Below are 53,691 nucleotides of genomic sequence, written 5' to 3'. Positions count from 1 at the left end.
CTATCCCTCCCTCCTTGCTGAGCTAGCACACAGAACCTTCCATGCAAGCCCCTCTCATTCCAGCTATTGGACTAGTTCTGCAGCTGTCACAAACAAGCTCAAATCCTGAGGGGCGCAGCCATTAGAAGGAAATATGATCACAAATAGTTAGCCAGTTATTATTATTACTATTATAGTAGAATCTCGAGGCCTCAGCCATGACTGGTCCCTCACTATACTAGATGCTATAAAAACACATAGTAAAAGTCCCTGACTCAAAGACTCTCCCATCTAAATAAATAAGACAAACAAAGGGTGAGAGGTGAAACAGACACAGAGAGGTGAAAGGACTTATCTAACCTCACACAGCTGGTAAGTGACAGAGCCAAGACTGGAAGCCTGATCTCCTGCTTCTAACTCAACTACATTAGCTAGTGAACTTTGCTGTGTTACACAATAGCCAAGCAAATGAACAAACACTTTGACATGCCACTCTCATAAACATAAAGCTAAGGGTAGCATAAAATTCCTCCTTTACCTGTAAAGGGTTAAGAAGTTCAAATAACCTGGTTGGCACCTGACCCAAAGAACCAATGAGGGGAGAAGATACTTTCAAATCTGTGGGAATCCTCCGTGTTTTGAATCTGATTACCCTGTAAAACTACGTTCCATCCTGATCTTATAGAGGTGCTTCTTTTACTTTTTCTTTATAATAAAGTTCTGCTTTTAAGAACTTGATTGGTTTTTAGTTCCTAAAAACCCAAGGGCTGGTCTGTGGCCACTTTGTTAACCTACTTGGTTGGTATATTATTCTCAAGCCTCCCCAGGAAAGCGGGTGAAGGGGCTTGGGGGGGATTTGGGAGGAACAGGAACTCCAAGTTGTTCTTTTCCTTTAATCTTTGTCTAACTCACTTGGTAGTGGCAGCAATACTGTTCCAAAGAAAGGGGCGGCTTTAGACATTTTGCCGCCCCAAGCACGGCATCATGCCGCAGGGGGCGCTCTGCCGGTCGCCGGTCCCACGGCTCCGGTGGACCTCCCGCAGGTGTGCCTGTGGAGGGTCCTCTGGTCCCGTGGCTCCAGTGGACCTCCCGCAGGCGTGCCTGCGGAGGGTCCGCTGGTCCCGCAGCTTCGGTGGAGCCGCAGCTCCGGTGGACCCTCCGCAGGCATGCCTGCGGGAGGTCCACTGAAGCCGCGGGACCAGCGAACCCTCTGCAGGCATGCCGCCAAAGGCACCCTGCCTGCCGCCCTCCTGGCGACCAGCAGAGCGCCCCCCGCGGCATATGCTTGGCGTGCTGGGGCCTGGAGCCGCCCCTGTCCAAAGACAAGGAAGAATTTGTGCCTCGGGGGAGTTTTGAACCTAAACTGGTAGAGATAAGCTTAGGGGGTCTTTCATGCAGGTCCCCACATCTGTACCCTAGAGTTCAGAGTGGGGGTAATTTTACAGGGTAATCAGATTCAAAATACAGAGGATTCCCCTCTAGGCAAAACTTTAAAGTTACAAAAAAACAGGAATAAACCTCCCTCTTAGCCTAGGGAAAATTCACAAGCTAAAACAAAAGGTAATCTAATGCATGTCCTTCCTTTTACTTACAATTTGTAATCTTAGATGCTTAGTGCAGATACAGCTTTAGGAGATGTATTTTCCCTGCCCTAGTTCCTCGCTGACCCGGAGAGGACGCTCAAAGAGAGACAAAACAAAAACCTTCTCCCACAGTTTTGAAAGTATCTTCTCTCCTCATGGGTCCTTTTGGTCAGGTGCCAACCAGGTTATTTGAACTTCTTATCCCTTTACAGGTAAAGGAGGGATTTTATGCTACCCTTAGCTGTATGTTTATGACAGACACAAATAAACACTGCAGGGGGTGCTCCTTACAAATCAACAATGCCTTGTGGTTTCCATGCAGTTATTGTTTATTCTTTGACATCGAGGTGGTCACTATAACTGTTTTACAGCCATGGGTTGTAGCTACTGGCTTCACTTCTCAGGTCCAGCTGAACCAGGGCCGTCTACAATGGTTTCTTCCAACTGGAGTGGAAACCACAGTGTTTCAGGTGCCCTGGTTCAACCTTTACACCAAACTCTGTCCCACAATTTGTGTTTGGAAAGCCCCTGAAAGCACTGCCCACAGTGACAGTGCTGCATGTTGGGATCGGCTCTGGAAGGTCTGCTGTGCATGGACACACCAACATGGTTCTCTCCCAAACAATGCGGACATATGAACATGCTGAGCTGATGCAGAAACTGCCTCAGGCATTATGAACTTCTTGTCCCTGCAATGGGTAATCCACTAAGTCCTGTTGCCAAGACTGTCAGCCAAGCTGTGTTAGAACTCGAGGGCTGTAACAGGGCAGACTGGTCCTCTAAAGGCCAAAAGGCCTGGGGCCAGCCAGCCCTGTTTAAATTAGCCCCACCTCGCTGTATAGGGTATTGGACTTAGGATGAGGAAAGCCCAGCAGTCGGGGCCTGACTGGGGAGAAGAGTAGACAAGTTGCTCCCATGTGGGGCAAGAGGCCTGGCTAGGGATAGCAATTGTGTAGAGACCCTGGGTATAGGGTTGCCAACATAGTATTTAAAAAATACAGGAGAGACCTCAGATGTCCCCAATCTTGACTTGAATCTCTGGGAGCAAGTCCTTTTCCTCCACGCCCATTCTTCCTAGAGTTTCTCTCTCTCCTGCTCTGGATGCTCCGGAGAACCCAGGGCCTCGGGTGCTGGGCCAGAAGTCGCTGCGAATCCTGTTCAGGTTCTGCACAGGCACTAGATAGGGTGACCAGATGTCCCGCTTTTATAGGGACAGTCCCGATATTCAGGGCTTTGTCTCAGATAGGCTCCTATTACCCCCCACCCCCACCCCAATTTTTCACACTTGCTATCTAAACACCCTGGTACTTGGAGCCAAGTTGGAAGCTGCAGTTGCTGGTATTTGCCTGCTGCAGTGCTATGCACCGAGCTAGGGAAGTGGGCAGAGACTCTGCGAGAGGGGAGGTTACACCCATGGAGTACTGACCCCCCTGCCAGACAGCGCCCCTTCCTGACCCTGGCCCTCCAGCACAGCTCCGGGGCACACAGCCCTGTCCTCTTACCCAGCCAGCCAGAGCCTGAACTGGGAAAGCAGACGGGGCCACACTCAAGGGCTGGAGTCAGCAGGGGGCTCCATCCAGCTGGGGACCAATACTCAAGGGTGCATCTTCCCACTCCTCTCCCAACCCCGGGCCCTTCAGTGCTGCACAGGGAAAGCAGATGGAGCCGCACTCATCTGCTTTCCCTGTGCAGCACTGAAGGGCCCGGGGTTGGGAGGAGAGTAGAAAGATGCTCCTGTGAGTACTGGCCCCCTGCTATTGAAATATGGGATAAAAGGTATCCCTTTCTGATTTCGTACAGGACAGGCAATTTTCTATTTAAATAAGGGAGGTCCCTTGTAATACAGGACTGTTGGCAACCATACCTGGGTAACAGGGTAAGTTCTTTTGTTCTGGTGCTGGTTTTGGACTTGGGCTAATGGGCTCTGTTACCCTGCGAGGGGGGAGAACATAAATGTGACCTGGCCTGTGACCCAGACCTCAGGAGCCCCAAGGATAGGGTTGCCAACTTTCTAATTGCACAAAACCGAACACCCTTGCACCACCCCTGCCTCACCCCTTCTCTGAGGCCCTGCCCTGACTCACTCCATCCCCCCTCCCTCCATCGCTCGCTCTCCCCCATCCTCACTCAGTTTCACTGGGCTGGGGCAGTGGGTTGAGGTGCAGGAGGGGATGAGGGCTCCGGCGGGGGATGCAGGCTCTGGGGCAGGGCCAGGGATGAGGGGTTTTGGGTTCAGTAGGGTACTCCGGGCTGGAGGTGAGGGGTTTGGAGAGTGGGAGCAGGCTCAGAGCTGGGGCAGGGGGTTGAGGTGCAGGATGGGGTGTGGGATCTGGGAGGGGGCTCAGGGCTGGGGAAGGGGTTGTGGGGTCTGGGAGCATAGGCGCCGACTTCCCTTCTTTCCCTGGGTGCTCAACCCCTTCACCAAAGTCCCCGCCCCAACTCCACCTCCTCCCTGCCCCCATTCCAACTCCTTCCCCAATTCCCCACCCCGGCCCTGCCTCTTCCCCGTCTCCTCCCCTGAGCGTGCTGTGACATTGCATCCCATAATGCTTTATAGAAATATTCTTATGAATGTAAATATGACATAACTGGAATATGTTTTATGCTAGATATGCCATATAACATATCTGTGCAAAGGTTATGTTCTTCTGCATGTATTCATCCTATTTGTATGACTGTATCATTCTTGTATCTGAAACTAGAAATATGAAATATAACTCTGAGGTCCTATTGTAATTATGCAAAGTGTGGACCATTAATGGTGGTTTGGAATCTTGATGGTTCCCATTAACCAGGACAATTGTCTGTAGACGGCTCTGTTTACTTGTAAGTCTACCTGTGTGCTGGTAAACAGGTAATAAAGTCTTACAGTGACATGTGATCATGTCACCTGAACTGGAATCCATCTTTAACCTGGTGCTTTTCCATTTAGAAGGAGGGGTGGGAACCCAGAGAGGGACAAAGGATTCCCGCCTTGTGCAAAAGATATATGATGGGGTGGAACAGAACAAAGGGGGCTGCAGTCATGAGAAATCCCCTAGCTACCACCCGAGCTGGAACAAGGACTGTACCAGGGGAAAGGATTGTACCCAGACTAGGAAGGCGTCCAGTCTGTGAAAGAAACCTATTGAAACACCTCTGAGGGTGAGATTTACCTGTATTCAGTTTTCTTACTGTATTAGGCTTAGACTTGCGTGTTTTATTTTGCTTGGTAATTCACTTTGTTCTGTCTGTTATTACTTGAAACCACTTAAATCCTGCTTTTTGTATTTAATAAATAAAAAGTGATTTTATTAAATTAACCCAGAGTATGTATTAATACCTGGGGGGGGGGGAAGGCAAACAGCTGTGCATTTCTCTCTATCAGTGTTATAGAGGGCAAACAATTTATGAGTTTACCCTGTATAAGCTTTATATAGGGTTAAACGGATTTATTTAGGGTTTGGACTCCACTGGGAGCTGGGCATCTGAGTGCTGGAGACAGGAGCACTTCTTAAGCTGTTTTCAGTTAAGCCTGCAGCTTGTGGGGGATTTGGTCAGACTTGGATCTGTGTTTGCAGCAGGCAAGCATGTGTGGCTCAAACAAGGCAAGGCACTGAAGTCCCAAGCTGGCAGGGAAAACAGGCTCAGAGGTAGTCTAAACACATCAGGTGGCAGTTCCCAAGGTGATAGTATGACCCAACCTGTCACACGCGACATGTTCCCGTTTCTCCTCCCCACCCCCCAAGTGTGCTAATGCCACCAAGCAGCTGTTTGGTGGCAGCCAGATGGGCAATGCTGGGAGGTAGACGCAGGAGCGGGGATGCGGTGGAGGGGGGGAGGAGGAAGTGGGGGTGGAGGGTGAAGGGAGCTTGGCTGCCAGTGGATACAGAGCACCCACTAATTTTTCCCCAGAGCACCCACGGAGTCAGTGCTTATGTCTGCGAGGGAGTTAGGGTGTGGGAGGGAGTTCTGACCTGGGACAGGGGGTTGGGGTGCATGTGGGGGTTTGGGCTCCAGCTGGGCAGAGCTTACTTCAGGTAGCTCCCAGTCGGTGGTGCAATGGGATTAAGGCAGGTTCCCGGCCATTGGGAGCTGGTGCTCGGGGTGGGGGCAGCACGTGGAGCCGCCCTGATTGCACCTGCACCTAGGGGCCACAGGGACATGCCAGCCGCTTCCGGGAGCCACACAGAGCCAGGGCAAGCAGGGAGCCTGCCTTAGGCCTGCTGTGCCACCGACTGGACTTTTAAGAGCCCTGACAGCACAGGGTCCCTTTTTGGCTGGGCATATTGGTTGAAAACCGGACACCTGGCAACCCTACTCAAGGAGGAGAGTGAGGCAGAGAGACTGTAATGCCATGTTTTGCCACAAGGGGTGCTATGGGACAGTGAGGTATGTTACACTTGCGTACAATTGGAAAGGCAATGAGTGGTAGGATTGGCTAAATGCTGCTCCCTGTCCAGGCCCTTCCCTGCCCTGCCCTACTCTCCTGCTCTCCCCAACTCCCCCATACCCTCTCTACCATTTCTGGGGAGGAGTAAGAGCCCCTTCCTGTCAGGGAAAAAAAGAGCCTCCCCTCCCCACCAGCAACTGGGCCTGCAAACAGGTCTCAGCATTGGTTCTTTCTGCCTTCCTCCCAGTGGGTAGCTCAGTGGTGACTCTGGGTCCCTTTGCTGGCAAAAGTTCTGCAACTGCTTCACACTGGGATTGAATGCCACTGCTCATGGTGCTGCAGTTTTTAATTTGTTACCCCTTGGGCTGATGAGCCAGTGGTACTGACATCAGGGGAAGGATGTGCAAAACCAGGTGGCTGACTCATAGGAAGTGCTGTATACTCCCAGTTCAAACCCCGGTTAGAAGTGCCTATAAACAATCAGCTACCAAGTCTAGAAAGCATTTTAAATGTGATTCTGGCCCCATTCACTCTGGTCAGAACTCCTGGGAAACCTTGCTAGCTGGAGCTGTGTTTAAACATAATTCCCTAACTCAGTTGAAAGTTTGTTGTAGACAGGGCCCTTAGGGACAGAGAATGCCCAGAGACAGGATATGTCTGTGCTTCAAGCAGGAGGTGTAAATTCCAGCTTGAGGAGACATACCCGTGCTAGCTCTGATCAAGGTAGTGTGCTAAAAATAGAGTGTAGTTGCAGTGGTGGGAGAGGCTAGCCACCCCAATTCCAGACCTAGTATCTTCGATGGGTACATATGCGGGGCAGCTACCCCTTTATGCCACTGAAGCTACACTTTAGTTTTAGCATGCTATTTCAATCAGAGCTAGAGCCGATATGTCGTCTTGAGCTAGAATGTATACTTCCAACCTGAAGTATAGACATACCCACAGGCAGCTGGCATAGCAAAGGGGCTTCTATACAAGCGAGATTAAGGACAACTATGTAGATTATAAAGGAGAGGAGATAGTCTATAAAGTAGTGAATGGAACTGGTAATAAATTATAATCAAGTCAAAGGATCCTGTTTACAATAGCATCTGTAGTCATACTAGTGGAGGTAAATATCACCAGGGCTATCAATCCTCATGCTTCAAAGTATGAACTAATCAGCTGGAGTCAGGAAGAAATTTCTCCTGAAGGGGAAAAATCAGTTATTGACCTGCTTGTAACTTTGAGATGTGTTGCTCATGTCCATTCCAATTAAGTGGGTGCATGCTGCATGCACGGCAGCCGGAAGATTTTTCCCCTAGCAGTATCCGTTGGGTCGCACACCTAATTGGAATGGAAATGAGCAATAACTCGAAGAAGAAGGTTTTGTACTATGAGGTGCATTGTGGGTATCTTACACAATGAAGCATCCATCATTGGCCACAGGACTGGAGACAGGATGCTGGACTAATTGAGCCATAGGCATTTCCTGTGTTTCTAGAAGCTCCGTTTAAACAAACAAACACATGTGCTTGAAATCTCCCAGGTCCTGAGAATCATTTCTATGGCTGGTGCAGTCAGTCTGAGATGAGTTTATGGGACAAGCAGACATTTTAGGGAGAAGTGAGAAATCTTCATAATCCTCATCTGGAATGCACGGGAGAGACATTTACTTCTTGTATAAAATGTGATTCTTAAATGATGCAATGAATCTGAGTTACTCATATTTCTGAGTTTAGATGGTTCAGTAGATTCTGCCTGGGTTGTGAAAAAATATATTCCATCCCCATCCCTTCTTCAACTGGACAGTGGTACATTCCCATCACCAAAGCAGGGTGTTTTCTTACTAAGGAATTATTCTCTCAGAGTGAAATCTTAGATGGCACATGAGTTATTCTAGTCCTCAGTGGTCACAACTAAAACTCTGGATAAACTGGTTTAATCAGTTGGGAAAACAAATGCCCTAAAGAGATTACAGGAATCTCTAGATAAAATACTGAAATGCCACAGGGCCCAGCTCATCAGGAATGAGGTGCAATTGCAGAGCTATGTAGGAAGTCCAGGACTGGGAGTGCTGCACGTCAGGATTGAGGGATGTCAGCAGACCTGTGAGGGAATCCCAGGAGTGGAATAGCAAGAGCTGCCGCAGGTCAGGGAAATGTTGAGTGTGATAGACCCAGGCCAGTTGGGTACAGCAGAATAGCAGAAGGCAGATATACTGGCCACTGGATTAACAGTTTTCTGTTCCCTGACTGACCAGAGCAGGGGCTGCTCCAGGCTAATGAGAACACCTGACTCTAATTAACCTGTAACGAGTCAGGTGAGGTCATTCAGTTAATGTGACCACCTGACTCTAATTAAGGCCCTGCTGATACTATAAAAAGGGCTCACTCCAGTCAGGCAGAGGAGAGCCAGGGAGCCAGGGGAGAGGAAGGTCAGAGCTCTGCCACATGAGGTATATAGGCAGAGTTGTGTTGGAGGCCCAGAACTGGCTGCAGGTCAGGATGAAACAAAAGGAAAAGCAAAGACAAATAAGCCAGAACACGAGTTGCCAAGACTAATCAGAAATAACATTTTCTTTTAATGTTTTGGTGTGCATTACATGGACTATAATGTTTTGACAGTGTTCTCCCAGGGGAATTCCACTTACAATCCCTGCATGCAGTGTGAGATTTAAGCAACAGCAAAGGTTTCTAATGCATTCCCCCAAACTGTGTGAGCGTGAGATTTAGATATACTGTACAGTAACTATGTAATATATTTATATATCTATATATGTTTACATTCAACTCTATAGTCAGAGAGGAGACTTGATCTAATTCCACTTCCTTCTAACATTTTTATCTCCACTCTCCTCCAATTGGCAGGACTCTTTAAGGCCCTGATCCTGTACCATAGAAGTCAATGGGAATTTTGCCATTGACTTCAATGGGAGCAGGATCCTAGCTTTAAGTCACCTCTTCCCAATGTAGCAGGCATCTGCTCCCTTTATGAACTCAACCTCTACATAGGGCAAAGCTCTGCTTCCTATGTAGTGAATCTCTATTTACATAGAGGAACTCTGCCTTCTGCATAGGAGAATTATGCCTCGATAGTTCCCAGGGATGGGTAAACTCCCTGTTTACCTTGGAACTCATTCCCCTATATAGTGGGTCTGTAGAGAAAAGTTCAGCCCCTGTAGAGCAGATCCCTGCCCCTACATAGGAAAAATCTGCCTCTACAATAGGGTATCTTCCCCTAAGTAGGATGTAGCCCAGCTTTTCTCTGTACGAAGTAGACATTTGTCCGCTCTGAAGAGGCTTTTATGTAGGGCAACTTTGCCCTTATATAGCAGAATTCTTCCTGTATCTAGCCCTCTCTCCCCTTTATTGTGTCACCCAGGCCATATATGGCAGAATGCTGCTCCTACCAAGTGGAATTATGCCCAATATATCAGGAGGTGGGGAACTAAACAAACTGGCCTTCCCTTATAGTTGGGAACAAGACCTTTGTTAGAGACTGAGCCCTGCCTACTCTCCTCCCTGCCCCTAGCTGTAGAGGGATAAACTACCCAACTGCATGGCCCCAGCTGACCCTGTTGCCATAGTTAAGTTGCACTGCTATGGCGATTAAGACCCTTCAGTATTGTAAAAGGGTGGCTTTCCCAGGAGCTGGAGAGCCTGGGCCTAAAACAATCCTGATAATGAGATGAGCCTCACCTGAGGGGAATCGGGTATTCTAATATAAAAGGCGGCAGGCTCCTGGAGGGCTCTGGTTGAGACTGTTAGTGAGGAGACTGTGCCAGAGGGCTCAGCTCTAGCCAGACTGGTGTGGGGGAGGTGATGATTTTGGCTTTATAGTGGGGACTCATTGGGGGCTGTTTGGGTTATTTTGTGATTAAGGACTCTGAGGTCTGTGTGAGCTTTGTTTGACATTAAGCCAGACTGAGAAAGGAGTGGTGTTAGCCCCAACAGAGATGGGGGGGTGGGCTTAAGGGACCTGTAAGAAATTAGGGGCAGGGTGCCTGCAAAGCAGCCCCTGACTAGGATGGGGTGCTGGATAAGTGACCACACCACTGTAAGTATATTTCACAAATCTTCTCCCACTCTGCCCCAGATGATTCACTTCTGCCCCAGACCACAATGGAACAGCCTAGTGCTAGGGGAATGAAATCCCTTCCACACAGCTGGCTTATCTCTGCATGTGTGCCCACTCCTCTGACCATGGGACTCTCATCCCCTTGCATTGTGAAGTAGGACTGAGTCACCCTGCCAGTGCCCAACAATTTAGTCCCTCTCTTTTTCCCTGTGCCAACCCAACACACATTTCCTGCCTTCTGCAAGAGCTCCTGGTGCTGGGGTGGGAGGGGAATTCCACAGAGACTTTTAAAGCAGCTGTGACATTGTATTTGATAGGTATAAACCTGGGTTGAGCCAAGACGTCCCCAAATTATCCAGGACAAACCCGTTCTTTATCTGAAAGACCCAACTGTTCCATGCCCCTCACACCAGGAGGTACCAAGTTCCCAGCCCATCTCCTTGATGTACCAATTCTTCACTTTTGCCCTTCCCCGGCACAGGAGCTCAACTAACTGCCATTTGCTTGGATTGTTTGCAGTGATACCTTTGCTGTTGATCCCCTGGGTGTGGTGTAGATCTGGGAGGATCGGAGAGGGTGGGCTAGGAGGAAGACCGGCACACTTCTCAATAAATCTTATGTTTGTATTGTGAAAAATAGATTGCTCTGCTAAGCAAAGATTCTTCATTGGCTACTGTTCCTATGACAAAGGCATGTGGCTTGTAACAAAGGGATACAAAGCCTCCCAGAGCTGGTTATAAATGAACTACTGCCTGCAGGGCCTATGAGACTTGTCTTGAATTGTAGCTGGGGGTTGTCAAGGTTTAATTCTCAGTCCCACACTTGTCATTTCTCTGGCACTGAGTAGTGTAGAGATGGGGCATGGAGTCTCCTAGGGACTAACACTAGGCTGCCCTGTAGTAAACTGCTGTCTCAGTCCCCTGAGACTGGGATGGGATACTCTAAGGACTTTCACTCTGATGCCATGCAAGAAACCCAGATTTGATTCCTACTCCTGACCTCTCTTGAAATGTTACCAGAGTACTGATCCTGAGGATCCTAGATCGTTGGGGGCTGGAAGATCTGCAGGGGCTGGGCCCAGCATCCTAGGATTTAGTGAGCTGTGTAGTCATGAGGACACTCAGGTTTGCTCCATCCAAGGAGTGCTGTGGTGACCAGGCCTGGGCCTCCTTAAGGGTTTGTGAATTGTAGACCTACATTCTGTCCCCACCCTCATCTCTCTCTTGGGGGTTGGGGGAGGAGAGCAAGAGATGGAGCACTGCAGGAAATAGGCTGATCCCGGCCTGCAAGGTCAAGTTTGGGATAAAAAACATGAGCACCCTTTAGAAGAGACAGCAGCCACTAGCAGAGAGGACCCCATTCACTGCACCACCTGAAGTGTGGGGCGGAGGGAGCTGGTGTTGCAGAAGGGCCAGTAGGACTTGTTTGGGGTTGTAGATGGTGGGTTGACAATGATTCTCCTCTTCCCTTTCCCTCTCTCTCTCCTACTGTTTATAGCTCACAGAGCATCAGGCTTATTCAGCTCCTTGTTCTGGCCCCATCTGCAGGGAGGGCCTCGGGGCTGACCGGAGCGGCGGAGGCGTCGAGGGGGGAGGCCAGCCAGCTGGCGGCAGATCTCATCTGGAGACAAAGAAGAGAGTTGCAGAGAGACATGAGACAGAGGATTAGGGCTTCATTCAAGCTCAGTTCATCACATGAACAATTAGCAATACAATCTTGACGTTGTCCATATAAACTTGTGATGGACACTGATTTAAATGGGACAGAGAAATGAATCCTGAAGCCTTTATTCAGATTTCATTCTGGCCTTATGGAGGCACAATTCACACTGACGTCACTGGGAGTTTTGCCTGGATAAAGACTGGGCTAGATTCTGCCCTCATTTACACTAATGTAAGTCAGAAGCCACTCTTTTCCGCTCCGAGGAGTTACACCAGATTTCCCCTGGTTGCCTTTGAGTAAAGACTTGCCCAGGATTTGTAGACCCTAATCTATTAATCAGGGAACACCATGTAAATTCCAGGTGAAACCAAGTCTTTAAAACCCATTGCTAGAGCCTGCTTAAACTATTCATTTGGCTACTGATTTGATCCGTTCTCAGTGTTAATACAGAGCTTTGTGGAACTTCAGATCTGGATCCACATGTGGATTTTGCAACTGAGTTGCTTCCTATCTTTCTAATTGTTCAGATCCAAGGGTTTGGTTTGGCCTGTCTCCCCTGTCCCCAAATTTTGGGGATGTTTGAGTCTAGATCTGAACTCTCTGCTCTGGCTCATCTCTAGAGGTTAATATTAATTTGGGATTAAAGTTGCAGTTTCTATCAGAGAAGTGACTCTGCAAATCCTCAAATTCCAGTTCCTTCCTTGTGTGTCAATTTCAGCTTGATTTACAAATCAAGAGGAGTTTTCTAAAAGCTGCTGTCACATACTCAAAACTGGGACCTGAAAATCCAGGTAAATTCTCTCTGCTTCTTGCATCACTACCAGCATTGGTACTACTACATTGGCTAAACCGGACAGTCTCTACGTAAAAGAATAAATGGACACAAATCAGACGTCAAGAATTATAACATTCAAAAACCAGTTGGAGAACACTTCAATTTCCCTGGTCACTCGATTACAGACCTAAAAGTCCCAATATTACAACAAAAAAACTTCAAAAACAGACTCCGAGAGACTGCTGAATTGGAATTAATTTGCAAAATGGATACCATTAAATTAGGCTTAAATAAAGACTGGGAGTGGATGGGTCATTACACAAAGTAAAACTATTTCCCCATGTTTATTCTCCCCCCCCCCACACACACACACACACACACTGTTCCTCACAACTTCTTGTCAACTGCTGCAAATGGAGCATTTTGATTACCACTACAAAAAGTTTTTTTCTCTCCTGCTGGTAATAGCTCACCTTAACTGATCACTCTCGTTAGAGTGTGTATGGTAACACCCATTGTTTCATGTTCTCTGTGTGTATATATCTATCTTCCTTCTGTATTTTCCACTGCATGCATCCGATGAAGTGAGCTGTAGCCCACGAAAGCTTATGCTCAAATAAATTTGTTAGTCTCTAAGGTGCCACAAGTACTCCTGTTTTTTACCAGCAATAAAGTTTCCCCAATGGGAAGCCAGCTAATGATTCTACTGATAATGCACAAAGCAGAATAAATTTGCTAGCTCTCCCATAGCTTTATGGGCTCTCCAGGATTAACAGCAATAAAAACATGACTGTTGGGGCTGGTCTACAGGCACTTCTTTTACTGCTTTTACTATACGCATTTAGAAACAGACATAATTATATATGTGCTACCCCATAGTATGGACAACATAATACTGGTATAAACAGGAGTAGCTTTACCATGAAACAAACTGTGTGGTGACAGGGGGCCCCCCCAAATGCCGGACAAATATCTGACAACCTGCCCTCAAGTCCCAGCATGCCGTGGCTGGTGGCCCCACGCTGCTCCCGGAAGCAGCCCCCAAGTAGAGAGGTAAAAGGGAAGAGGTTCCATTAGGTCCCATTTTGTAGACTGTGCAGTGTAGGTTACAGGGCCAGAAATCTGTAGTAGAGATGAGCATGGATTCCTCCTATTATGCCACCTTATAAGGTGGTACAGCCACCCCTGTCAAGAAGAAGGGAGTGAGGGGAGCTCAGGAGGGTTGGAAGTTGAGCCCCAACCTCTTTAAAGGCCAGCCACCTTGTGCCACTGCCCCATCAACCACTAGTTCCCCCAGAGACAAATGTCACTCGACAGGCACGCTACAGTTTCTTATAAAGGAAAGCATACCTGAACAAGGCTGCCCCCCTTCCCCACAGAGCTCTGCTCTGCTGCTCCTCCGCCCAGCCATCACTCACCTTGCATGGCTTCATCCTCCTTGCAGACCACACGAGAGCACACCTCCTTGTTTATTATGTACATGCGACGCACACTGAGGGGATGAGAGGCCACCAGAATCATGTCAAGGATGGGAGAGAGAGATTCAGATTCATGAGAACAAAAAATGATATAGGCAATAATCATTCAAACAAGGAGGCAAATCCTGAATTCCAGTCAGTCCTTACTAAGGCTTACTTACTATGGATGTCAACAAGGCATTTTGCCTGTGTGGGGACTTCAAGTTTTGGCCCAATGCTCACAGAACATTTTACAACTTCAAAGAGTTACAAATATATTAAGTATTACACTGCATTAGTTAAGAACCTCAATTACACTCTTAGGATTCACTCCACCCACTTCCCTTGGAGGGACTAGAACTTGGGATAGAACCCTTGTGTCTCCATAGAGCACACACTTTCTGAGCTGGACATGCTCTTTGTGATAGTAACTTGGTTTTTCTCCTGGGGATTTCAGGCTTCTTACCTGGTAACACACAGGTAACTGATACACTGTTTCACAGGTTTGTGAACGGAGTACAGGCGTGTGCAAGGGAACTGCTCCTCACGGCATTCTGGGAACACACACAGGTGCAAATGAATGCCAAAGGCCGTTGTGATGTGGACACAAGTTCACTAGGCACTGGACTGCAAGCCTCAATTCATTTTACAAAAGCCTCCAAACTGGGGCTGGATTGGATCTAGTGCTCAAGATATTAAAGGCTCCATACCCCATTTCCTGATATTCTTGAGGTGCTGGGACTGTTTAGAGAAGAGAAACCCTGATAAAGGTGTCATACTAAATAATAAATGGTCTAGAGGATGAGGATAAAGCATTTCTATTCCCCTTAGCTCATAATACAAAAACAAGAGAACATTCAGTACAGTATACAATGAACCTGTGGAACTCACTAACAGAATAGTACTCAGAGTTTAGAATAATTCTGAATGGACATTTATGCAAATAATATCTGCAGCCATATTATTTAAGATACAGCTTTATAAAGGATATAAAATCTCATGCTTCAGGTTATAACTCGGCCACTTTTCTTGTGGGGTCAGGAAGAAACTTCCCCTGTGAGCAGATTATTCCATAACTGTCCAGTATGGGGTTACTTGAATATAAAAACAGCCATACTGGGTCAGTCTACTGGTCCATCTAATCCAGTATCCTGTCTTCCGACAGTGACCAGTACTGGCACCTCCCTCTGAAGCATCTAGTACTGCCCAAATGGATCTGGTCAGGTCTGGTCTGATCCAATCTGGCTATTTCTATGTTCGAACTGGATAGGAAATGATGCCCTAAAGGTGACAGGCTCCATGTCCCCTGCTTTGAATCCCCAAACTAAACATACCTGGTATCTCTGTTGTGTTTACAATGGCAGCTGGAAGTAGAAAACAAAGGATTTGTGAATTTTGGATTATTTGCTATGCTTCTAAAATAAACAGCGAAAAGCAGGGACCCTTAAGTGTAAAGGAAGGAGCATGGGGAATGTCTTACCCAAGAGAGAGCAGCTCTTCTCACAAAGCAGTATCCTTTGCCACACTAGTGCCCTGTGGTATGGGCACTGGAACTCCCAGAGGTAGGGCAAAAGGGAGCTCACTTTCCTTCTAATAGTGCAGTTCCTCTCCACCCTTGATCAAACCCTGCCTTGGGGTGTCAGCCTTAGGTGCTGACCCAGAGATAGGCCAGAAGGGAGATCAGGTTTATGTCTCCTTCAAAAGACAGACATTTATATTAAAGCAGTTGTACACACCTTGTTCATCTGCTACTATGCCTCCGGTATCAGGCTTTTTTTTTTTTGAACAAAAAACAAGTGTGTAAAGAAAGAGGAATTTCTGGAGAGTTACAGCTGGAGTTAGGGGCAATGGAGAAAGTGGGACTCTGAGTGTGAGGTGAAGGGGATCTCTAGTGGTGATACAGCTGGGAGTAGGGATCAGCAGGGAAAGGAAGGCCCTGAGTGGTCCCACTGTCAGAAGAATAAACTTACTCAAGTCATCCGTGACAGGTTCGATGTCAAGCGTAACTGGAAAAAGAGAGAATGATCTGAAAGATTCTGCTTTGAGTTTTTCGTCCTAACCCCCAGCTCTGCCAGCCCCCAGCTATTCCAGTCCTGAGCTCCCACACAGCTCTGCCAATGCCCCTCAGTCCTGCCCTGCAGCCCCCCTGCTAGTCCAGCCCTGGGCTCCTCACACAGCTCTGCCAATGCCCCTCAGTCCAACTCTGCAGCCCCCCTGCTATTCCAGCCCTGGGCTCCTCACACAGCTCTGCCAATGCCCCTCAGTCCTGCCCTGCAGCCCCCCTGCTAGTCCAGCCCTTAAGTCTCTCTGTATGCTGGATTTTGTATGATGACTACCAAAGAGGACTAAGTTTAGACCCAGTAAAAGTCTTTCCGGTTGTGCCCTTAGGTCCCATTTGAACCTAACTCACTGATGGCAAAAAGCTGAAACCTGCATTCCCCTCCTGAACTGCATCACCACTAATTCACCTCAAACATACACCCTCTATCTATCTGGTGTTCTCTCTGAGGCTATGTCTACACTACGAGTTAGGGGTATGATTCTCAGCTGCAATGCACACTCTCAAGTTAGCTTGTTGAGAGCTAAAGCAGTGTAGCCACGGTAGCACAGGCAGCAGCAGTGGTGGCATGGCTTAGCCCTGCTGAGTACGTGTTCAGGGGTTTCAGGTGGGTTTGTACTTGGCATGGTTAAGCTGTGCTGCCCCTGCCCATGCTACCATGGCTACACTACTATTTACACTAGCGCTAGCTCTCATTGAGCTAATGCGAGTATGTGTACACAAGCTGGTGATCACACTCCTGGCTTGTAGTGTAGACATAGCCTGACTCTCAATCTTTCTCTAGCACAGGGGTCCCCAACGTGGTGCCCGCGGGCGCCATGGCGCCTGCGGGGGCATCTAAATGCACCCATGTCCTGGCCGGCAGTGGAGCATCCGCCGAAATGCCGCCGAATTTCTGTGATGTTTCGGTGGCGACGCTTCTTGATGATGTCACTTGTCGGCGTCATCAAGAGGTGTCGCCACCAAAACGCCGCCAAATTTAGGCAACAACGCCTCTCGATGACACCACTTGCCGCCGACAAGCAATGTCATCGAGAGGCGTCGCCGCCGAAATGCCGCAGAAATTCAGCGGCATTTTGGCAGATGCTCCACCGCCGCCACAGTCCTTCGTCTGGCACCCACCAGAAGAAAAGGTTGGGGATCTCTGCTCTAGCATTTCCAAAGTGTTCTTTGCCACACTATCTAGGTGGTGTGAGCAGTGCTTAATTTGTAATGAAAGAGGTGCTGGGGCTCAAGCAATCTGTTTTACTTTCATAACTGGCATGGCAAGCACAGAAATGCCAGGGCTATGAACTACCACGCCTAGAAGCGCTGGGTGTGAGGGGATAATCAGAAACAGTGAGATCCTTCTAGAAGACCCCGTCAGTCTCCAGCCCACTCTTCGTTATATTATTATATAATTATTATTTAGTCTAACTGTGGACTTTTCACTGTGAATGTGCTGTAGGTTTTGTTCTGTTCCAGTACCTTGGGAAATGCTGCAGGGGGAGAGGCAGGTATTTCAGTGAGGCCCCAAGATGATCAGGGAAGGACTCTTCCTGATCTTCTTTGAAGAGGCATTCCAGATCCTGGGCCCTGCTCTCAAGGCTTTTCCTCTGGCTCTTACGAAGGTTTACACTTGGGCTTGGTTAACCATAGTGGGCCAGATGATTCTAGCTGCCATGATGGGCCCCTAAGATAGCATGAGCCTATCCAGTAAATATTCACACGGCGCCTCTCCCCACCTCTATCCACCTGCTCCTGGGACTTGGGATGCTCACTGGAAGCCTTGGATCTCATAGCAGTGTGTTTTGCATGCGAAAACTGAATTATTATTAATCTTGCTCTGACCACCCATCTTGGGAGAGAGGCCTCCATATATCCCCTATCCTGGGCACGGATTTTTCTGCCTCCATTGGCCTGGGATTGGCTAGAGACCACATCAGGGGGATATTCCTAAAGGAATTAATAATATATCCATCTCTATTTACTTCTTCTCCCTTCACCCCCCTTACAGCTTGCTTATTACTAGCCCTCCCCATTGCCCAATATCTGTCCCATGGAGTACCCTAGAAGGGCCACTAGTTGTCAGCAAACATGCATGTGATTTGAGTCATAGTGCTGCCCAGATGTGTCAGTGAACCTCTCCAAATCCTCTGCTATTTCACGGGAAGTCTCTTCCCCCTGCCACCACCCCAGGAAGTTCAGCTCAGAGCCTGAGCTTCACATTTCACTGCTTCTTATAATGCACACATCCCCAGAGTATCAAGGTGCCCTGTGTACATAGGTTAGTTCAAGTGTAAAACAGCCATTTCCTATATACCAGGACGCCTCTACCCCAAACTAACCTCCCTGTGAGGAGTGCAGAGAGAACCCCAACAGCAGCAGGGAACTCCAGGGTTTTATTGCAAAGGACACTGTAAAGGCACAGATGGGCCATCAACAAACCCTACTTCTAAACCCCTACTGAACTCTGGATCCAGATCCTGACTTCTCAGCTCTGGCCCATCTTGGGTGGCCATGCTGGAGGGAGAGAGGTCGGAGGTGAGGAGCTGCCCTGCCCCTAGTTCCTGCAGCACTCATCTTTGGGATGGACAGCTAGGGAGTTCAGGGTGAACTGGGTTGAACCTAGCCCAAACTGCAGAGAGGTGTAAAGCTGGGCAAGTGGAGTGTGGGCGTGATGTGCTCCCAATCCTGTTCCCTACACAGAAGTTTGGTGGCCACATTCTGCAAGAGTCACAGCTTCCAAGGAGCCTTTGAGGGTAGAATGTGTTGCAGGAGTGTAGCTGTGAGATGACTAAGGGATGGTTGGCTAAGGCAAGGTCTGCCTTGGAGAGGAGAGGAGAGAAGAGGAAAGGAGAGGGCATAGTCATGTGGCACCTTATGTTTTCGAAGCACTGTACAAATATTAACTCATTTATTCTCTCACCTCTCCTTGGAGGTAGGTAACTATCATAATCCCACTTACAGATGGGAAAACTGAGGCAAAGAGAGAGAATGTGACTTGCCCAAAACTACACAGTGAGTCAGTGGTAAAGCCAGGAGTAAAATCCAGGTCTCCTGACATATAGTCCACTGTTCTCACCACTAGACAATGCTCTCCTTATATACCAAGTGTTCCACACTTGGGTACCACTGAGGTAGCAGTAAGGTTCCTCTAACTTCCCACTGTTACAGAGTGACTCAGTGTTAGGTTCTCAGATCCCAGGATCCTCCTTGTCTCTCACAATCCTTTGCTATAAAGCATCAATTCACAAACAATCCCAGTGCACACAAAGAAATACATGCACTCAGAACCATAATAAATAATAATGAATTATTGAAGCACTCTAAAGTGCTTTGCAGATTGGTACATTCAGAGCTTATTTACTCAGCACTGAAACACAGCCACATCTCTGGTTCTTCCCTGCCTCTTGTCCTGCACATCTGCGCCATGTCCATATCGTGGAGTTCCTTCCTCCATAACATCTTAAGAGCTAGTCTTTTCCTTCTGTTCACACAGCTAAAGTTCTCATCCAGGGCCTCATCTTCTCCCATCTTGATTTCTGCAATCTCTGGATCCCTGACATCCATACCACCCCTCTCCTGTCCATTCAACCCCAGCTGCAAAGAACTTTGCTTGTCACTCTCACTACATCAGTCCCCTCTACAGGCACCTCCTTTTCCATCACATCAGGTTCATGTTCTCACCTTTAAAGGTCCTTCAGAATTCTACCTCCCTATATTTATGTGGTTTTCTCTCTTACTGCATTGACTCACTCTACTTTGCCAGCGATGCAAGCCTCAACCACCCATTTTAGGTGCTTCTCCCACAGACTTTTTTGAGCTTTCTTCCATGCTACTCCCTCCACAGGGAACGCCCTTGCCCAGCTATTCCATAAAGCCATGACCCTGTTCTCCTTCAAATTCTTCCTCAAGATCCACTTTTATCATGATGCTTACAGTAAATTGCTAAATAGTAGTGACTGGGTAGAGAGCCCATGGGGATTGCTGAGATTAATTTATTTGTATCTGTGTGTGTATCTGTGTGTGTATATACACACAGATATAAATACACACATACATATATCTACACACATCCTAATATCTATTAGTGACTGAAAACCTGCTAATTGTGCACCTAGCTAGTCTTTATAACCACTATCACTGTTATCCTTGTCCCTTGTCTTGGCTTAAATTATATTGAAAGTTCTTTGGGATAGTGACTGTCTCTTACTATGTGTGTGTGAATACACCTAGTGCAATGAGATATCAATCCCGAATGGGGTCTTTGAGTGCTACCATAATACACGTGATTAATAATAAACACCATGTCTGAGGTAGAACATGACAGCTGTTTAACATTGCATAACTGCACTACACAACAGCTGAGGCCAGGAAATGAAGAACTGAATAGCAGTGAGATAGAATATGATTATCCAGGACATTAGGACCAACACACCTATCCCTGTACAAAGTACCATCAGATTTTTAACAACCTTGAGTGATTGGTGTGCCTATTTTAGGCTTCATATAAAGGAGAACGCCTCCAGTATCTTAATACCCCCTAGCACCATACTGGGGCACTGGGATTAGCACTTCCTACTGAGTAACCAGCATCTTGCTTTTCTTTCAGCCTGTGTGCACACGCGCGCGCACACACACACACACACACACACACAGAGCAGACAGCAAGACTTACTTGCTGGGTCTTCTTGACAGTTGACCATCGGTAGAAACCAGTCTGCAAGATAAGGTGGGAGAGGGGAGAGTAGGGAAAAGAAAGAAGGGGGATTTCCATAAACTGGAGTCTATATAATTATAATAATACTGTCATGAACTAGCTAATGTATGTACAGGAGACCACTGCCCTCCACTGGATGGAATGAGAACTGCTCAGCTCTAATCTTAGGATCTATACTGCTAATGGATAAAAGAGATTGCCCTTTAGTTTAAGAAGTTTTAGAGCAAGAGCTCTACCATATCTGTCTGAGTGGGCACAACTGGGAGTGGGCAGTAACAGCTGTGGAGTTGTAAGGGGCCACAGATTTGTTCCTAGACTTTGCCTTTCCACAGCACCATTTGCAAACCTTGTTGTATTTTACAAACATTAGCAAATTAAGCTTCACAATCCCCCTCTGAGGTAGGTTAAGTATCACACTGCCTATTGCATAGGAGAGGGAACTGAGGCACTGAGCGAGGAAGTAACTTACCCGAGGTCCCAGAGCCAATCATTGGCACAGGAAGGAACAGAAGGCAGGTCTCCTGGTGCCCAGTCAACAGCTGTAACCACCAGACTATCTTTCCCCTCTGTTATGGAGCACCTCACATTCCCTGACAATAGGCTGGAAGATCATTTACATGCAGGCATATTATAAGGTGAGAAAAAGGGACAGGCAGAGAGCAGTGGAGGCCACCTGTGCAGTCAGTGTAACAGAGGAGGAATAAAAACCGAGATCCACTGTTCACTTTCAAAATGCCAATGGCAAGAGAGCTGCTTCTTTAAGCAGCTCGAAACAGGTAAAAGTTTTCTGCTAAAAAAGGGAGGAAGAAAACATCTGCATAACTGGGATGCGGGGGGAGGGTGAGAATTGGTAGGAAAAGGCTGGTGATACAGGGTAGTGCAGAGCAAATTAGAACTAGGACAGCTGTAGGAATGACCCACTGTATAGTATACCCCACTGGCCCTGTCAAAGTGTGCCCTATACACTATGCCCTTGAGCATTCCACCAAAGTTATCACTGAAGTCACCAGGAGCTTTGCCGGAGTAAGGACTACGGGATTGGGGATTGAGAGCTCTATTTATCTCTTACTTCAGTAATAGTTACTTGTATCCTGCAGGGGGAGAATTGGGCCCGTGGGCATAATCCTACTCTGCCGACTTTCAAGAGTTCTCTCAGGACCCTCTGTGTCCTGTCCCAGTGGAGTCCCCAGCAATGGCTGTGCAGCTATCCACCTTCACTGGCCACTGATCCAGGAAGTGCCAGGTATTACACACATCACCCAGGTACAATAACCCACTACTTCTCAAAGCTGTTCCTACTCTGGTCCATTTCTTAATGGTAACATGCGAAGGGGGAAAAACAGGATTGTGCCCTTTTTTCTCTCTTTGTGATGCAGGTCTGAAACGCTGAACTTATTTATAAAGTCTGCTTATTTTCTACATTAGAAATTCACTTCTTATCTAGCCTTTCCTCTCCAGAAGAATGACAACTAGAAAATTGGTCTGATTATAAAAACTTATTTATAAAGTCTGCTTATTTTCTACATTAGAAATTCACTTCTTATCTAGCCTTTCCTCTCCAGAAGAATGACAACTAGAAAATTGGTCTGATTATAAAATCCAAGTAACTAAGAGGGAGAAGGATTTCTTGTCAGGCTGTTTAATTTGTTTCCTTGTATTAACACCTACTTAATTCAAACACATAGGAGAAAAGCACTCATTGTTAAAGATGAGACACCCTCACCCCCTAGGAGGGTGAAAAAGCCCCACTCCAGTTATCTAAATCTCCAACTAGCCCTTCAACAAAACAAAGAGAGACCAACCTGGACATTCCTGATATTTCAAAGAGCTTGTCTACATTTGAAATGCTTCAGCGGCACTTGCTGCAGTGGTGCCGCTGTAGCACTTCAGTGTAAACACTACCTAACCGGACAGGAGAGGTTATCTCACTGGCATAGGTTATGCACCTCTCTGAGAGGCAGCAGCTAGGTCAGTGGAAGAATTCTTCTGTCAACGTAGCGCTGTCTACAACAGGGGTTGGGTCAGCTTAACTACACTGCTCGGGGTGTGGATTTTTCACACCCCTGAGTAACGTAGCTGGGTTGACCTAACTTTTTAGTGTTGACCTGGCCTGGGGTAAAAAACAAGGAGGAAAAAACCTTTTCAAGACTTGTTTGTGCATCAGAAAAACACCAAAAAGGACACAACCTCTTTTTCTTCTTATTTTGCAGGTCACCTTTAAGATCAATATTGTGCCAGGGCTGCCTCTCCTCCCTGCTCTGTCAGTCACCAGTTCATATTTGCTCTGTGATAGCAACAGTACCTGCTTATGGGAAAAAGTACTATTAGGATCAGAAACATGCCAGATTCAAACAGCCACTGAATAATGGGGCTGTCCCTCTCTTGATCCAAACATTTCAGCACAGGCTGATCCCTAATGATGGGAGAATGGAATAAACTTGCTTTAATGTGAAGGGTGCAGCTGTCGGGCTATATCCCCTATTCAATACCTATCCCCTGGTTCTCTCTTTCCTTGGGTACAGCTCTCTCTATCCATTAAGATGGAATCATCCCTCATTCTTTTCTCCACTCTCTCCAGCTTACTCTTCAGTTTGGTGCTCCTTTCTCTGATTTTGGTGTCATCTGCAAATTTAATCCCATCGGAATTTATGCCAAAGAAACTCAGAGCACAGACAGACATGAAGCAGCAGGTGGAGAGAAGCTTGGAATCCTGAGCTTAACTGGTCAGAAAAGCCTCTGGAAAGCCAATGAGGCCAGGAATGAGGAACAACCAGCAGTGCTTGAAGACTGATAGATGTTTTTCACCACTGTGACAGAACAAGTTCCACGGACCAGCTGAAAGTGCTCTGCATACCCGGTCTGAGACGCTGCCCCAGGCAGTGTCTCGGAGACCAGGGCTCCAACTGTCTGCTGCCCCCATCATATCCAGCTGAGAATACGTCGTGCTCCTCCTGAGCACATACTACAGCTACACCTTTTTCTAAACATTGGTCCTAAGCCACCTCTCACATACATCTATGTCACGTCTGTGTAACTCATTGACTCCAACGAGCCGCTCTTGATTTACACCGGTGTCAGAGGAGGCTCATAATATTTAGAGGAGCTGTTCACTGATGACTCCATCTCTGCCTGGCCACTCCAACCTGTTTCCACGCATCCCATCAACCATGCAAAACCAAGGGAAATGGCAGCTATGCTTGGTAGGGGAACAATTTGCAAACAGGTTTCAGAGTAGCAGCCGTGTTAGTCTGTATCCGCAAAAAGAACAGGAGTACTTGTGGCACCTTAGAGACTAACAAATTTATTTCAGCATGAGCTTTCGTTAGTCTCTAAGGTGCCACAAGTACTCCTGTTCAATTTGCAAACATGCATTTCCCCCCCGTTCACTCCCTGCACCTCTCTCTGCTCCTATCCATGCTGCTTAGGAGAAGGAGAACATATGGGCACTGATCACTGCTTCTCAAACGTCCCTCCAGCATTCTCGCCATCCTCTCCTGCACTCTCCCCTTGTTCTTTCCTTGTCACTCTCCATCTGTGTGTGTGTCCTTTCCCTCTTGTCACTGAACAGGGTCTCTGTGTGAGCCTCCATGGGGCAAAGAAAGGGGAGAGAGCCCTGATGTGGCTCCCATAGAGTGGTGACTCACCGGCTGGGAGGACAGAGAGGGCTATGATGCACAGCAGAGCACGGGCTCCAAAAGTCATCATCCCTACAAAGTGAAAGAGAGAGAGAGGTCAGATGAGAGTCTGGCACAAACCGCACCAGGAACAGGGAGACCTTCCCCCTGCAGGCCAGACACTGTCCTCACCCACTGACTGCAAATCCCTCTCCCAGACGCAGTCCTTCTCCTCATCCTCTCTCCCTCCATCTATCTCCCTCCTGCTCTGTCATTGCCATTCTTGAGCTCCTTCCCCATACATTTTGGATTGGAGATAGCATCCTGTCTGCCTTGGTTCTTTCTCCTTCCACCTCCCCTCTCAATTCATTTTCTCTCTCCCTCCATTCGTTCTCTCTCCCCATCCATCCACCCCAAACATTCATCCCCTCTCCCTCTCTTTTTCTCACCCATTTACTCATGATATTGCCTGGAACCCTTAGAAAAGTTTCCCATCATTATCCCCCTCCTCTCCCTTCTCTCTGGAACGTATTCTGTGGGGTGTTGGGGAAAGGGATAGCGTCTCCTTCACTCACTGTTGTCCACGATCTCCACTCTCTTCGGCTGCAGACGCTGTCTCTTCCCCCTTTGGCTGGTCCTCTACTTTGGCTGGAGTGTGAGGCACACTCAGCCACTCCCAGAAAATGTTCCACTTTTGGTCGTCTTCAAAATACGATTTTAGCAAAAAAACAGAGAGAAGTAGCAGGATTTGGTGGTATAATGCGGATGGAATGAGAGGGAGGGGGGTGAGGAGAAGCAGCCCACACCCTCATTCCAGTTTATTATGATCCAAAGAGAGCCAGCTCCTCCTGTTCCCTCCGGATGGGCCAGTGCCAGGGATGGATTCCCAGTATCTATGTCACACACGTGTGTCCTATTTTACTCTGCCATCCAGCGCAGAAACCCTCTCTCCCTCTCATCCGCTGCCTTCTCTCTCCTGGGTCTCTCCCCTTCTCTTTCACTCTCTCCTCTGTCACACTTTTTTTCCCCTCACTCAGCCGTTTGCTCTTACCCCATTGCTTTAGGTTATGGCTACACTGTAAACTCTCTAATGCAGGGGTTCTCAAACTTCATTGCACTGTGACCCCTTTCTGACAACAACAATTATTACACGACCCCAGGATGGGGGACCGAAGCCTGAGATCCGCCAGCCTGGGCGGGGGGACCGAAGCTTGAGATCAGCTCAAGATCCCCCGGCCTGGGCAGGGAGCCAAAGATGAAGCCTGAGCCCCACTACTCCAGGTGGGGGAGCCAAAGCTGACTCCCAAGGGTTTCAGCCCTGGGTTGGAGGCTGAAGCTGAAGCCCATGAGCTTCAACCCTGGGCACTGGGGCTCAGGCTTTGGCTTCAGCTCCGGGCCCCAGCAAGTTTAACACCAGCCTTGGTGATCCCATTTAAATGGGGGAATGACCCACTTTGGGGTCCCAACCCACAGTTTGAGAACCACTGCTCTAATGTAACCGCTCTAAGGAAACGGGAGAGAGCTCCCCCATCAGCTTAACTACTCCAACCCCGTGAGTGGCGGTACCTATGTTGGCGGCAGAAGCTCTCCTGCAGACATAGCACTGTCTTACACCAATCCTTAGGTCGTGTAACTTACGTCACTCAAGAGGGTGGCTTTTTCACACCCCTGAATGACATAAGTTATACCACAGTAAGTGTAAACATAGCCTTAGTCTCTTTCTCGCCCATCCTATCTTCCTGCTATTCTCTTGTGCACTGAAGTACTGCCAGGACTCACCTGGATTTCCCTAACAAATGTTTAACTTTTATTAAAAACTCTAGAGCTTAGAAATCGCAAGAGTCATTCTCCCCATGCCAGAGGAATGCACTCTTCTCAATACCTGTCCATAAACTGCTCTGCTCTGTCACCAGACAAATTAACGAAAAAGCACAGGTGTGGCTGCAACACTGTACCTGCTGTTGTCTGCTCCCAGGCACTCGTAGGTAATGGGAAGCACCAGGGCCCTGGGTTCTGATTCAACCACCTGCCATAGTCTCAGAGTTGATTTACTAGTGTCAAATATATCCCTGTTGAAAGCACATATCCATCACCATCTCTCTGTTTTACTCTCTCTCTCTCTCTCTCTCCCTCTCCCTCAGAGGACTGTAGGAGTGAGGCTGAGAGTGGCAGTGGTGGATTAGCACTGGACCGATGGAGCCCGTGCCCTGGCCAATTGGGGGGCCCTGGAAAAAGATCTGCCATTGGGTGGCAGAAGCACACAGCCCCTGGCAGAGGCACTGGGCTGGTGGGGTAGGGAAAGCCCCAACACCCCAAACCAGGTAGCAGCACCAGGCAGGGTGGGGGAAGCCCCCATGCCCTAACCCTGTTCCTGGCAGAAGCCCCAGGAGGCGTGGGGGAAGCCTCTGTGCCCCAACCCCAGTTCCCCTACTCTTGCTCCCTGCCACGGCCTCAGGGTTGGGGGAGCTGTCACTCCCTGCTGTGGCCCCGGGTCCATGGCAGGGGGAACAGAGCTTCTCCAGTCTCAGATGGGCAGAAAGGAGCAAATGGATTGCTGGCCGCAGTGTGTGTTTGGGGGTGGTGGAAGGGGTGGGGCTGTGGGTGGAACAGGTGTGGGGCTGCAGGTGGAAGTGGCAGAACAGGGTGGGGCCATGGGTGTGGCTGCAGGTGGAAGGGGTGGAATGGGGGTGGGACTGAAGGCAGAAGGGGTGGGGAGGGCCTCCCCAACTTGCTCTGGCCCAGGGCCCCACAAAATCTTAATCCGCCTCTGGAGAGTGGGTGTGCTTTGCTGTTCTTTCTGTGTTCTTTCTGCTGGGGATATGGGGTTTTGGTTTTTTGTGTTTTAGTTTTGGAGTTTGGGATTTAATTTCAGGACTTCTTTTGTTTTAGCAAGCTTCTGTCTCCTCTCTGGACTTGGGGGACAGAGATCTCTGTTTGTTGCAGATTCTGAGGGTTTAACACATGGCCCTGGGTTGTGGATTTTACCTCCAGACTCTGCCTATGGGCGGGAATGTGTTCTAGCTGAGGGGAAGGTGATTGGGTTTAAAAATGTGATGTAAACCTTCCACATGAGTACAGTTGCTGTTGTGTTTGTTGCCTCGTTTAGCCTTGTTGAGCAGGTGGATGTGGAGGGGATTGTTGTGCAAGGTGTTTTTGTCCCTGTTTTGCTGCTCCCAACACCTGGTGTTAAAGTCACTGTCTCTATTGTTCCTCCTTTTTAGGAAATAAGCAGTTGGCTAGAGACCTGGATAGTTATGGTAAGATCACTAGCCCTATCAGGAGAATTAATTTGGGCTGCAAAGCCCCGGAGGCTCAGCATGTCTTGTGCTTTCATAGGCAGGTAAAAAGCAAACTATCCCACTGCGTAGGATAGATAGGAAGTATGGCACGAGACCACCCTGGTTTAACCAGCAGATCTTCAATGATCTGAAACTCAAAAAAGAGTCCTACAAAAAGTGGAAACTAGGTCAAATTACAAAAGATAAATATAAAAAAAATAACACAAGTATGTAGGGACAAAATTCGAAAGGCCAAGGCACAAAACAAGATCACATTTTCTAGAGACATAAAGGGTAACAAGAAAACATTCTACAAATACATTAGAAGCAAAAGGAAGACCAAGGACAGGGTCGGACCATTCCTCAATGGAGGGAGAAAAACAATAACAGAAAATGTGGAAATGGCAGCAATGCTAAATTACTTTTTTGTTTCTGTTTTCAGCAACAAGTTTAGTAGCAATTGGACATCTAACTTAATGAATGCCAGTGAAAATGAGGTAGGATCAGAAGCCACAATAGGGAAAGAACAAATAAAAAATTACTTAGACAAGTTAGATGCCTTCAAGTTGGCAGGGCCTCATGAAATACATCCTAGAATCACAGTCTCTCTAGAATACTCAAGGAGCTGACTGAGGAGATATCTAAGCCATTAGTTATTATATTTGAAAAGTCATGGAAGATGGGAGAGATTCCAGAGGAGTGGAAAAGGGCAAATATAGTGCCAATCTATAAAAAGGCAAATAAAGACAATCTGGGGAATTATAAACCAGTCAGTTTAACTTCAGTACCTGGAAAGATAATGGAGCAAATAATTAAGCAGTCAATCTACAGACACCTATACGATAATAAGGTGATAAGTAACAGTCAGCATGGATTTGTCAAGAACAAATCATGGCAAACAAATCTAATAGCTATCTTTGACAGGGTAACAAGTCTTGTGTCTGTGGGGGGAGTGGTAGATGTGGTATATCTTGACTTTAGCTGAGGCTTTTGATACTGTCTTGCATGACCTTCTCATAAACAAACTAGAGAAATACAACCTAGATGAAACTATTATAAGGTGGGTGCTTAACTGGTTGGAAAACTGTTCACAGAGAGTAGTTATCAATGGTTCACAGTCAAGCTAGAAGGGCATATCAAGTGGGGTCCACAGGGATCAGTTCTGGGTCTGGTTCTGTTCAATATCTTCATCAATTATTTAGAAAATGGCATAGAGAGTAAACTTATAAAGTTTGCAGAAAATACCAAGCTGGGAGGGGTTGCAAGTGCTTTGGAGGATAGGATTAAATTCAAAATAATGTGGACAAACTGGAGAAATGCTCTGAAGTAAACAGGATTAAATTCAATAAGGACAAATGCAAAGTACTCCGCTCAGGAAGGAACAATCAGTTGCATACATACAAAATGGGAAACGACTGCCTAGCAAGGAGTACTGTGGAAAAGTATCTAGGGGCTACAGAGAATCACAAGTTAAATATGAGTCAACAGTGTACCACTGTTGCAAAAAAATCAAATATCATTCTGGGGAGGTATTAGCAGGAGTGTTGTAAGCAAGACACAAGAAGTAATTCTTCTGCTCTACTCTTCACTGATTAGGCCTCAACTGGAATATTGTGTTCAGTTCTGGGCGCCACATTTCAGGAAAGATGTGGATGAATTGGAGAAAATCCAGAGAAGAGCAACAAAAATGATTAAAGGTCTAGAAAACATGATCTATGAGGGAAGATTGAAAAAATTGGGTTTGTTTAGACTGGAGAAGAGAAGACTGAGAGGGGACATGATAACAGTTTACAAGTACATAAAAGATTGTTACAAGGAGGAGGGAGAAAAATCGTTCTCGTTAACCTCAGAGGGCTTAAATTGCAGCTAGGGTGGTTTAAGTCAGACATTAGGAAAAACTTCCTAACTGTCAGGGTGGTTAAGCACTGGAATAAATTGCCTAGGGAGGCTGGGGAATCTCCATCATTGGAGATTTTTAAGAGCAGGTCCCTTCCAGTTCTACAATTCTATGATTCTGTGTTAAACAATGCTTCCAAAGTTTTAAAGGTTTCCCTGAAGTATAGGATTGGGAAGTGTGACTACATATGTGTTTGTTGCCACTGGGACATGACCGGTTTTCATTGTGGGAGTCTGTGATTGATTGTATAAACCCCTCACCAGGGAACCAAGTGTTAACAAGCAGCTTTGGGCCCAGAAGATCATGCTCAGCCACACCTGCTGGGCACGCTCAGAATGGAGGCAGAGCTCAAAGGGGGGTGGCCCAGCTCAGGCAGAGTAGTGCCTGTGCTGGTAGTTCCTGCAGAGAGCCCACAGGAGCCCCACACTACCAAGACCAGACCCCACTGCAGAGCCACTAAAGGTCCCTATGGTGACTAGGGCCAGGAGGCCACAACTGAAGAAGTGCCTCCAGATCACAGTCAATGAGGACACACATACACCCCCTCCGTGAGTTCATAACCCAACCCTTGTTGTGGCTTTGGAGGGGACTGAAGATATGGTAAGAAGTGACCCAGGCTTGAGGGTGTCTGCACACTAGGCTGCAGATCCAATTGGCCAGCCACAGGGCCTTAGGTTGCACCCGCTGGAGTAGGAGATCCTGGGTTCCCCTAACGCCAGCCTTAGACTCTCAACACTAGGCAATACCGCTGGGGCTTGAACACCAAAGACCCTGACAACTGGTGGTGAACATGGGCATCAACCGAGTTCCGAAAGAATGATGGCGCCTACCAACAAAACTGGCCCAAAGGAGACCACGGACACAGAAAAGCTGCTTAAATGGATAACAGTGAGCCAACAACAGCAGGCAGTCCAAAAAAAGCAACAACAAGAGGCAGCTACTGCAACTGATAGCTGCCAGCAGCAACAGCTAATCCGAGAGCTGGCAGCACAGTGGCAGGAGCAACAGCAATACCTATGCAACAGTAGCAGAACTCCTGAAGCCCCAGAGGACATCTAACGCTGGATTGCCAGGACACTCAGATGATGTCCCTCCCCCTGGGCTGCTCGTCAAGCTCACAAAAATGGGCCCCAAGGGTGACCCAGAAGCCTTCTTGGCCACCTTTGAGGAGCTGGCTGCTGCAGCATGCTGGCCATAGGAACACAGGGCCATCTTCAGAGCCCTGTATTTGATGAATCATAGAATCTCAGGGTTGGAAGGGACCTCAGGAGGTCATCTAGTCCAACCCCCTGCTCAAAGCAGGACCAAACCCAACTAAATCATCCCAGCCAGGGCTTTGTCAAGCCTGACCTTAAAAACCTCTAAGGAAGGAGATTCCACCACCTCCCTAGGGAACCCATTCCAGTTCTTCACCACCCTACTAGTGAAAAAGTTTTTCCTAATGTCCAACCTAAACCTCCCCCTCTGCAACTTGAGACCATTACTCCTTGTTCTGTCATCTTCTACCACTGAGAACAGTCTAGATCCATCCTCTTTGGAACCCCCTTTCAGGTAGTTGAAAGCAGCTATCAAATCCCCCCTCATTCTTCTCTTCTGCAGACTAAACAATCCCAGTTCCCTCAGCCTCTCCTCATAAGTCATCTGCTCCAGCCCCCTAATCATTTTTGTTGCCCTCCGCTGGACTCTCTCCAATTTATCCACATCCTTCTTGCAGTGTGGGGCCCAAAACTGGACACAGTACTCCAAAGGAGGCCTCACCAGTGCTGAATAGAGGGGAATTATCACGTCCCTCGATCTGCTGGAAATGCCCCTACTTATACAACCCAAAATGCCATTAGCCTTCTTGGCAACAAGGGCACACTGTTGACTCATATTCAGCTTTTCATCCACCATAACCCCTAGGTCCTTTTCTGCAGAACTGCTGCCCAGCCATTCGGTCCCTAGTCTGTAGCAGTGCATGGGATTCTTCCGTCCTAAGTGCAGGACTCTGCACTTGTCCTTGTTGAACCTCATCATATTTCTTTTGGCCCAATCCTCTAATTTGTCTAGGTCCCTCTGTATCCTATCCCTACCCTCCAGCGTATCAACCACTCCTCCCAGTTTAGTGTCATCTGCAAACTTGCTAAGGGTGCAGTCCACACCATCCTCCAGATCGTTAATGAAGATATTGAACAAAATCAGCCCCAGCACCGATCCTTGGGGCACTCCACTTGATACCGGCTGCCAGCTAGACATGGAACCATTGATCACTACCTGTTGAGCCCGACCATCTAGCCAGTTTTCTATCCACCTTACCGTCCATTCATCCAGCCCATACTTCTTTAACTTGCTGGCAAGAATACTGTGGGAGACTGTATCAAAAGCTTTGCTAAAGTCCAGAAATAGCACATCCACTGCTTTCCCCTCATCCATAGAGCCGGTTATCTCATCATAGAAGGCAATTAGGTTAGTCAGGCATGACTTGCCCTTGGTGAATCCATGCTGACTGTTCCTGATCACTTTCCCCTCCTTTAAGTGGTTCAGAATTGATTCCTTGAGGACCTGTTCCATGATTTTTCCAGGGACTGAGGTGAGACTGACTGGCCTGTAGTTCCCTGGATCTTCCTTCTTCCCTTTTTTAAAGATGGGCACTACATTAGCTTTTTTCCAGTCATCCGGGACCTCCCCCGATCGCCATGATTTTTCAAAGATAATGGCCAATGGCTCTGCAATCTCATCGGCCAACTCCTTTAGCACCCTCGGATGCAGCGCATCCGGCCCCATGGACTGGTGCTCGTCCAGCTTTTCTAAATAATCCTGAACTACTTCTTTCTCCACAGAGAGCTGGTCACCTCCTCCCCATACCGTGCTGCAGAGTGCAGCTGTCTGGGAGCTGACCTTGTCTGTGAAGACAGAGGCAAAAAAAGCATTGAGTACACTAGCTTTCTCCACATCCTCTGTCACTAGGTTCCCTCCCTCATTCAGCAAGGGGCCCACACTTTACTTGACTTTCTTCTTGTTGCTAACATACCTGAAGAAACCCTTCTTGTTACTCCTAACATCTCCGGCAAGCTGCAGCTCCAAGTGTGATTTGGCCTTCCTAATTTCACACCTGCATGCCTGAGCAATACTTTTATACTCCTCCCTGGTTATTTGTCCAATCTTCCACTTCTTGTAAGCTGTTTTTTTTGTGTTTAAGACGAGCAAGGATTTCACTGTTAAGCCAAGCTGGTCGCCTGCCATATTTACTTTTCTTCCTACACATCGGGATGGTTTGTTCCTGCAACCTCAATAAGGATTCTTTAAAATACAGCCAGCTTTCCTCGACTCCTTTCCCCGTCATGTTATTCTCCCAGGGGACCTTGCCCATCAGTTCCCTGAGGGAGTCGAAGTCTGCTTTTCTGAAGTTCAGGGTCTCTGTTCTACTGCTCTCCTTTCTTCCTTGTGTCAGGATCCTGAACTCAACCATCTCATGGTCACTGCCTCCCAGGTTCCCATCCACTATTGCTTCCTCTACTATTTCTTCCCTGTTTGTGAGCAGCAGGTCAAGAAGAGCTTTTCCCCTAGTTGGTTCCTCCAGCACTTGCACCAGGAAATTGTCCCCTACACTTTCCAGAAACTTCCTGGATTGTCTGTACACTGCTGTATTGCTCTCCCAGCAGATACCGGGGTGATTAAAGTCACCCATGAGAACCAGGGCCTGTGATCTAGCAACTTCTGTTAGTTGCCGGAAGAAAGCCTCGTCCACCTCATCCCCCTGGTCTGGTCTGGTGGTCTGTAGCAGACTCCCACCACGACATTACCCTTGTTGTTCATACTTCTAAATTTAATCCAGAGACTCTCAGGTTTTTCTGCAGTTTCATACTGGAGCTCTGAGCAGTCATACTGCTCTCTTACATACAACGCAACCCCCCCACCTTTTCTGCCCTGCCTATCCTTCCTGAACAGTTTATATCCATTCATGACAGTACTCCAATCATGTGAGTTATCCCACCAAGTCTCTGTTATTCCAATTCCAATTGGGACCTGCCCAAGTCATCTACAGGATCCTGGACCCCATAGAGGCACTGAATTATGTTAAGGTAAAAGCAGCCATTTTAGATTACATGGTTATCAACCCTGAGACATTCCACCAATGTTTCAGGAAGGAAAAATACCCACCGGGAGCCTGGTCGGGGTAGTGGCAACAGTGCCTGAAAGAACAGTGTTGGCACTAGCTGGACCCTGAGAAGCAGACTGGAGTAAAAGTAGCGGAGCCTATCATGCTGGAGCAGTTCATCCAGGTTCTCCTGGCTGGTGGGAAAGCATGGGTGAAGCGCCATCGACCAGCAACACTGGCAGATTCCATAATCCTAATGGAGAATTATGTGGCTGCAGAGGGTCCGGCCTCACTGATACTTAAGACCAAGGCACCTGAACTCAGGACACTGACACATAGTGGAGGCCGGGCTGGGGGAGAGCCCAGGATTGCTCAATTGGACGCTCCACTTCAGATTGCTCCCATTCAAGGGCCAGACCTCGCCACCAAGGTGGAGCTGCAAGGGGACTAAGGTCCCTGGGAAGGGGGGTACACGCTCCCTGGGAAACCCCACAACCCCAGAGGAGGGCCAGCCAGCTGCAGCTCCACAGGATAACTGTTTTGAGTGTGAACAGAAAGGGCATTTTAGGTAGGAATGCCATTTTATGGACTGCAGCTATGGCCAGACCTGGACTGCATGCACTAGGGCTTGCAGACAGAACCCAGCCAAGATGCTAATCCTAGTATGGGTCATTGGGTCTAAGGTAACAGGCCTGGTAGACTCAGGATGCAACCAAACAATCGTGCAAGAAAACTTTGTTGAGTCTCTCGACAGGTCAAGCACTCCCATCTATCTCCAGTGCATACACTGGGACATTTAACCCTACCCCACTACGGAAGTGCAGCTGAGGGGAAGGGGCTACACCAAGACCTACTGGATAGGACTATTGGGCACCCTGGTCTACCCCAGGATACTAAGGCAGGACTGAAAATGGTTAGGGGGGTCCTGAAATGGTGGAGCGGAGACCCCCCAATAGAAACCAACCCAATCCCAGAGGCGGTTTATGGGGCAGGCCAAGATGGAAGACCACGGGGAAGTTCCCTCCTGTCAGCCAGGAATATCAACCCAGCTGACTGCTAGCTCAGGGGCACCTAAAGGTGTAAGTCCTATATGGCTACCTAAGAATGAAGATTTCATGCAGGAACAGCAACAGAACCAGACTCTGAGCTGGGCATGGGAGCAGATAGCCTTCTCTGATGGAGAGAAGCATAAATCTCAACAACTAAAGCAGTGGTCCCACTTCAAGCTTTGGAATGAATGGCTTTACAGGGTAATGTGGGACCCCCAAATGCAAGAGACAGCTCCTGGTCCCCAAAAAGTTCTGCCAGATGGTTCTTCACCCAGCACACTCGGTGCTGTGTGTGAGACACTTGGGGAGGGAAAAGACATTGAAGACAGTGGCCCTCAGATTCTTCTGGCCGGGGATACACAGAGAAATATGCAATTTTTGTGCCTCGTGCCCTGAATGTCAGCTGGGAGGACCCAAAGGGACAGCCTGGTTCCACTCCCAGTGGTGGAAGTACCCTTTGAATGGGTGGGCATTTAGTGGGGCCCCTTGAGAAAAGCACATATTATTTGATCGTGGACTATGCAACACAATACCCTGAAGCTATTCTCCATCTTCTTCTGCAGCGTGGGGCAAGGGTCATTTGCACGTTTAAACTAGTTGTTAAATCATGATTAAGGCTAAGATTTTATCATGCATATTTTTAGTAAAAGTCACAGATAAGTTACAGGCACATAGTCCTGCCATGAGTGCAGGGGACTGGACTAGATGATCTCTTGAGGTCCCTTCCAGTCCTATGATTCTATGAATAAAGAAAAATTTACGGAAGCCTGTGACCTATCTGTGACTTTTACTAAAAGTATTCATGACAAAATGGGGAGCTGCAGCCTCCCCACATCACCCGGGGGGCCTGGCTCAGAGCTGCAAGATCCCCCCACTGCCCATGGCAGGACTCAGAGCTCCAGGGCACCCTGGCAGCCCATAGCAGCTTGGAGTTCCGGGACACCCCGACTGCCCGTGGCAGCCGGGAGCTCTGAGACATCCCAGCCGCCCATGGCAGCTCCATGCTCTGGGACTCCCGCAGCAGACGGGAGCTGTGGAGCACCCGCTCAGTGGCTGGGAGTTCACGGGGGCTCCGCTGCCCGCGGTGGCCAGGAGCTCAGGGTCTCCCCACAGCCTGGGAGCTCTGGGGCATCCCTGCTGCCTGGGAGCTCTGGGGCACCCCTGCCCCCCACCCCAGCTGGGAGCTGCGGGGCACCCCTGCTGCCCTCTGCAGCTGGGAGCTCGGCTCCTGCAATTCCCAGCTGCCAGGGGTGGCAAGGGACCCTACAGCTTCCAGGCGCTGGAGGCTCAAGTCATGGAGGTCTCTGGAAGTTACGGATTCTGTGACTTCCATGACCTCTGTGACAAAATTGTAGCCCTAATGATGGTCTGAGGACTTGGTGAGGCCTCAGCTGGAGTGCTATGTCAAATTCTGAGCACCACACTTTAGGAAAGATGTGGACAAACTGGAGAGCGTCCAGAGGAAAGCAACAAAACTGAAAAAATGTTTAGAAAACCTGACCTATGAGGACAAGTTAAAAAACTTGGCATGTTTAGTCTTGAGAAAAGAAAACTGAGAGGACACCTGATAAAAGTCTTCAAATATGTTAAAGGCTGTTATAAAGAGGATCGTGATCAATTGTTCTTCATCTCACGGAAGGTAGGACAAGAAGCATTGGGCTTAAGCTGCAGCTAGGGTATTAGGAAAAGCTTTCTAACTGTAAGGATAGGTAAGCACTGGAACAGGCTTCCAAGGGAGGTTGTGGAATCCCTGTCACTGGAGGTTTTTAAGAACAGGTTGGACAAACACCTGTCAGGGATGGTCTCGGTGTACTTTGTCCTGCCTCAGATCAGGCGGCTGGACTAGATGACCTCTTGAGGTTCCTTCCGTTCCAGCCCTGCATTTCTGTCATTCTGTGATTTCAGTAACTCAGCCAGAGGTTAGGGGTCTATTACAGGAATGGGCGGGTGAGGTTCTGTGGCTTGCAATGTGCAGAAGATTAGACTAGATCAGTGGTTTTCAACCTTTTATTATTTGCAGACTCCTAAAAAATTTAAAATGGAGGTACAGACCAATATTCTCTCTAATTTTTCCCACACATCCGGAATGAATTTTGTTATGTGCACCAATATGGAGGTGATGTGTGACGTATAACCTTCATATTGGTGTACATAAAAAAAATCATGTGCTGGGGGTGGGGCCGAGGGGTTCTGAGTGTGGGAGTGGGCTCAGGGCTGGGGTAGAGGGTTGGGGTGTAGAGGTTGAGGGCTCCAGTTGGGGGTGTGGGCTCTGGGGTGGGGCCGAGGATGAGGGGCTCAGGGCTGGGGAAGAGGGTTGAGGTGGGGTGAGGGCTCTGGCCTGGGGTACAAGCTCTGGCTGGGGCCAGGGATGAGGGGTTTGCGGTGCAGAAGTGTGCACCAGGGCTACAGTGAGGAGAGAGGACTCCCCACAGCTCTCTCTCCCTGCAGCAGCACCTGGGCTGGGGGGGAGAGGCGCCTCTCCCCAGCACGGCAGCTCCGGAGCTGGGGCCACAGGATAGGTGCCCCTCCTCTGGCCGTGGCAGGTCCGGGCTATCTCTGGGTTATGGGTTTGGGCCAGGGGCGGGGCACCCCGGCTGTGGCAGGTCCAGGCCGGGACTGGGTTCAGGTCGCTCCTCTCCCAGCTGCAGCAGGTCTGGGTTGGGCCTGGATTCGGGCCAGGGGAGGGCGCCCTGGCCGCAGCAGGTCTGGGCCAGGTCTGGGTTGTGGGTTCAGGCTGGGGGAAGGGCGCCTCGGCTGTGGCAGGTTCGGGGTTGAGTTGGGGCTGGGGAGGGGTTCCCCTGCCCCGGCAGGGCCAGGCCAGGCTGGGTTTGGGCCACCCCTCCCCGATCAGGTCCAGGGCTGAGGTGGGGCCAGGGGAGGGGCACCCCTGCCCTGGCTGCAGCAGGTTGTGGGCCTGGCTAGGTTGGGGCTGGGGCTGGGTTCAGGCCGGGAAAGAGGCGCCTCTCCCCGGTTCCAGCAGGTCCCAGCTGGGTGGGTTCCCTGAGCACCTGCACAGCGCTAAATAGGCTGCTGCGTGCCACACAGCTTACAGGGAACTTAGGTATGAGCCCCTTTGAAAATCTTAGACATAGTCTGTGGACCCCCAGGGATCTGCAGACCACAGGTTGAAAACCACTGATGTATGGTCATGACAACCTTTCCCAGACCCCTTACACATAGTCTGCAGACCCCACCTCCCAGGGATGCACAAATCGCAGATTGAAAACCACTGGTCTAGATGATCATGATAGTCCTTTCCGATCTTAAAGTCTATGAGTCTGTCTCCTAGGGAACTCCTTCCTACTCATCATAGACTATGCCCTGCCTCCATTGGATAAACTCCATGAAGGATACCAACACCTGGATCATGAGGTGGTACCTCTTCCTGGAGCCCTACAGCCTCCAGGTATTTCGTCACCAAGGCACACACAAATGCTGATTTCTTTTATCGGGATGGAGGGTGGTTGCAGGAGGAAGACTCACCTTCCAGTCTTAGCCTGAACGGGATCGTGTCTGACGAGGTATATAAGCCTAACATTGGGGAGCCAAGGGTTAACAAGCAGCTCTGGGCCCAGAAGGTCATGCCCAGCTGTACCTGCTGGGTATGCTCACAATGGAGGCAGAGCTCAAAAGGGAATGGTCCTGCTCAGTCAGGATGAGCAGAGCAAGGGAGCAATCCTACGGTGATAACTCCTGCAGAGAGGCTGCTGGAGCAGCACACTGCCTACACCAGACCCTGCTGCAGAGCCACAAGAAAACCCTGTGGAGACAGGGAATGGGGGGGCCTGCAGCTGAAGGAGAAGAGTCTCCGAATCACAGTCAGTGAGAACCACCCTCCTCTCCATAAGTTCATAAGTCTTGTTGAGACTGTGGAAAGGGCTGAAAATACGATAGGAAGTGACCCAGGTAGGGGGCTTGGTGGCCTCCGCCCCGCAGGCCGCATGTCTGAGGGGCCGGCCACAGGGAGTGAAGCACAGCATGAGGAGGCTATCGCAGAGATTGGGTCCCAACAGGCTCCAGATGTCTCTAGGATGTTGGGTCTGAGGCATTAGTGCCCCTTTACAACCTGGGAGAGATGGCATTACTGGTTCTGTGGCTCCTGACTCAGTTGCCTCCCTGCCTGAGCCTGACTGCGTAATGGCGGCTATGGAATCAACGGCCTGGGTGTGGATTCTGGCTTGCTGGCAAAGCCCCAAAGCAAAAAATGGCCATTGACTGTGAAGAGCGCTCCAGTTTCTGAGGGTACAATGAAGCGGGCTAGTTTGGGCAGGGTAGACAGCACACTGCTCAGGGTGCTGCTGAGGTTGGGGACATGGAGAATGCTCAGGTACTAGTTTTGCCCCCTCGGTCCAGCAGCCCTATCCCTCCAGTTTCTCTGAGGTTCCCCCCAAACCCTTGAGGTCAGCAGTGACTCTGAGCCTGAGAATGTGGGGAATGATAACCTCAGATTCCTGGGCCCTGAATGCCTGACAGGAGACATACTCTGGATGCTATTGGTAGGTTTCTGGCAGTGGCTAAGGGGAAATGTGGAGTAGAGCTGTCAGATTGGTTTCCTGAGCTTAGTCTTGTTGTGTTGTCTTCTCAGTATACTATGAGACGTGTCTCTGTGTCTGAGTTTGACAAACAGAAGTGCTACAGATTGAAAAAACCTGATGATCAAAGTGTGTGTCTCTTTGACCAGCGGAAATGTTGGGGATTAATGGATATAGGAGAATGTGGTGGTTTTGTTTGAGATTTAGGAGGGAGGAGGGGTTTTCTGTTTCTGCCTTCTTTTATTTTTTCTAATGAGTACTGGTCTGATGGATAAATTTGTATATGGCTCTCTAAATGTGAATGGGTGGAGGGACATTAAAAAAGTATGGCTCTTTCTGAGTGTCTGCCCCAGAAAAAGGTGGACATTTTTATTTTTTCAAGAGACCCACACAGAGGCTGGCAACCAAACTGATTGGCTTGCTGATTGGAGAGGGGATGTTTTTTCTGGGTCATGGTTTCACTGCAGGTACAGGGACTGCCTGTCTCTCTGTGGACAACATGAAGCCTGATTGGTGGTTGTGCAGGAAGCTGTTCCAGGCCATATATTGACAGTTTGAGCTACTTTTGAGCAATATCATCTCTTTTTTTTTATTAATGTCTATGCTTCTACTATAGAGAAAGACAGGGTGTGGTTTATTTTTGTTTTTTAGCTCCTCAGAGCATAGGTGCTCTTTTGACAAACTGATTGACAAATGCGATTTTAATTTTGGGGGGTGATTGTAATTGTACTCTTAATGAGAGATTGAATAGGAATCATTTGGAACCTCATCCTCTGTCTGCTCAGTGACTTGCAACTCTTTAACAGGCTTCTGACATGACTGTTATGTGGCAACATTTTCACCCTAATGCACCGCTGTACACATGGTTGAGTGCTAGTGCCAGCTCTTTCTCTATGGCCCATTTGGATCCTTTTTATGTTTTTACTCATCATTGGTCTTGTTTGTTTTCTAGTTGCATTGTCCCTTCTTGGATTTCAGATTATGGTTTCATTTTATTTGTGTTGTCTCTTCCTTCTATGCAAGATCATCGTCCATACTGGCATTTTAACACTCACCTTCTACAATATGTTCACTTTTGGGACTCTTTCAGTTACTTTTGGGGAGTCTGGGTTGCCTCAAAGGATGTTTTCCCCTCCTGGAGGCAATGGAGGGAGATGGATAAAATTAATATTAAATGTTTTTTATCAGCAATGCACACAGCAGACAACCCTGGGCCTCTGCTGGAGTATAGAGGAGTTAGAGTTGGGGATTGTGGAACCTGAAAAAGCCTTTCATGGCAGTAATGACGCTGAATAGTCTGAGAGCTTGAAATATAAAAAACTGCTCTTGCAGAACTTGTTGGATAGCAAAGTTCCAGGTATACTGGTCAGGGCCCAATTTCAGGGCCTTTCTCAAATGGATGCACCTACTCAGTTTTTCTTTGGCCTGGAAAAGAAACATGAAGAGCAGAAGATTATTGCCCGCTTTCAGACACTGTTGGGCCAAGTGCTTTCAGATCCTGTGGGGATTAGGAGCTTTGCTGTGAATTATGCATGTTGCAATAGCACCTTTCTGGCCTTTCTCTCCTTGTTCCAGCTTGTTTTCTGGTGCAAGTCTCCACACATGCTGACAATGTGATTGTATTTATTACTTGTAATTGTGATCTCCAGGTTTTGACTGAATGTCAGCATTTTTTTGAGCAGGCTTCCTTAGCTCACATAAATTGGAAGAGTGACACATTGCTGGTGGGGATTTAGATAATCTCCAACCTTCCAATTTTGCTGGGGGCACTACTGTGGAGCCAAACTGGCTTTAATGCATTGGATATTTTGCTGGGACTTGACGATATTTTGAGTTGGAAATGGCAGGGAGTTATGAAAAAATTGGAGAGGAACTTGCAAAAGTGGAAATGGTGTTTGCCTCAACTTTCCTTCTGAGGGCAGATGTTAGTCATTAATAATTTAACTGCCTCTAGGTTGTGGCACAAATGTATTGTTTTGGATCCCCTTCCACTCTTTTAAGAAAAAGCTCAGAAGATTCATTTGGACTTTTGCTGGGATGGCCATCATTGGCTGAGGCAGAGTGTTTTGTATCTGCCTGTTGTGCAATGGGGTTAAGGGGTCTCATTGATCCTTTGAGCAGAGTCACTACTTTTCAGTTACAGTCTCTGTAACAGCTGTTGTTTGGGGATAAGCCTGTTTCTTGGAAGCAACTGGCCTTTGCTTTTCTTTGGTCTGTAGGGGGTTTGGATTCTGATCAGGAACATTTTTTTGAACCTTGGGAGCCTCAATTTAGAGGTGTTACCCCGTTTTTGGAGATTTTTTTAAGCTGCGGTAACAGGACAGGCAGCTGGAGTTCCCAGGACTGTCTGCTGAATTCCTTGTTTATAACCCTGCCATGCACATTCCTAGTCTTGTTTCTAGGAGTCTTGTCTCTTCCCTTATTGTAGCACGTGTAACAAAACTAGTTAATTTAATTACTTTACCATTTTACGTGGGTCTCAGTTGATATGTTGGCTGTCAAGCCTGGTTTTCATTCCGTTTGCTGGGTTTCTTGGTTTTTATCAAGAGGTGGAATCAGCTCTTCCTAGGGGCAATATTGCCAGTCTGGACAGTTGCCTCCTTGAGGGAAACATTCCTGATTATACTAATGCTTCTATTTTCCTGCCTGTTGATCCTGCTGTGGATTGGGATGTTGACAAGCCTAGCAGCTTGCTTGCCTTCAATGGGTCTTCTGAACTTATTTATAACATCTTAGTCATAAGTCACTGTTTATGCTTGTGGTAAAGATACATCATTTTTGAATGCTTGTTAATGATCCCGATACAGTATGGGGAAAACAATTTCTGGTGGTGGACTCCACCCATCCATCCTGGTGAACTGTAAACAAGCCTCTAATCGCAAAGAGGATAGGTGATCTCCAATGGAGAATTCTTCATGAGGCTAGTGCCATGAATGTATTTGTGCAGCTTTTGACTCCATAGGTGTCCATGTCACGTCCTTTCTGACACAAAGAGGAGATTATTTTTCATACATTTCTTATTTGTTCCAGGTTACAGCCATTATTTGTTTTACTTCAGGGTATTTTGTGGTTATTGTTCTTGATTTTTCTCCTACTGTATTTATTTTGACTGTTAAGTTTAGGTTCACAAATAGATCTGTGATATGCCTTGCAAAGTTTATTTTGGGTCAAGCAAAGATGGTCATTTTAAAAAGTAGATGTAAATTATTTGATACTGGGATTGCTGATGGGTTTTTTTAGATTTTTTTAGATTTTTTTTTTTAGTTTTTTAGTGGTTTTACGCCTTCTTCTGGAGTTTAGCTATTATACACTTATAAGCTATTTGGATCAATTTATTCAGTGTTAGACTATTGGAATTGCACTTTGTACTGTTCAGGGGTTGGCAACTGTTTTTGAATTTGTATTTTTGTTTTTGCTGTGTTTCTGCACTGATATTACTAAAAGTGTTTTAAAAGTCTCCCCCCCTCCCCCCACAATCTACCTCCTCTATTAATCTCCCATTGTATCTTTTTCTGACTACATTTCTCGCTCCTTCCCTCTGTAACTCTTTCTAGGCATGATTTTTTCATATATCTCCCTCTTTTTTCTTTCTCCTTTCTCTCCATCCCTGAATATCCCCAAATGTAACACTTGTTTCCATTTCCAGAAATATTTGGGGACCTGAGTGTATCATTCTTTAATGTAATTTGTTACAGTTTGAGAAGGAATTATATTCAAAGTTTATTTTCCACTGATATCCCACAGGACTTTAGAATTCCAGATATATATCCTGGTTCTGAGTCCTGGCTCCATCACTGTGCTGTAACAAGTGATGAATCTATGAGGAATTCAGGATCATTCAAAGAACATAATTTAGCACAAGAGCAATGAGTAGGGAAATCATATAAATTGTAATAAACCGGCTAGATGTACATACATAGGGCTTCTGCTTTGGGGGGTTTCTTAAGTTCATTTTTGGGGTTTATTTTGTAGGTATTTTTTAGTTCTATATAGCTGTCCAAAAATCAGGGGTTTTCTGAACTCTCACTTTGTATATACACATAATATTGTTTGAAATAGCACTACATTAGAGCACACTAGGAACTTTTAGTGTGCACCAAGAAGGGTCTATACAGCCCAACTAATGTGCAACATGTTAGTGCATTTTAGAAATCAGATCTCTGAATAGTCTGCATTATTGCTCCATGTAGACAAGCCTCAGAACAAGCCAGGGAGCAGGGATTTCATCTTTATACACAAATTACACTGGGAAAAGGGTGAAGTCAACATGAACTGAGTAACCATTTCCAGTGTTTATTAAGTAAACACCAATTTATAAATTTTTGGTTGGGGATTACCAATGTTTATCTGTTAAAACCTAAAATCAGATGCCTTATACAAGTACCATTGACCTCTATTGAAAACAGGACTCTTGCACTTTGTGTCATACACCCTATACTGGTAACAGCTAATGGAGAGTCTCCTTTAGCTTAAGTGGTCAGTTCCTGTGCTTTTGGAGCAGGAGGAATGCAGTTCCATCTCTGCTGCTGCTGTGATGTTCCAAGTGGCCAAAGAGTGGGGCAAGGTGACAACCGTGAAATCCTAGATGGCCACATATGTGTTTCAAGAAGAGAGCACAAAAAGGTCCCAGGAACAGAGAAAGCAGGATCAGCTAAACAAAGGAGAGGAGAGAAAAAGACAAGAACTAAGATGCATGATTTTCATGGAAAGCTGACAGATGGAGTGCCTGGCAGCCAGCGAATCAGCTGGCAGAGAGAGTGATGACATCACCCTGTGTCCATGAGCCAGGAGCCAGAAAGCTAAGCATCCTCCCTTCAATAGCTGCTTTGGCAAAATGGGTTATGGGAGGGGGCTCACTCTAGGGAACTGACTGTGTGTGGTGGGAAGAGACAGCAAGAATCAGAATGTACAGGAGGAATGAGGAGCAATTTCTGCATTGCATTTGCCATTTTGTCTGCTATTAGGGAGATGGGGAAGGGAAAGAAAGAAAGAAAGAAAGAAAGAAAGAAAGAAAGAAAGAAAGAAAGAAAGAAAGAAAGAAAGAGTTGTGTGACCATTCATATCACAACTTGAATGCACTTAAACAGCCTTGCCTTAAAAGTTTCAATATGTTTTGTGAGCCTGATGGAACAAAGTCATGACCTCTCCCTCCCCCCACTGGAAAATCCTCTCCACTCTCAGCTGGCCAGCTTCCCTACCTCTTCCCCTAACAGGGCCTGAGGCCTCCCTATTTATTGTTGCTCACTTGGAGATGGTGCTCAGTGACCTCCTTCCCCTACTACTGCCTCCTGTACCTCACAGCTCCTTCCTTTGGATCTTGGGAGGCATTGGCTGCCAATCATCCCCCATCTCCCTGGTTCAAAGGAGCTGCCAGGCATAGTCACAGTCCTGCAGCCAATCCCAAGGAAGGAAGGGCAGGAAGTAGCCCAAGGTCCCTCACTAATAAGGCAGCAAGCGATGGAAACCTTGTAGGGGAAGGCAGTGCCCCATGAGACATAGAGTTGTAACTAGGTCACCCTCAGTGGTTCTCTAGAAAATACATGCTAACCTAATAATTCATAGTGTACAAGTGCTAGAGAAATCCTCAATGTGGCCTAGTTAACACACCAGGCCTGGTGGGACGCTACCTGCCCCTACTGGTGCAGAACTGCTGCAGTGGGTGAGCCAGCACTTCCCGCCCTTAGAGACCCTTCGGACAAGCTCCCACTGGAGATGAAAAATTAAGTCAGTGGCTAGCTGGTCCTTCCCACTTCCGGCCCTTCAAAGAGCTGGGAAGGGGACAACTGGTCCCAGGGGTCAGTGGAAGGAGGGCAGAAGGTGGAAGGAATTACAGGAGTCCTGCAGTCTATAGGGGAGCTAGTGAAGCATTCTGGGCTACACTGCTATCAATCTGTTCCATTGCAGCCAGCCAATGCAATTCTTTATGTATGGCCAAGACTGGGATTTAGATGAGGGCTAGTTACCATCAACTCAATCCATACAAGAAGGAGGAGATGCCAATAAGGTGATGAAGCAACAAAGAGAAATAGTGGAGGTGATACCTGCCACACGGGTAAAAAGAGACTCTTGGAGCCTTGGCTGTTTCTAGATCTCAAGAGAGCAGTGATGTCCCTGAGTGCTTTTGTCCACCTGCGCTTGTCTAGGAGGTGGCAACTTTTTCTCTTGAACCTGGACCTCATTTCAGTAATTCATGCCTTTGCTCTCTAGGTTGAATCGCTGCAATGTGCTCTACAGATTGAGTTCCTGAAAAGCATGTAGAAACTTCAGATGGCACAGAACGTGTTTCCCATAGGGACCATATTACACCTGTGCTCCACATAAAAAATTCAAGGTGGTTGGTTTTGATCTCGAAATCCCTTTGTGGTTTGAGTCTCTTATAACTCAGAAACTTCTCATTGTGTTCTCCACAACAGCCGAAATCAGACATGGCACTTGGGTTAACAACCCTCAGTTTTAAACCTCTGGGGAGCTATGGGCAGGCTGTTCTTATTGAGGGGTCATCAATGTGGATTCAGTTTCCTCCCCCTTCCCTTTCTCCTCCAACTTGGTCCAACAGGGCCTGAGGTTTTTGAATTTCCAGGCAAGTTGCAAGGCTCATTTGCTTACCCAGGCGAGTTGGAGGCTTGGGGGTTGATGGAGAATGACTTTGTGATACTTGTTAGCATTGGTTTAGCCTTCAGTGACAATGAATGTATTGCTATTTATTGTGAATATGCTTGGAAGAAATTCAAGATTTTATAAATAGGACAAATGTAAATGAAAAAAGTATAGAGGATGGTGCCCTTGCACTTAGTGGACACTGGAGGGAGCTGCAGCACTCCACATATCATAGTTCACTATGATTACATTATATACCTTCGGAGCTAGGGTCCTAGTCAATTAAATTTTTTATGGCTCTTCCTTTAAATCTCCCTCGCTTCCGAGTGATCTGGTTCTGCATTTCTTTAGTTGGGAAGTTTTTGGGGAAGAAGAATTTGTGATTTTTCTGCACAGCCCTTCCCCATGAAACTTGATATTTCAGGAGATCTGATCACCTCAAGAAAACTCAAAAATCTCCCTCAATTTCTGTCTATCTTCCCTCTTCCTCTTATTTGGTTGCAGGCATCTTACCCCAGCAAAGTAGATCTGGGGGACTTCCAAGTTAATCTTGGTGGATGCATGTAGTGATATAGGTGACTCAAGAGGGAAAAGTGCTGACCCCAGTGACCCAATATAATGCTAGGGGGTGCTGTGCCACAGGGAAACTCTCCCCTCTGAGTCATAGGGGTGTTCAGATCCCCAAAGCTTTAGTGTGGTTTGATGGGGTTCCACATGTCAAGGAGTAGTGCAAATGGCTCAGCAAGGGGTGCTCTTCCCTCTGAGTCAGTATTGACCCTAACGTCACAACATGTTGCTAGGGAAGTTGTCATGCAGGCATGTAATATTTTGGTTGCAACACAAAACCAACTGCCCCGGGGCAATTCAAACTCTCATGATGCTTTCCACCCCAGAGATCACAGCTTTTCAGTGGGTGGGTGAATGATCTCTGAGTATAAAGTCTGTAATGCATTCGGGAAGCCATCAATGCCAGCTTATTTCATTCTATCTCTGCAGCTCCCTGGCCTTCACATATACTTGTAACTTAATGCCTGGTTACTATGTCTCAGCAATGAGAAATTAATGAGTTGCTGTAACATGTTTGAATGTATCATTTCAATAATGTAACACTGTGTGTTAATTTGAGTCAGGGCAGGCAAGGGGAATATTCCTGGGAGCCAGACAGCTTCTTATAGGATCAATGATTACCTGAGCTCTGACACCATCTTTTGAGTCATTCCCCTATTGTGCCCTATGCTGGCAGTAGAGATGGACCTAAGCTACAGAGTTCAAAGTCAGATCCAATCTTCTCCTAAATTTAGGGTGCTTAGATCGGGGCTTGTGTTCACCCCAGTTTAAAGATGGGGACAGCTATGAAATTCAGATCCTCAAAGTTCATGGGAGTTTGGTCCTGATCCTTTTCTGTTTCTCAGGTGACGGTGCCTTTATTGTGATGGCCTTGAGGATGTAGAACTCTCTCCACCTGGACCTCTGCTTTATCAAGACCAGTTCTGACAGGCTGGAGAACCCTTCTGGGACCCACAAGGGAAGCTGAGAGAGTTCAGCCAATATGCATTCAGCTCCTCACTCCTGCAGCTCCACATACCATATTAGAAGTGAGTGTGAACACACTGAACCAAGCATGCTTCTTTGTCACATAGGATGCAAAGCCTCCAGGTTTGGCCAAACGTTTTGAGATTCTCATAGCTCAAACACACATTTCCCCCCCCACCCCCACCCCCAGTGAGATAAAGGAAGTTGTGCCAGTGTTTTCTTTCCTCCCTAGCTCCCTACTTGAGGGCATCCTCCTCCTTTATTCCTGGGAGCTTCTTCTGCCTGAAGAAGGACTTCCTCTCCAACCCCCAATTTCATGAATGTTCCTACTCAATGATAGCATATTTTAGAATTGCCACTTCCTGGAGCTGTACTGGTGTAAAACATATATACACACACATTAAGGGGTTGCTATGGTGTAATTTATCCCAGTTCAAAACTGAGGTAAATTGCAGCAGTGCAGATCCTTCTGCACCAGCATAAACCATGTCTACATTAGATGTTTGCACTGGTGCAGCTCCCCGGGTGGCTACAATCCCAGTGTAGTCAAGGCCTAAATGTAGACTTCACTGATGTTTTAATTCATCTCTTTTATCTATCACTGCAGCTATCTTTGAAGTACCCCAGTAGCTCACAAGAGTGAGGAGGAGAGGGAGAGGGGGCACTTTGTAGAAAAGATCATTTTTATTGTCCACTAATAATATCCTCATCTGTAGTTGTTCCTTCATTCAGAATTAAAAAGTGTGTTAATCCTGTCTAAATGTGGCTGTGGAAAATAGTTACATTCACTTCAGAATATGTTTGTTTTGCTTGTTAATAAAAACACTTAAAAATTCAAATGATCTCCTCTCATCAATCTATTCCCCTCTCTTTTATCTATATATCACTCTTCAGCGCCCTCTTTCCTTCTGTCACTTGTGTCCTTCCCTCTCTTTCATTCTTGTTTCTTCCTGTGTTTTTCTCATTTCTTTCTGTACCTGTCTTTTCTTCTCCCTCTCTCCCTCTGTTTTTCTTCCCCTATTCCTCTTCCCTTCTCTGTATGTGCCCCCCCCCCAGCCCTTTCTCTCTTTTCTGTGCTCTTTCTTATGGTTTCTCTTTCTGTATGTATCTTTTTGTACCTCTCTCGCTTTCTGTCTGTCTCCTTGGTTTCCTTTCTGTCACCTTCACTGGAATATTGGCAGAGACATTATTTTCAAAGAAACACAGGAACTGACTGACTAAATAAAGTATCTAGGAATGGGGCAGGAGGTTTCTGTTCCAGAAGGGTCTGTATTCTGAGAGCTCTTTCTCCCTTTTTAGCAAAGGAGACTGTTACATTCCATGCCAACCCCCAATCCCTTTTGAAATCAGGATCTCCCCCTCCACTCGCACACAGACCTTGGCCGGGAGTGATGGATTGCACTGCAGTAAGGGCTGGGATCACTGCAGGGAAGGGAGGAGTAGTCACACTGCTAGCGACAGGGCAGGAAGGAGAGAGTGGCGACTGAACACAAGAGGAGAGGGGGCGGAGATGTCTGGGAGGGTGTGTGTGTCTGCAGACTACTGCACCATTCTGACTTTGGCTGAGCAGCTTGGAGAGCAGAGTTCTGAAAGATGGAGCCAAAAGACGTGCAAGGCAGAATGGGCTCTGGCAGAGGATGTGGGCTGCCACAAGGGCAACAGGAGAAAGAAAGAAAGAGAAATGAGTGCATTCTTATGTGGCACAATAACCATATAACAATACACAATAGTACTAGAGCTCTCTCTCTCTTTCTCTTTCTGAAACTATAGCAGGCAGGGCTATGGCACAAATGTAGAAACATACAAAAGGTCAAGTGATCCAAACTGAAAAGTATATTGAAACATATTTTCACTGCATTCGAGAGGAAGATTACAATATGATCTTTGGCCACAGTCAAGATGCATCAGCAGAGCAGGTGTAGGAATAGCAGGAGGTGCTGCAGATTAAAACCAAGATGCATAAACAGAGCTGCGGGGGTGGGGGGGTGTAAGGGGAAGCATGATGGAATAACAGGGGATGCTGCAGGTAAAGAGTGAGGTGCATAGGAGGAACTGGTAGATTGAGGTGGGACTGGACTAGCAAGGGGTGCTAAGGGTCAGGCTTGAGGGGCACTGGAAGAGTTTTGGGTAGGGTTCCCAAGACTGCAACATCTTGTGGGGCTGTTAAGGCCAGAACTACTGATTTTCTTTGAAGTGGGCGGGGATGGTGGGAGAAGAGTTGGCTGGAAAAGTTTATGCCCTCATGAATTCTGGCAGAGGCAATGAGAACATACTCCCTTTGCTGGGTGCATTTATAAATAGCAGATCACTTTCCCTCCTCCCTCCCCGCACACACATACACAGCAGCGATTGCAATTAATATAGCATCGATAATTTTTGCCTAGCACATTTCCCTTCCTCCCTTTTCTCTTCCTTTCTTTCCTTTCTGCCTTTGTTCTTTTCTCTATTTTCTCCATCTGTTTCTTACTCGCTGTCCAGATTTCTTTCCTGCTGCTTCCTTTCACCTTCTTTTAATATCTTGCACTGCATCTCTTTCATCATCCTTTCTTCAGCCTCTCTGTCATTTATTTCATCCATCCTTTTCTATCCCTTCATCTTACTCTCAGTCCTTCCATCAATTTCTTTCTTTCCCCTCAGGCTTGATTTTCCACTGCCTACACCATGTGAGATCTTACACACACACACATCATTTTGCCCAGATAAAAATGACAACCTCAGGTTCAAAGCAGCGGAGAAACAAGCCCCGAATCTCTTCTACTTTCTTTCTCTCTGAGTCACATGAGAAGATCTCACACAGGCACACAGTGAGAGATGCAGATGGTGGGGGGAAGGACTGTTAAGAGATTGAGGGTGTGTCTGGTATTCATGCAATCAGCCTGTAGGAGGCTGCCCGGCCCCTGCAACTCCCCCCAGCGACTCCCACACAATTCCCTTTCCTCTGTTTCAGATGCTTCTCCCACACTCCCCGCTCTGGCCATTCCCCCCTCCCACCACCATCCTTTGCCGACATCACACTGCACCAACTACAGCTGCCAGCTGCAGTGACCTACTTCTGTCCACTCTGCAAAGCATCTCCTTTCTCCTCCATACCTTCACTGGCTGCAGCAGTAGAAAAGGGAGCAGTCACCCCACACCCCAATCAACCTCCTAATCACTGCTTGTGCAATGCTGCCCCCACAGGGAATAGAATATCCTAGAGAAACCCCCCTGGTCCTCACAATCTGCTCCATCTGTTTAGTGCAGGCAAAGGGCACTGAACATATAACCACACTTGCTCAGTGCCAGGAGACAATTTTAAGGAAATCTGATGGAGTGATCACTCCCTGCAACAACAAGTTTAGTCTCAAAAGCCCCTCACCCCCATCCAACTCATCATCTAGTGCAACTGTCATACCAGATGTAAAATATCATGGGAACTGGGATAACCCACAGGGGCTCTTTAACATACTCTATAAAGCTCTTTGGCTCATAGGGCAAATGTTTATCATCCCTTTTCCGGTCCTGCCCCTAAGACACAGCACTCTGCACCTGCATCAAACCATGCCCACCAACCCTTGAAATACCATCAACATTCAGCGAAGGACAATGTGGGAAAGAGATGGAGGGCCAGAACAAGACAGTCAAAGAGAGAAAAGAGAATAGATTATAAGAACAAGAGAGGGAGAGACCGAAAGAAGGCACTTTCCCAAGGCAGAAATAGAGAAAGAAAAAAGTAGAAAGAAATAGAAAGTGAGAGAAGGAATTAGAGAAGAGAGAGGGCCAGAAATATGCAAGGGAGGAAGAGGCCTAAAGGAAAGAATCATAGAGAAAGGGAACAGGAGAAAGAGACAAAAGGAGAAAGACATGGAGAGACAGAAAAAGAGGGAGAAAGATGGGGATGCAGAAAATTGAAAAGAAAAGGACAAGGTGGATGATAGAGGATACATAGAAGTTCCATCCCACTGTCCACCTTCTACATCTTGGGGTCTCATCAAAAAAGTCCTCTCAAAGTGCCGCTGAACACCTCAAGCTGCAGCCGTCAATCTCAGCCCATTTCTGTGCCCCCTAAATTAAACTTTCTCTCAGAGGCCACCATATTCCTCCCATCTCTCTAATGCCCTAGTATTATTTCCTTTCCCTGCAGTGTCATTTTAGCAGCATCTACACTGTTCCTCCTCATGGGACCAACTACAGGCTGGTTAAGCAGGGGACTTGAGATTGATCTATGTCAGTGGTTATCAAATGTATGTGATTGGGTCCTCCTTCTTTGTGTCTGTAGTCATTTATGCCCTCCCCCCCAAGTACATATACTGAAGGCAACACTGAGCCGGCAGTAGCACAGAAGTAAGGGTGGCAATGTGAAAATTGATATTCATCAATATCACTTTTCACAGCACACTTTGCACCCCATTACCACCCTTACTTCTGCACTGCTATTGCCACCCTGGGATTGACAGCTGGAGCTCCATCCTCTCCTGTGTGGGATTTGGGGGGACGAGGGGGAAGGAGAACCTGAGCTTGAGCTGCAATATATTGAGGGATGGACGGGGAGAGAGGGAAGGAGAGCTCGAGCCTGGGTGGCAGGGCTCCAGCTGTTCCCTTTATCCCCACCTCCCCTCCTGGGTATGCATGGCCCTTCTGCAGGCGCCCCAGCCAGCTGGGGCTGACAGCCAGAGCTCTTCCAAAATAAATAAATAAATAAAGACCCCTGCTAGCACCTCAATTTGACACATTCTCGCACCTCCCTTGGGAGGCACTCCCCATAGTTTGAGAACCGTTGATCTATCTACATGATTCTCCAATTCTATCCCCATGTGTCTCTTTGTAACTCTGATTATCTCTTTCCCTTCTTCTACTGTACACAAAATTATGGTATCACAAGCTTCTGGCCTTTTTAAGTTACCAGCCAAGCAAAGTGTGCTGTCTAGCCCCGCACCCTGACCCTTCAAATGGCTATAGTCAGACAGTCTTGTTATGTCCCATCTAGCCCATTCCTCTGGGGACCAGTGCGGGACTACATTTACTCTCCAGGGTTTTGGCCACTGGTCCTAGTTTTAAATGACATGAGCAAATGAACTTGCACTACTTTTTCCACAATCTAACAGACCTTTTCCCTGGGTTCAGTTTCATCCCATTATTTCTATTTTACACCAAACAATTCTTCTCCTTCCTAGGAGTTTGTGCCCTTCACATGCTTAACAGATGGGTTATGCCCTCCCCAAGCCCATTAGTTAAGCTACACCCAGCTCTACAGATTGAATGTCTCCAGCTCTGGAATTCAGGAGGGGAAAGAAACAGGCACGAAAAAGAGAAAAATGTAAATAGATATAAATTAGCAGCACCTTTTCCAGCTCCTCTCTCTCCTCCGCCTCCCTCCTTCTCCCCCCTGCTTCAGCCGATCTCGTCCCCCCCAGATGCGGCCCCACCCGTCCTGTCTGCGTCTCTGAGTAGCGCGTAGGCATTTTGTGAGCTAACTCAGTGATCCTGTTCAGCACGCACTGAGCTCAGAGGAGAGATGGAGGAGAGCAGCGGGAGGGGGAAGGCAAAACGGGCGTTTAGCCATTCTGACTCTGACTGCAGAGACCATGCTGCTGGGGCCGGTTCTAGCCGGCTGGCACTGGGTGATGTGACGGCTGCAGAAAGCAGAGCTGCTGATGCAATTGCTACACAGCTATTTCTGCAGGGGAAAATATGGAGCCGTTAGATGCGCATACACAATACAATGCACATAAACAACCAGCTTACACGCTGCCACACCATGCAATGACAGAAATTCAGTCACGTACTCACACTAACCAAGACTAATGCACGCATACTCACACTGTAATATACTCACACACACTCCTTCGTGAGCACTCCTATACAATAACATACTGGCACATACTCTACTGGACCCCCACGCACTAACACACCCAGTCACATAGCCACATGCACACTAACATCCCATGCACTGACATGCTCAACGTCATGTACCCCTGCACACTAGCACACCCCCATCCATTCAGTCACAGACAAATGCACTCCTATACCACCTGATTAGAGCAGGGCAAGTGAAGGTTAAAACTAGGTTTCTGTTTAAAGCTTGACTCTAGTAAGTGCTCTAAAAATCTACACTTCTCAGATTGCTTTGATGTACTCATAGTCACACATACTCACACTAGCCAACCAAGTAATTACACACAGTCACATGACATACCTACCCATATGCACATGTACATGGGAGCATCAAATAAATTCATCTCTATCAGTGGGTTGCAGAGCACAGAATTCTGTGACTCCCCATTCACCTTCCTGTCTCCAGACTTCCCTGCAATTTCTCTCTGCCGTTCCCTCCAGTCCTACCACTGATTTCTTTTGCTCCTCCCTTCCCTAGGGTCACACAGTTTCCTCAGTGATTTGTTATACATACTGGTGTGCAGTTGGCACACTCCTAACCCTAGCTTGTCATGTGAAAAAGCACAGCCCAGTAGGTGGAAGCAGGTTTGT

General features: G+C 47.5%; 1 protein-coding gene across 5 annotated transcripts; it reads right to left on the bottom strand.

Annotated features, from left to right (window-relative positions):
• Positions 1–8,467: 8,467 nt before the first annotated feature.
• On the bottom strand, positions 8,468–53,474 carry MFAP5 (microfibril associated protein 5). 5 transcript variants are annotated; one of them, XM_039520786.1, is made up of 9 exons: positions 53,406–53,474; positions 24,838–24,964; positions 24,293–24,355; positions 20,607–20,648; positions 15,858–15,893; positions 15,222–15,251; positions 14,354–14,441; positions 13,849–13,922; positions 8,468–11,613 (listed from the first exon to the last, which is right to left on the bottom strand). In XM_039520786.1, exons 3-9 carry the CDS (start codon positions 24,351–24,353, stop codon positions 11,492–11,494), a joined length of 453 nt encoding a protein of 150 aa, XP_039376720.1. In that variant the 5' UTR covers positions 24,354–24,355; positions 24,838–24,964; positions 53,406–53,474; the 3' UTR covers positions 8,468–11,491. The 5 variants fall into 5 exon arrangements, with proteins under 5 accessions (XP_039376720.1, XP_039376719.1, XP_039376721.1 ...); XM_039520785.1 differs by having other exon boundaries at positions 53,402–53,419; XM_039520787.1 differs by lacking the exon at positions 53,406–53,474 and adding an exon at positions 52,548–52,581.
• Positions 53,475–53,691: the final 217 nt, after the last annotated feature.

The sequence above is a fragment of the Mauremys reevesii genome, linkage group 1 (genome assembly GCF_016161935.1).
Source record: "Mauremys reevesii isolate NIE-2019 linkage group 1, ASM1616193v1, whole genome shotgun sequence".
NCBI lineage: Eukaryota > Metazoa > Chordata > Testudines > Geoemydidae > Mauremys > Mauremys reevesii.
This window is presented reverse-complemented; position numbering and strand designations above follow the sequence as displayed.

What these genes read in the sequence shown, in the direction of transcription:
- MFAP5 (XM_039520786.1), bottom strand. Translation starts at nt 24,353, where the DNA reads ATGATGACTTTTGGAGCCCGTGCTCTGCTGTGCATCATAGCCCTCTCT. An exon ending in CCTCTCTGTCCTCCCAGCCG is followed by an intron (nt 20,649 to 24,292) that starts GTGAGTCACCAC and finishes CTTATCTTGCAG; the next exon opens with ACTGGTTTCTACCGATGGTC. An exon ending in ACCTGTCACGGATGACTTGA is followed by an intron (nt 15,252 to 15,857) that starts GTAAGTTTATTC and finishes TTCTACTTCCAG; the next exon opens with CTGCCATTGTAAACACAACA.